General features: G+C 34.5%; 2 protein-coding genes across 2 annotated transcripts; one reads left to right on the plus strand and one right to left on the minus strand.

The window, feature by feature from the left end:
- The first annotated feature begins 42630 nt into the window (after positions 1-42630).
- On the plus strand, positions 42631-43676 carry LOC143223927 (cardioacceleratory peptide receptor-like). Its single transcript, XM_076452401.1, has one exon. It carries the CDS (start codon positions 42686-42688, stop codon positions 43652-43654), a length of 969 nt encoding a protein of 322 aa, XP_076308516.1. The 5' UTR covers positions 42631-42685; the 3' UTR covers positions 43655-43676.
- Positions 43677-47270: 3594 nt separating this feature from the next.
- On the minus strand, positions 47271-60517 carry LOC143223928 (nonsense-mediated mRNA decay factor SMG5-like). Its single transcript, XM_076452402.1, has 5 exons — positions 60393-60517; positions 56247-56345; positions 52830-52953; positions 50453-50612; positions 47271-48172 (listed from the first exon to the last, which is right to left on the minus strand). Exons 1-5 carry the CDS (start codon positions 60515-60517, stop codon positions 48012-48014), a joined length of 669 nt encoding a protein of 222 aa, XP_076308517.1. The 3' UTR covers positions 47271-48011.
- Positions 60518-60948: the final 431 nt, after the last annotated feature.

Below are 60948 nucleotides of genomic sequence, written 5' to 3' on the forward strand. Positions count from 1 at the left end.
AAGATTCTTGTGAATTCAGGAAATTATTTTTCTCACCAGTTATTTACTTGTGAAACTTTCGATGATTCATTTCACGTTTCTTTATCAGGAGGAAATAAATACAGATGATCCTTGACAACTTCTATTGGTGAATAAAACACGCCACATTCCACTTAAATGTTCATTAAATTCACACACACACAAAAGGCAATTGCTTTTGTGACACATGTTCCCACTTTCTGCAGTTATTGCTTTACAATACACGTGTTTTACTTAAATTCATGGGTCAAGCTTGGCCCTGAGATTAATGTGCTAGATTGGAGGTTCCGTGGCTCACGTTCAGTTATCATCAAAATCAAAATAACTCTTATGACTGTCATAAGAGTGACAGTCAAATCCTGCTATACGATCTCAAAGGATTTGTTTGTTAAGAATTTGATGCAAAGCTATACGAGGGCTATCTGCGAAAATATTCAATAAAATAATTCCATGATGTGTAGAGTCACAAGATGCTCACAATTACCCGCAATACTGCTGTAATGCTAGAAAGCTGCCAACAGGGGCTGCGATTGGACGAGGTTTCAGGATTCCCACCTTCCTTCTTGGTGAAATATAAGATCGAATTTGAGTTTCTGAGCAGTTCCTCGCGGTCACAAGTCTCGTAACGTTGTTTCTCGTTTCCATCCTTACAAGGTAAGTTATTTTTTAAATTAAAAATTACAATGGTAAATAAACCTTAAAGGTTTTATTCAACGTTAAGAAAATTATGGTGTCTACAACAATGGTACATACGAGAAAATTATTAACCTTTTGTATCAGTCTAAGCCTCTTGTATTTTTAACATAGTATATATTCTCCTAAGACAGCAAGTATATATATGCATAAAACTGAGAAATACGTTATGTTTTCAATGACTTTACATGTTTTAAGTTTCAACGACATTATATATTATATTTTTAACAAATTTGTATGTTATATTTTCACAAATACGACAATACACATTGTACTTTCATATATATCTTGCTTATCTATAGGAAATGTTCGAACAATTTTTTTCGACACATGTCTTATGTAAGCAGCAGGCATTAGGGCTTATTACACAATATGAAGTATTATATATAACTTTAAATGTTACATAAAAGATAACATTACTTATCTACGACATAACTTTAAATGTTAAACAAGAGATGACATCACTTATCTACGACATAACTTTGGATGTTACATAAGAGATGACATCACTTATCTACGACACAACTTTAAATGTTACATAAGAGATGACATCACTTATCTATGACATAACTTTGAATGTTACATAAGAGATGACATCACTTATCTACAACATAACTTAAAATGTTAGATAAGAGATGACATCACTTATCTACGACATAACTTTAAATGTTACATAAGAGATTACTTTATACTTATCTACAGCATAACTTTAAATGTTACATGAGAGATGACATCACTTATCTACGGCATAATTTTAAATGCTGCATAAGAGATGACATCACTTATTTACGACAAAACATTGGATGTTACACAAGAAATGACATAACTTATTTACGACATAACTTTAAATGTTACATAAGAGATTACTTTATACTTATCTACAACATAACTTTAAATGTTACATGAGAGATGACATCACTTATCTACAGCATAATTTTAAATGTTGCATAAGAGATGACATCACTTATCTACGACGTAACTTTAAATGTTACACAAGAGATGACTTTATACTTATCTACAGCATAACTTTAAAAGTTACATAAAAGATGACATCACTTGTCTACGACATAACTTTGGATGTCACATAAGAGATGACATCACTTATCTACAACATAACTTTAAATGTTACATAAGAGATGACATCACTTATCTACAACATAACTTTAAATGTTACATAAGATAAGACATCACTTATCTACAGCATAACTTTAAATGTTATATAAGAGATGACATCACTTATCTACAGCAGAACTTTGTACATTAGCTAACAGGTTACATCACCTATCTAACGCAAAGAATTTTTGCTTTTACTACTTTGAAATTTGTCCTTGTGTGTAGCGTTAGAATTCCTCAAGTTTACTTCTTTGAAATTTGTATTCACGTATGTAAACGAAACAGAAATGACAACGTTTCGTGTTTTCTCCTGCAAATAAATTTGTTATTTTTTTGTCAGCGGTAGAACTGACTGAATTTCTAAACTCTCCACTAACGAAGATTGAAACGAAAACGCTAATGATTTATGTGATTTTAAACATCAATTGTTAGAGCGTCTAATGATGAATTATTTAAAGGAAAACGCTACATTTACCAACTCCAGATTAAGTTGTTAAAGCTTCTGTTGTAGGTTGGTATACTGCCAACCTCAAGCCCTAAAAATATTAGAAAAATATAAATGCTATATGTTGTTCCTTATGACAGCATTCCCGAAGAAACTAGACCGAGTTTTAAATCATCAGTCGATTTTGTTTGATTTGTTTTGAATTTCGCGCAAAGCTACACGAGGGCTATCTGCGCTAGCCGTCCCTAATTTAGCCGTGTAAGGCTAGAGGGAAGACAGCTAGTCATCACCACCCACCGCCAACTCTTGGGCTTCTCTGTTACCAACGAAAAGTGGGATTGACTGTCATATTGTAACGCTCCCACGGCTGAAAGGGCAAGCACGTTTGGTGCGACGAGGATTCGAAATCGCGACCCTCAAATGACGAGTCGAACGCCTTAACCTATTTGACCATGCCGGGCCGATCATCTGCTTATAACTGGATGGTATGAAACCAACAATTTTCATCTTTGTTAACTGTAATCCCTAAAATCATCAAAAACATATAACTCGAAACGTTTCGTGTCAACATGACAGGTAAGAAGAGTGCTAATACAATTAATACGAATCCCAATATTATTCTGACCTCAATTATTATATTAAAGATCCACCACGATGTTACAGTCCATGTTGGTATGACAACCCTTCGTCGTGTTAATAGCCAGCAGTGTAGCTTTAATTACTAACGACTGTCATGTCCAAAGTAAATCACTAACCTCTTGATGCTTTCCATCTATTTGAAGAGGGCGACTGTTTCCCAGCGTCAGTTTCAACAGTTCGATAGTACAGAAAACAGATGTTGCATCCGGCGACTTAGCTGGTATGTCTTATTAAAGAATATCCTGAATATCCTACTCATTTTTCCACTGCTTCAGTCATGCGACGGTTTGTCGGAACACATGATTCTAAGCCTTTTCTTGGTAAGCTCGTGCCCAATTGGTCACGTTTCCGAAAGGAAGTCCTTCTTCATTATACTTCACACTGTTGTCTGGAACACATGGACGGCTTTTGCCAATGACCTTTGTATTCGTCGATTCACAACAGACATCAGACTTCACTTAGTGTAGTTAAGATACGAGTTGTTTAGGTCTCTTTCTGGATGCCCAAGGTGTCCCCTGTTGGTCATTATTCTTTTGTTTTCCAATGACATTGGTTACAAGGTGTGTTCCCGCCTTGGAAAATCTAACTCTCAATCTGTACAAATGTTTATGTTCTAAATATATAAATATTTTGATTCTAAAAGGACTGTTACGTGTTCTTCCCGAAAGAGATCAAATTTTTGGCGATGCTACACTATATACGTAATATTAGATAAGTCAAAATATAGTTTTGATACATCCCGTTCCACAGCGATTTTATATTGACTATGATTGTGGGGTGACTTGCTTGTTGAAATATCCAAAATCATTTTCATAAAACTTATTTGACCCCGTAGTTTGAAACACTAAATTATATGGAAGTAACTATTAAATTCCACACCAAGGACAACATTTCTATCAAATGTATTAAAACACTAGTAGTAATACCAGGAAAAGAAGCTTAGAGCTTCAGCATGACAAGCCTAAGTTGCCGAAGCAATAAAGTTCATAAGGGTTAGCGAATATAATGACATTCACGTTTGACTACCGTTGTTTTTCACTTTATTTATTTTAATTGTTCCATAATGAATTTGAAATTAGATTTTAAACAGACATAAAATAAAGCTTACTTTGTCTGTCTACATCAATTTGATCTGAACTCGTAACAGACCAATGAAGTTTATCGCACTGGTTAGGCTTACCAGGCGTTAATTTATTTGGCAATTTTTTCGTCTTACGTCACATTACTGAGTTTATTGTAATGCTTAGAAGTACCTTTGGCAGTTGCTTGTTGCTGAGAACGATGCGTTAGAGGCTATATTTTAACTTACATGAAATTTTGAGTTGGTAATTATGATAAATCTGACAAAGAAAAACATCTGTATTCAAACGTTGTTTTGCTAGAAATGATTGGCTGCAAAAGCGAGTTAATCGTGTAATCTTCACTAAAGTTCTAATTCTGTTAAGCTAAACAAGTATGATGTGACATGGCTTTAAGTTTAAATGTTTCACATCTACATATTATTACAATCTGTAGTGGTCAGGATCTTACCTGACCAACAGGTCTTACCCCTTATGCGATATGTCGGTGTTGCATTTTCCCTGGAGAAAAGTTGTATATGGATTATTGATCGTCTTATCATTTTCTTATTTGAGAATGGATAGGATGGAACTTGTCTAGTAGCTCTCTCTACATTTATCATCTGATAATGGGTATCTTGAGATTCCGTGTATTAGGATAAAATGTTTATCATCACTGTTTATCATATCTGTGTAATGTCTGTTTTGGGATGGCAATCCCTGTTGTCCGTTCTCTCGCTACTCGTTGGGTGTGGAACTCAGGGTTTCTAGCTCTCTACTTTCCTTGTTGTTTCCCATGTACTTGGACTCTTTTCTCCAGTATTTCCAGCTGTTCATCATTGTCAGAGAGGTTAGTGGTTTTGATGTTTTGTCATTGTAGAATCATTTTCTTTATCATTTACTGGTCTCTCGACATTTTCACTAAACTGGGCAACATCAAATTTATCTCTCTTGGGATTATATTTGGATTCGTGTCGCTTTGCATCATGTTGACCTGCACCTGCAGGTTTTTTGTTAGTGCATTATTCACAATATTTTACCTGTATGGAAGCATCTGTATCTTCATGGTACCAGTACGTCTGGGTGCTGTCCACTCTGTCACGCTCGTGTTGACAAGAGTTGGCGGTCAGTGGTGGTGACAAGTTGCCTTCCCTCTAGTCTTACACTGCTAAATTAGGGATGGCTATTGCAGTTAGCCTTCGAGTACCTTTGCGCGAATTTCAAAACAAACCAAACAAATCACTGTTTTAGTAATTAATATCCAGGGATGAATATTTTTGTTATGCATCCATGATCATTTTATCATTTTACAATATATTAAGAACTTTAATGTTTCATAATCTAATTATATCAAATCCCATACTTAAATTTATCTTTAAAAAATCATTGTATACGAAACATATCTATACCACTACTGAATAGTATTTCATGAGTGTAAGTAGTTTTACTATACAAATTATCAAGAAAACCTTTAGATATGGGATTGAGAATGAACTTTCGGCTCCATTTATAATAAGATATTATGAAACTGTATTTATTTCTATCTTTTAACACGTTTAATTATTTGCATATCGACCCATCTCTTTGTGCAGTTCATCTGTGCCTTTCACACATTGCAGGCTAGTACTCGAAAGAACAAAGTCAACAATAGACAAGAGGTAATACTTTTCTCACATTCCTCGCATCTCTGTTTATTGTTCAAATAACAAGGCCAGTGGTATTTTAATTACTGACTGATAAAACAAATATACAAACAATTCACAACACAAGTATAATAATGTGTTTTAAAACTACTAATTAGAACATTGTTTCTCTTCTTATTTATTCAAATGACATATCAACAATGTGAAATATTATAGTACTTTTTTATAATTAATATCATAGTTTATTTGTCTCCCTCTTTCTAAGTAATTGTTTTGCTTATTCGTTGTTAATAAATAAATTAAGCTGTTTATCCATATCGACTGTTAAGAAATATTTTTTACTAAAATGTACACTGCGGCTAATACTTGATAAATTAATGAAAGAACAAGGCCTATCGTAATAACGTATAACCGAATGAAACAGAATAAATTATAGCAACTATACCGCTAGTACAGCGGTATATTTACGGATTTATAATGCGAAAATCAGGGGGTTCGATTTTCCTCGGTGGGCTCAGCATATAGCCCGATGTGGTTTTGCTATAAGAAAAAAAAAAACACACACACACACAGTAATCGCTTAGGCCCGGCATGACCAAGCGTGTTAAAGCGTGCGACTCGTAATCTGAGAGTCGCGTGTTCGCATCCCCGTCGTACCAAACATGCTCGCCCTTTCAGTTATGGGGGGCGTTATAATGTTACAATCAATCCCACTATTCGTTGGTAAAAGAGTAGCTCATGAGTTGGCGGTGGGTGGAGATGACAAGCTATCTTCTCTCTAGTCTTACACTACTAAAATTATTTTAGAGAAAAAATTATTTTACTAAGAACGATAACTCTAGTGACCACACTAACATTCTCGTAACCAATCACACCTACGATACGGTATTTTTAGAAACCTATCACAGATGGCAGTAACTCCTCCATTTAGCCACACGATGCCCGTGTAGCAACGCCATATGATTGTTCACATTGAATTATTTTATTTAGGTATGTGATCACTGTGATGGATTTACTAACACATATCTATATTAATACTGATGTTTGTTCAGATTAAATTTATATTTATAGATGTACATAAATTATACTGTTAAACGTGTATTGCGAAATTCCCGCTTATTCGATGAATTTGTAGAGGATTATCGAGTGTAAGAATCAACGATATGTGTGTACGTAAACAATAGAGTATCGTTAATATTGTTGTGCAGGCTGAAATTTCTAGAAACTTTCCTCGCGCCGATAAACGTAACCAACCGGACGCGCCAAAAGACAGTATATATTATTGGTTTGTTACAGTTGGTATATATATCGTTTTGAATTTTCGTGCAAAGGTACTTGAGGGCTATCTGTGCTAACTGTCCCAAATTTAGTAGTCCAATACTAGAGGGAAGGCAGCTAGTGACCATCACCCACCGCTAACTCTTGGGCTACTATTTTACCAACGAATAGTGGAATTGACCGTTATTTTATAACACCACCGCGGCTGAAATGGCGAGCATGTTTGGTGTGACGGGGATTCTAACCTGCGACCCTCAGTTTACGAGTCGAGTGCCTCACCCACTTAGCCATGCCGAGCCTGATCGTTTTGTATCAAGAACAAGAAACTTGAACAACGTTATTGAATTTGATTTTCAACAGGATTTTAAGTTCTATTCTCGAAAATATATACGTGATTTTTATATTCACTATTATAACCGCTGATATCCGTTTCCACCATAATGTACAATCTTACTTATGTAATTCTAGAGTGGAATTAAGATTTAAAAACACAACAACATAGGAAATTAGAGATACGGTAAAAATACAATTACACCACTGTAAATATACGACAACGTTAAGATACGGTGACAGGTATTAGAGATCTCTTAAAGGTATTTCATAAAAGTGAACAAAACATACAATATTTTATTTACAAGTTTGAACGTTTTGGAATAGCTAATGATTATTATTCTGAAATGTCTAAACACGTAAATAAAATGTTGTGTTTTGTCCAATTTCTTCATCTTCGTTGTTAATTTTAAGCCTAGCTGTAGTTTTTGTAACTTTGATTAAGCCTAAACATAGGCCCGGCGTAGCCAAGCGTGTCAAGGCGTGCGACTCGTAATCTGAGGGTCTCGGGTTCGCATCCCCGTCGCGCCAAACATGCTCGTCCTTTCAGACGTGGGGGCGTTATAATGTGACGGTCAATCCAACTATTATTTGGTAAAAGAGTAGTCCAAGAGTTGGTGGTGGATGGTGAGGGCTAGCTGCCTTTCCTCTACTCTTACACTGCGCAATTACGGACATCCTAGCCCAGATAGCCTTTGAATAGCTTTGCCCAAAATTTAGAAACAAACAAAACTTCTACGTCTTTGAATTCACGTTTAGTTGAAACAAATAAGTGGAAGGAAATGAGAAAAAAAGGGTTAAAATACACAAAATCCCATGTATGGGATTATACCCAGACGTACTCCTATGTCACTAGGGGGAGTTAATTAACATTAAGAAAATCATTTGTTGTAAAAATTTATGCCAGGCCAGACCATGAGATTAATAAGCCTGATAATAAACCTCACTCGTGTATCACCTGTTGTGATAACGTTTGTGCATAGTTCTTGTCTATTCGACAGTCTCTCTCGTACCTTCTAAGCTTCGTGATGTGTTTACTGGCGCTGCCTACCTGCAGCTGAGGGAATTCGTTCCAAATCTGAGTTCTCAACAACACGAGTGTTTAAAATAGTTTCTATTTACTGGTGTTTATGGATAGTTTTCAGGCACTAAAGGGACTCTTGGCATATTGTCCATTGTGACGATTCACTCCTAACTACAACTAGGCTCCAAGACCTTTATTCTGAGACGCATATCAACAATACAATAAAAAATACTTTGGCGTAGAGGTCGCACCAACTAAAACGAGAAATCTATAACCCAGAAATTCATGTTAACACGTGAATATATTATAGTGGTATTATTATTGTTACTATTGTAGTTATTTCTTGGTAATCGCAGAGCTATACAATTGGCTATCTATTCTGTGTTCATCGAAGGGACTGGAACTCGAATTTTAGACTTATAAACCTCATATTTTTCTACTATCCAGCGAGAAATATAATACATGCATTCAACTGATATTTATAACAACAGATAAAAACTAAATGCTCTTTCAAGATTTTCTTTTTGTGAAAGTATTGTAAATAAACATTCTTTACAAGGTCCTCTGGTGGGACTGTGGTAAAATTACAGACTTACAACGCAAAATCCGAGGTTAAATTCTCTGCAGTAAATACAGTGGAAAGTTCATTAGAACTTTGCTTAATTAGCCAATCAAATGCCACCCCTGATGGGATGGCGGTATGGCTATGCACTTAAAATTTGGGATTAGAGACCTCCCTCAATAGACAAAACATATAGCCCTATATTTTCTTCAAGCAAAGCTCTGGAGGCTAACCGTTTTATCTGAGGTTTAAAATATTATTTTATTCGATCTTTGTGCTGGACAGAGTACAGATAGTGCACTGCGACACTTTGCGCTTAACAACAAACAAACAAACACTTCCAGCTATAAAACAAGGCCATGTCGTTATTACTCGATAGCCTCTTAATGATTTAGTAACTGTGTTTTGTGGTTTAGATCAAAACGGAGGTCGAAAATCTTCTGTGATAATGTGTGTGACCTGCCATCTAGTGAGTAAAATAAAACGTAAGGACTACTTCTGTTTGTTTTTTTAGAGATCTCACACTTGTAAAATAGGAAATAAAAACATATGGAATGGTAGTAATTCGTAAAATTTCTATGAGGTATATGTAAAACGAAATAAAGGCTATAATAAAAATTACACAAACGAGTAAAGTGAGACTAGCTGGATAGATTTTAAAAAGACTTCAAATCTCTACTTTGATTGGCATTGCGATCCGTCTGAACTAAATGAAGCTATTTAAATTTGCTAATCAACGCAATGATTTAAACCGTTTTAGACACAATCCGTCTACACTATCACTTTACTTGTTTACGTACTTTTTACTGTACCTAATATGCTGTTTTTGGATACATTTATAGCAATTCTACGAATAACCAACGATTTATACTTTTTGTTTAAACTGTGATTTTTCCCTTTGTATTAAAATTAGATTCTGTTTAGTTTTATCAAGGTTCGTGTTAAGATTGCCAATTGTTTCTTCTGCTGCATACCTTGACCACTGAGAATGTTTCGTTTTTTAATTTTATCACGCTTCAAAGTATCCAGTTATCTCATGATGTTCCTGTTGGACTTGTGTTGCCATACACATGATGTCAGCATCTTTACATCTGGCCTTCTTCCATTGGTACTGCTCTTGCTGTAATGGAGACATTATTCTCAGATTAGTAAAGCTCAAACGAATCTTCTCAAGGCCAGATGGTTGGGTCATCTTGCATCTTCCTTTAATATTCCGTTTGACTTGACATTAGCAAAGTCTGGTTTAAAATGCTTTGTGGTTTGGTTCCTTTCCTCTCTTGACGTTCTTTGGTTTGATGTTTTTGCCTTCTCCATTATATTATGAACGATTTTTTGTTCCAGTCCTGATTATATTATACCTAATTTGTAATTTCTTTATCAACAGGTCTTACCTCTTATGCGGTATATCGGTGTTGCATTTCCCCTGGAGAAAAGTTGTATATGGATTATTGATCGTCTTATCATTTTCTTATTTGAGGATGGATAGGACTGAGCTTGTCTCGTGACTCTCTCTACATTTATCTTCTGATAACGTGTATCTTGAGATTCCGTGTGTTAGGATAAAATGTTTATCATTACTGTTTATCTTATCTGTGTAATGTCTGTTTTGGGATGACAATCCCTGTTTGTCCTTTCTCTCGCTACTCGTTGGGTGTGAAACTCAGGGTTTTTAGCTCTCCTTTCCTTGTTGTTTCCCATGTACTTGGATTCTCTTCTCCAATATTTCCAGCTGTTCATCATTGTCAGAGAGAGGTTAGTGGTTTTGATGTTTTGTCATTGTAGCCTCATTTTCTTTATCATTTACTGGTCTCTCGACATTTTCACTAAACTGGGCAACATCAAATTTATCTCTCTTGGTATTATATTTGGATTCGTGTCGCCTTACATCATGTTGACCTGTACCTGTAGGTTTTCTATTAGTGCATTATTCACAATATTTTACCTGTATGGAAGCATCTGTATCTTCATGGTACCAGTACGTCTGGGTGCTGCCCACTCTGTCACGCTCGTGTTGAGTCAATTATGAATCCTTTGGTTTTTATCTCAGTATAGGTTTTCTTTCAATTTTATTTTGTATTTCGTTTATCCACCTACTTCTATTCTTTAATATATTCCATTAATTGTGTCCAAGCACCTTGTGTTTTCCTTTCAATATTGTTTAATTCTATTCGGATATGCAGTTTGGCTAACATGAAATAGATACTATATGATAGGTCTCGAGACACACGTCTTAATGTCTTGCATCCGGTCAAGTTTACTTTCTCTTGCATCAGGAAGCTGACTTCCAGCCTCTGGATCGTTTTGTATTTTATCACAATTGATTTCGCCACTTTTCACTTTGACCAGTGAACGTCTTATTAATATTTTGATTTTAATGTATTTTCGTATAGTAGTGTATAATTTCATTATGTAATTTTGGTTTTGAGCTTTGATGTATTAATTTGTTTGCTCATGTCATTCTTAATTTATAATCGCTGTATCATTTGATTGTGTTTCTATTTTGTAATATCTTACAATTCTGTACTATTTGCACTTGTTTTTTTTTTTCAATAAATATTCAAAATCGTCTCATACTTTGTAGCCTGCGATCTGTATGATGTGCCCCTTATTAATTGCTCTGACCCTGTCATATGGTCATCAATCGTATGCTCATCCAATAACTCGGGGTGATGTTGGAAAGCGTGGGTTCTGAGACGTCCTCTTAATATTGGTCCAGTATATTAGGGTTCTTGTATCGTGCAGGAAGAACCATTTGAACTTTACTGACCTCCCCTTTAAACTAAAATAAAAATAAAAATATTCGTTTGAAATCAGTAGGAGTATTTGTTACAAGAACAAAAACATGTGCACATGTTTGATTAAAATTCTTATTTTAGATATTTCTTTATTTGCCAACAGATAGCGCATATTAGTTAGCACTGCGACGTATGTAACTAAATGAAGCAGTCTAAATTTGCCAATCAGTGAAGGAGGGATTGGACTTCTGGTAAAATGTATCCATCTGCAAAAGATTAACTCGTTTGGTTTGTATATACTTGACTGTAGTAGTTTTATGTTTCTTATAGCAATTCTATGAACAACCAACATTCATAAACTTTTAGTAAAGATCATTTTGTCTCCATCACTTTCAGTAGAAGACTCCAGCCTAAGTATTCTGCTGAACATCAAGTAAAGCAACTCGACTGTTATGTGTTAAAGTTTTGATACGTAAGAAGAAGGGGTGTTGTATCTGGATACATTAAAAGTTCCGATATTTAAGAAAGAACGTTGTATATGAACACATGGAAAGTTGACAGCGAAAATGAATTAAGATCTCATAATGTAATAAAAACTACGAATAGAGAACAAATCAACGGTAGAATAAATTAGGCTTAGGAAGTCAACTACAGAGAAGGATAAATCACGATGAAAACAGGTAAACTGGATAGAATGTTGATAAATTGAACTACGTACTGAGTAAATCAACAGAAGAAATGTTGACAGAACCTATGACGTAATGAACAAATCAGTACAAGGAATGTTGGCAGAACCTATGATGTAATGAACAAATCACTATAAGAAATGTTGACAGAACCTACGACGTATTAAGGGCAGTTACTGCAAGGTCATGTGTTTCAACCATCCGTAATGTTGAAGTGACAGACTAGAGAGAAAGACATCTAATCAACAACAAACATCTCAAACTCTTGGACTTCTTCTCTTTTACCAACGAATAGTTACTTTATTTCGCCTTTTCGATGCAAACATCCGGAGGTAAGTTTTCGACAGCTTTGGATCAAATTAGTTTTTCCAACTTTGACTGCAGGCATCGTAACATTTCCCCAGAACGCAAAGAAAGCGAAAAGCTATGATGTACCGATAAATATCAGTATGGATGCAACAGTGGTATTACCAGGCTGTGATATATATTTATCATTACACAACCACCACGAAAACTGCTTGAAACTAGATGCTGCTACCATCTAGTGGTGCTATATTACACTATAATCCCTTTTTTTTGTATTAATAAAGAAGAGAACGCCAAGAATCCTTAATAATTGATTGCCTTTACCTTCATGATTATTGTGGAAAGAACGTTACAGAATTTTCTATCCTAAGCATCACGCTTGAGTTGTTTACTTTCATTTCGATAAAGGCCTGTGTCGACAGTTCAAAGCAAAATAAACCTGAGAATTGGGTTGATTTTAAATTTCGTACAAAGTTACTTCAGGGGTATCTACGCTAGCCGTTTCTAATTTAGCAGTGGGAAGACAGCTAGTCATCCCCACCCACCGCCAACTCTAGGGCTACTCTTTTACCAACGAATAGTGGGATTGACTGTCACCTTATAATGCCTCCACGACTGAATGGACGAGCCTGTTTGGTGTTACGGGGATTCGAACCTGCGTCCCTTGGATTATGAGTTGAGTGCTTTAACCACCTGGCCATGCCGGGCGAAAATGAATGTAAATATAAATAAATTGGGTAGCATTGTTTAAGCCCGAGTAAATAGGAAACAGCGTCAGACAAACATGTTTCAAGACATGGTAAACATTTATTTATTAATAAATATGGTGAACATTGATTTACTAATAAGACTAAGTAAACAAACAATGTAAAAACATGGGGACATGTTGTGGTTATTCGGTTGTCAAAGATCGCTTCGAAGGATATTGATTTACCTTTGCAAGCATCTCTTCCGTTCTACTAAAGTAACCAGATCAGGATGAAATCACGTAAACAGGGGTTTCAAAATGTTCCAGTATTTCTTCTTTAAGTTGTAGCGATTGCTACAGAATTCCTCTCCGCTACAGATTTGGTATTTTTTTAATAATTAATATCATAGTTTACTTGTCTCCCTCTTTCTAAGTAATTGTTTTGCTTATTCGTTGTCAATAAATAAATTAAGCTGTTTATCCATATCGACTGTTAAGAAATACTTTTTACTAAAATGTACACTGTGGCTGATACTTGATAAATTAATGAAAGAACAAGGCCTATCGTAATAACGTATAACCGAATGAAACAGAATAAATTATGGCAAATATAGAAAACAAAATTATTCTATGTAGTATTTCTTTCAACTCCATTGTTATTACGTCTGGATTTTGTAGTTAGATGCCATCTTGTGTCTATTATAGTGCGATTATTTGTTACCGAATTTTGTCAACAGCTACTCGAGTTCTATCCTAATTTACAATTAATACACTAGAGGGCGCTATTCAATAGCACCCAATGCTGTCTCTTGAGGTCCTCTAATCAAATACTAGGATTGTCCGTCACATTACTACACTGTTATAGATGAAAGAGCATGCAAGCATGGTGAATGGTTTAGATCCCGCCATCCGCCTAAAGTAAGATATTTATTGTTATTATTTAGGATAATAGAATACGTGTTTAATGTCCTTTCCTATGTATATTTTTATGGCCATTTTATTCTCTCTCTGTGTTTCTGAAATAAAATTTTTAGACTTAAGATTAACGTAGTTGGTTTTTTTATTCCCTTTAGAAAACGCATGCACCCCACCGCGCCTCTGTTGCACGTGGTTTAATGAAGGATTTGCTCATACCTGTTATTGAGTTTTAAAAATAACACGTACGCTTTAGAAGTACTTGCTGCTTTTTGTTACAAAGCAAAATCACAGTGAGTGATAAGCTGTGCCTAACACCAGGAATCTAATCCCTAATTTTAGCATTGTAAGTCTTTAAATTTACTATTGTTCCACCGGTTAACAATTCCGGGCGATAATCTGACTTGATATATCTCCGGGTGTTGGGGAAGAGGGAAGAAACAGGACAAACAGTGGTTTATTTTTAGTGAATGTCGTGGGTATTCTTTACCCCACAGTAAAAAGATGGAGAAAGTACTCACCTTATCTGTTTCTCTTTTGTCCCCCGCTAGTACAGCGGTATGTTTACGGATTTACAATGCTAAAAGCAGGGGTTCAATTCCCCTCGGTGGGCTCAGCAGATAGCCCGATGTGGCTTTGCTATAAGAAAAACACACAGACACACACAGTAATCGCTTTGGCCCGGCATGGCCAAGTGGTTAAGAGACTCCACTCGTAATCCCGAGGGTCGATTACACATTCAACCAGAGACTGGGCTGAGACAATGAAACTGACTAAAGCCATGCATGTAGGTAGGAAGTGTTGACACCTACAAAATGAGGGGCCACTCCATGAGGAGAAACTTGGGAGAATATAATCAATTTAACAGCAAATTTAGGGAGCCAGGAATATGGAAAGCTGCAATCATAATGTGTGACCATGAGCACAGAGACCTGGAATTAGTACCACTAGCTCTCTGATATAAGTGACCACTTTGAAGATGTTGTAATGCACCATAACAACCACCATCCCAGCAGAAGTAGAGGGAAGTGGGACAAAGCTTAAGAACCTCAGTAAAGGTGGTATGGAGTGAACACTCCATGGTAGACCAGAGATTGGAAGGTGATGGATGTGTGAATTATTCATTCCAAACGTGAAGATGAAGGAGGAAGCTAAACTTTACTGAAGTTGAAAAGAACTCATCACTGAATGAGGTATTGAGAAGGGTAAGAAGAGACCTCTCTCCATCATTAGGAATCCTATTCAATAGTGCATCTTGTTAGAGCAGAGTAGTGTGGTCTCTGGACTTCAAATGGATGGAAGCAAGCAGGAGCCAATAATCCACAGAATGAAGTGTCCAAAGACTCAGAGTCAGAAAAAAGTTTGTACCTCCACACAACTTAGAGCCAAGGTTAGTCTGAATGGTAGGGTCTTGAATTTGAGAATTGGACTTAAAGTTGCAAACAGCTATTAATAAAGTGGACACTATGGGGCAGAACAATAAAGTGTAGAATACTGGGACTAAATTAGGTTTCTAGTATCACAAACGTCGAAGTAGCCAAAATCAAGTTTAACCATAGGAAATAAATGAATACATAAAAAATCAAAAGATTTTAAGTCCCACTGATGAAAATTAGGATAATAAGATATACATTTAACATTAATGAAAAACAATCAGACAGAATAAATGAAATATTACAAGTAGTACAACTGTGTAATCTAGAAACTATTAAAGCATAATCAGTTAATAAAATACTGATAAATATCTTATGGGCAAACCATCTAATTGTATCTAGCCCACAAAGTATGGAATAATAAAGAATGTGCAAATTGACCAGAATTACCTAAAAAAACACATTAATAATTAATGTCTAACTTAACAGATATCTAAATTAACAAGGACAATGAAGGACACATAATTAAGTCCTGCACTTCTAAAAATTAGGATTATAATAGTAATAGTAATGAACATCCAAGACAATTAAGTTTACCCAGAAAAAACAAAGTAGCAATCAGTAACTAACTTTCAATTCATCTAAAGTAACTCAGATGACAGAGGACATAAATATCTAACTTACCAAAGTATGAGCACTGGTGACAGGAAATATATAATTTCCCCATGTTTGAATAAGAACAAAGCTATAATCAGGGCATCTTAACTATGGATATATCAACTCTGTATATGTTGAGAAACTTACTAAAGATCTCCTGGAAGAACTGGAAATAACAGGAAGAAAGGAGAGAAAGAACAATTCTCCACCAAAGTGAATGAAATGACACTGGTGGAAGATGTCAGAAAAACTGTCCAAATTTATTTATCACTGGTTGTATTGTTCCTTTGAGAAGTGTTATGTTGGAGAGAAAATCGATCACGAGATGTGCATGTGAATCTAAAGCCCAATGAATTTACAACTGTACCTCTTCTGCAGATAAAACTGAAGTCAAGAGCGTTTTTTAACTGTAACAAATATCTGTGTTTTAATACATTAATCTAAAATTCACCCACAAGTGAATACAAAAATAAAATACAACTAAGCACGCAGGTGCTTATTTTCGTACATGAGTGAGCATGCGCATAAATTAATCGATGCTTATTTTGATACATGTGCTTGCAGATGATTATTTTCATATATATGTGCGCGCAGGTGCGTATATTTATACATTACCTCGCAAGTATTTATTTTCGTAGATGGGCGCACGGGTGCTGATTTTGGTACATGATCGCGCAGTTGGTCATTTTGGTAAATGCGCGAGCCAATGCTTATTTTATTACATGAGCGCTAGCAGGTAAATTGATAGATAAGCGTCCATTTCCGTTCATTGGTAGATGCGCACGCACATGCTTATTTCCCTACATGACCGCGAAGGTGCTGATTTTGTGCATAAATTTGTACATTGACACGCAAAAGCTTATTTTCGTACATGTGCTTGTATGTGCATAAATTGAAAGATGAGCGCGCAAGTGCTTATTTGAGTACATGCGAACGTAGGTGCTTGTTTTCAGTTTCGCATGCAAGTGCTTATTTTAGTACATGCGCGAGAAGGTGCTTAGTTTATTACATGTGCGCGTGTGTTCATAATTTGGTAGTTGCGCGCACAGGTACTTATTTTGGAACGTATACGCAGATGCTTATTTTGGTATATGCGAACGCAGGATCTTATTTTTTGTACACTCGCACGAAGTTCCTATTTTCGCACATGCGCATAAATTGGTAGATGCGCGCATTTGCTTATTTTGGTACATGTGCGCACATGTGCATAGATTGGTAGATGCGTGCTCAGGTACATATTTTGGTAGATGTGCGCGCATGTGCTAATATGGGTACATGTGCAAGCAAGTTATAAATTTTCGTAATTATGCGCTCATGTACATTAACTGAAAGATGAGCGCGCAGGTACTTATTTTGGGACATGCGCACGCAGGTTTCTATTTTGCTAGATGCACATGCAGGTGCTTATTTTGATATATATCCGACGGTGCAGGTGCTTATTTTAGTTAGTTTGTTTGTTTTGGAATTTCGCACAAAGCTACTCGAGGGCTATGTTTGCTAGCCGTCCCTAAGTTAGCAGTGTAAGACTAGAGGGAAGGCAGCTAGTCATCACCACCCACCGCCAACTCTTGGGCTACTCTTTTACCAACGAATAGTGGGATTAACCGTCACGTTATAATGCCCCCACGACTGAAAGGGCGAGCATATTTGGTGTGATGGGGATTCGAACCTGCGACCCTCAGATTACGAGTCGAATGCCTTGACACATCTGGCCATGCCGGGCCTTTAATTACCAAAATTTTTGTTTTTCATATAGCAAAGTTACAAAGGGATATCCGCTGTACCAACCGAGGGGAAATCGAACCCTTAACTTTAGCATTGTAAATCCTTATTTGTTATTAATTATGAAAATACATTGAGTTGAAACCTCCTGTGACATACGATACAATAGATAAAGAACAAGATAAGCCATCAACTATATTTGTTAGATTTTGTTTATACCTTACAGGATTTCCAATGTATGAGCTTTCACGAAGAAAAGTAGTTAATAATTTGTTATGAGCCTAAAGTGTCATATCAGGTCAAAAATTTCCCTAGTGGCCCAGCAAAATGTCTGCATGGGTTTCGATATCCGTGATGGGCAGAGCATAGATTGCCCATGATGTAGGGTTGTGCTAAATTCCAAACAAACAGTGTAAAATATTATTTCTTATGTCAACAGTACTTGAACTACGAACCATCTTATACTTTATTTTAGCATGCGTACAACCTAGTGAAAACTACCAATGTCCTGAAGGACTCACACTGAGACATAGCCTGTGTTGTAAGTTGTGCTTTCCTTCAAAGCGTTTATATGTGTGATCAGTATTTGTGAATTATAATTTTTAAATAAATCGAAAAAAGGAAAAACTGTTTTGAACAAAACTAAGCAGTAAATTAGTTATTATATACTTCATCCATTATTTTATTTTTAATTGCCAAAGTTAACATTGTAAACATTTCAAGCTTTTTTTCTTAGATCCAAGTCAACCAGGAACGGTGGAAGAAACATATGTTCCTTCTCCAAGGAAAAGTAAGTTATGCTATATATAAGATTACGTAAAACGTACCTTTAACGTGAGACAGAATGTGTGGAAAGGTTGGTGACAAAATGTCGTGATGGAAAAATATTACTGTGACGATGTTTGTGTTAATGCGTGTTGTTCTTTCTTCCCATTAAATTTCTTCAATCCCTTATTCATGAAAGTAAAAATGTAGTAATGTGTGAAGACCCGATCTCTTATAATATTCCAGTACATTGTGGACATTATTTTCTTTTCTAAATAATAAATATCTTACCATTTCACCACTCATAGCAACTTAGGTAAAACATGATTCACCAAACCACGTCTATCATTCCCACTAATTCACTGTTCACAGTTTGAGCTTTTCTGTTGTTTGAAGTAAGTTTTTGGACCAGTAATTGCATGCCATAAGTATTTGCCTCCTCCTAGTATTGTTGTATTGTTTAAACCTTGACTATTTTATAAAAACTGGTTGATTAGAGCAGAGTTTTACATTAGTTTACAACAAAAAGACCATCCATGCACTTTAACTTTGAATTGTTGAATTGAACTATCGGTAGATAGTTTTCCAATATATTCGCTTTCGTTTGTAGTTCATTTAGACACTAATTACAGATTTATTTGAATAATGAAACATATAAACATTATTCAGTTTACAAATTGCTAGTAGGTCAGTGTCGACAATCATACATCCTTGGAAGTCTGAGAACTCGTTACTTTTGCCTTTTGTCTTGTTACGAATATATATATCTGATGTAATGGTGGTCAGTCACGTGACGCATCAAATGATCATCCTGATTTGATATAAAAACACAGTCAGTGTATTTGGTTGTCATAAGATATGATAAGTAAATACCTTTACTTGGATTATCAAGGAAAAAAGTAAATCTAAAGTGATACTTTACACTTCGTTACCCGTACTGTTTTATCCATGTGCATTAGACTTATACGTGTTTGAATAAAGAGTGGAACTTCTTCGATTCCAGTAACTCAGAACGCTGTGGTTATCTTGTTATTTTCACTGTAAGTATACCAAATGAAACGTAGCCTCCTCCAATACTATCATATAACAAAAACAAATTGCACTTAACTAACTTTCTTTTTAACTTGTATTTTTCCATTTCAGCACCATCCATGTTAAAAGATACGATTCCATTGGTAACTGCTGCAGCAGGAATACCACTTTTGTTAATTTCTTTAAGACAAGAACAAAACAGTATTTTTTATGTTTTGTTGAATAGATCTTAATATAATTTCTATGTTATTAATAGTTGAACCATGTGTGTATATACTTAATAATGAATTTAAAGGGGCTGAGAAATAAAAAAATATTAGTTACTTTATTTTAATTAGAATGATAAATAATCAAAAGATTACAAACGCTTGCATTAAAAAGAAATATATAAGGGGAAATTAGCATCATTAGTTTACAATAAAGCGTATTTTAAGTGTGGAGATTCACTTAAAGCTTAAATTGTGGATCACTTTTTACAATATTACAAGTTATTCTGATGAAAAACATTCCTTGTAAGTATGTTATTGTTCAACTTGTTTTTTATATGTAAATACAATAAGGTACTGTGCGTGTCAGTAGAAATACTTGAAATTGAAACGTGTAAAATATGGGTAACCTAAATTATTACAATTCGAGTACTTGAGATAAATATAAAAGACATTTTATTCAAAAAAGTTCTTTAACTAATTAATGATTTTCTGTTTATTTCAATATGGTCTTAAAATTGAAATTTATCAGCGAGTATAATAATTATTCTATTATCCCTCTCAAGCTATAACATTTTATTCCTGTTTACATTTGTTAACTTTATTTTAAAGAGATGCAGCAGGGGTCAACTTGCCATGTCCACCGTGGGGAACTGAACCCGCTTATTTTAGTGTTATATGTTCATATACTTACTGACGTTCCACTGGGAGAGAACGTCCCTGTGGCTGTCGTTGTCAAATATTATTATTTCTAGATTATAATTATATTCCATTTTAATTGACATAACACTGATGTACAAATAAGAGTCAAATTAAATCATCCATGTTATTTATTACCGCTTTTCTTTTGTAGTGTCATTATTTCGAAGTGCAATTGTTGTAGATGTAAAATAGTAAAATCAGTGAACACAGAAGACCATACAAATAAAGATGATAGAAAAAAAATTAAATATTCACTTGTACCACAAAAAGATGAAGATCAGTCTGTTAATAGAGACGAGAAGAGAAAATGTAAAAGTGTAAAAGAGAAGAGTGCCAAAAACGTCCAGAATTTTCATCTTCCTAAAGTAAGTATTGTGATATCGGGAAATGTCATCACATTTCATACCGAGTGTCTGGGACTCACAATGCTAGAAACCGGCTATCGATAGCTGTGGTGGGTAGAGCACAAATAGACGAACATAACAAGAATGTAATATACCTTCAGTCACATATATTTACTTACTTTCTATACATTTTCATGCTGGTGTTCTGCATGAAGTTTATACACCGTTATAAATATAATGTATTAAGGCTATAAACTGTACACTCTAATCTTCCACCTTATGAGAAACGTTTAAATTTAATGGTATCGATTTTTAGAAGGAAATTGTAGTCGGTTTAAATGGATACTTGATAACTAGCTTCTAGAGACGTTGTGAGTAGATATATACATATAATGCAGGTTTATTCTTTATCATTGCAGCCATCTCAAAACATTTTCGAAATTGTTGTACCCTATTGACTCTGTTTATGAGTCATGTGTTTTCACAGTTATTGCGCTATTGACACAGTTACGGATGAATCTTGACTTGGTATAAATATACAACAACAACTTTATGCCATGTCGCTTAGCAACAAAAGTATAACCTGATATTCTTGTTAATCTATGTACTCAAAGTATAAAGTGAAATGTATGAACAACAAAATTGTAAAAATTACATATTTTCTACTGTATTAACATTTGGGAAAGTATATGAAAGATGCTTCTAATATGACCATTTTAAAACGGTTCCACTTGGATAAAAGCTGTTTCAAATTATAGTTCTAAGCCCGCTACGGGGAAAGGAAGGCGTTTTATCAGTATTTTATCTCATGGTTTTCATTGATCTGGTCACATATAAGGGAGACAATTCTTCATGTCGTTAGATAACTTTTCATTGATCATGAAGTTACGTAAATTCCGTCCAGGGGACTAGTACTTGCGTTAATATATAATAATATTTTCTTCATTACCATTCAAGCCGTCTCCAAACCTTTAATAAATGTTTATTCTATAGATTTGTACTGTATGACTCTGTTTATGAGTCATTACCTCGTAAAATTGGGTTGTACTCATTCCATTTAGTAGTAGAGAGACATATATACGTATGATGTATAATGCGAGGACTTCCATCCTTCATATACTATAACTGCTAATTTAGTTTTGTAGGACTAGAGGGAAGGCAGCTAGTCATCACCACCCACCGCCAACTCTTGAGCTATTATTTTTGCCAACGAATTGTGGGATTGACCGTCACATTATAATGCTCCCACGGCTGAAAAGGCGAGCATGCTCGGTGTGACGGGAATTCGAACCCACGACCTTCGTATTACGAGCCGAAAGTCTTAACCACCTGGCCATACCGGGACATGTATATTTGCTTATTTTCTTTTGCTGTTTAACAAACCGGCATTAGCCAAATTTTCTTTGCTTGGATAACTGTAGAACTTTGATGTATCTTATCTGATGTTCAAACACCCCTTTCGTCATGCCAACATTTTAAACAGTAGAAATTCTCTAACAGGTCTCTAACAAGTTTACATTTATGCTAGCTAGAAAGTTTCTAATTAAAAACACTGGACTCATTTTCGTACCACATAGAGTTAAAAATGTATTTTATTTTACTTTTTATGAAGCATCATTATTATCGTGTTTGTATTCCTCTTGCGCTTTAGTTCAAATCGATATTGATGAATTTCGCAGCGCCATCTCGATGTTAAATTGCTTCCAAACAAATATTAAGATATTCGAATTTTAAATACAAAGGCACCCATAGATTAAGGACATCTGGTGGAGCTCAGTAATTCGACCGAACACTTATAACTCTAAAAGTCTGGTATTAATGCTCTTGGTGAGCAGTCACAGATAGTCCGTTTTGTAGTTTTCTGATAAAAAAAACAGTGAAATTCTCGATAATTGCAGCAACTACATTAAAATATACATCACGCAATTTATCATTCTCAAAAGTATAGTTGTTAGTACCAACGTTTCTTTATTTCAATTTCTTTTTTAGTTTGATTATTTTTGAAATTCTCAAATTTCTAATAACGCTGGTTAGTAATTGTTTACATTTTGTTCCGTTTAGTACTGGAGAAATATGATACTTTCTACAGAGTTTTTCCCCGAAGTAAAGTTGTAAATATTTCGATATGCAAAAGATAAACATTCTCTTCCCTTTTTACTTATTAGAAATCAATTTATAGAGTCAATTAGTTTGCTCAAAATTTGGATATTTCAATAAAAGTGTTGTTAGAAAACTTATTTTAATTGATATTCACTAAATTTATATAGCCCAGTTATCGGTAGTTTCATTGTATTAATTTCCAAGAGGTATTTTCGATATAATGATAACTAACATCAACCTATTCTGATTCTTGTTATTTTTAGAAAGAAACAAAGGCGAATGTTTTCACCAACAGGAAGGACATTCAAAATAGTAATGCCTCAAGTAAAATAACAAATATGATGACGAGTCTGGAAGGATCACATGCCAAATATTTTATACCAACACAGCCTCATAAATATAAACCAATTATCTCATATATATCAGAAACTCTGTTAACTGAAAGGAATAAGGTACCTTCACATTGTAGACTTACAACAAATTTACGAAATATAAATCAATGAGACCTCTTTACTTCAAAGAACTGCGAGATTTGTTTCATGAAAGGAAATCATCAGAGTCAGAATGTTCAGAGGACTAGAGTGGATAGAAAAATTGAGAAACGTAAGCTCCTGAAACATATTTAGATCCACAAGAATGTTTTGACTAGTGTTTAACCGAATTAGAAAGCCAGATGCAAGACAACAATAGAACTTCTATGATCGGACGATTTTCTTCACTAATAAGAGACAGTGGAACTCGATTTATGTTTTCTTGTCCCGAATTTTCACAAACTTCACATCGATAAAAAAATTAAAATAAAATCTATGTAAATAGAAAATAAAAAGTTATAGAGTATTTAAAAATTGCCTGTTTTATCGCTTTAAATATCCATGTTTGTTTCAAAGAAAATAATTATTTATTACAGAAGGTTTATAAATTATAACTTCACTGTAGACACACAAGTTGGGGAAAGAATGATTTCAAATCAGTAATTAATATTTTTTGGATATACAAAACTGTTTAGTTTAAGAGTTATTATTTAATTTATTTGGTGAATTAATACTTAATGATTTAAAAAAATAATAGCAAGAGTGTTAAAAGTGATTATTTAAGTTTGGTTGTATGACGTGGCAAACAAACAAACTTTCCACGTTGATAGCCCTCGAGTAGCTTTGTGCTAGCCGTCCCTAATTTAGTAGTATAAGACTAGTGAGAAGGCAGCTAGTCATCACCATCCACCGCCAACTCTTGGGATACTCTTTTTACCAACGAATAGTGGGATTGACTGTAACATTATAACACCCCCACGGCTGGGAGGGCGATCATGTTTGGTGCAACCGGGATTCGAACCCCCGACCCTCGGATTACGAGTCGAACGCCTCAGCACACTTGCCATGCCGGACTTCCATCTACTGTAACTATCAATTTACATACTATAATGGAGCGCCACCGCTAGTACAGCGGTAAGCCTGTGCATTTACAAGGTTAAAATCAGCGGTTCGTTTCTCCTCGGTGAGCTCAGCAAATAGCCTGATGTAATTTTGCTATAAGAAAAACACACACTAAACAAGCATTTGTAGGTGACAGTGTGTTCATCCGCATAAAAGTAGGTCGAAGTTGTTTAAATGACCTTATTAATAATTAAAAATACTCATGTTTGTTTGTTTGATTTTTGAATTTTGCACAAAGCTACTCGATGGCTATCTGCGCTAGCCGACCCTAATTTAGCAGTGTAAGACTAGAGGGAACGCAGCTGGTCATCACCACCCACAGCCAACTATTGGGCTACTCTTTTACCAACGAATAGTGGAATTGATCGCCGCATTATAACGCCTCCACGGCTGAAAGGTAGGGCTGTGACGATTACACGATTAACCTGTTACGGTTCGGTTACTGCTCTTAACCGGTTACGGATTTCCTAACCGGTTAATCTAAGATTTTTTTCCGAGAAAAATAAACGATGGAAAACAATACGATTATCGACATGTAAATATTCCGTTATTTGACCTTGACATTGGTACGTTTGCCTATCGCGATTTTCCGAACTGCTTGCCTTTTTGTTTGGTTGAATTTTCGTTGTTGTTGTTGTTGAAAGCCTTTAGAGTTTTGTTAACGTTCGGTGGGGCCGTCACGCGCAAACTCCTGTTTTGATATCTGATTACTTGAACGTCTAATGAACGCACGATGCCATCTAGCGAAAAAAGTGGTCAGAGATCTATTATCTGGGATCATTTTGACTTGACAGATGGCAAGAAAAAACTGTATGCAGGTTGTGCAAAGCTGCTTTGTCCTATAGTGGTGGCACATCCGCAATGCGAAACTATATGAAACAAGTGCACAAACGTTTAGATGTGAGTGAAAAAGGTGGGCCTGTGGCTAAAAAACGAAAAACGTCTTTAAAAGGCTGGCATACATCCGTGAGAGCTCTGGGCAAGGAGAAGGTGGAAGAAAGGGCTTTAGCCCTCATGTGCGCAATAGATATTAGACCAACGAGCATCGTAGAAGGTGAAAGTTTTAGGAATGTTTGTTGAAAAATGAACAGCTAGTACCACGTGCCCAGTCGAAAGACAATAAATAGCTACTTAGCCTCAGCATATCAAGAGTGCAAAGCAGAAGTTGTGGAAGAAATGTCAGGGAAAACAGTTGCTATAACAACTGACCTGTGGACCAACTTGAAGATGAAGCCGTTCATTACGCTTACTTGCCATTTTTTGACTGCGGAGTGGGAACTCAAGAACAAGGTTGTTGCTACTCGGGCAATAGATGACCGCGATACAGGGGTGAACATAGCACAACATGTCACAGATATTTCAGCGGAGTTTGGGCTTGATGCTATCTCTGCCCTAGTCACGGACAATGCGTCCAACATGAAAGTCGCTGCGAAGGAGGCCAAATTAGAACATACGTTTTGTTTCTCACATAGCTTACAGCTGGCTATCACTGATGCTCTTAAGGAACCCAACATCGCCAAAGTTCTTGCTGCAGCCAGACGTTGTGTAAGCCACTTCGACCGGTCCACTGTAGCTACCCAAGCCTTTCATGACCACCAAAAAAAAAAAAAAAAATCGGTGTTGAACCTCGTATGCTCATACAAGAAGTTGCCACAAGGTGGAATACCACATATCAGATGTTAACGCGACTTCTTCACCTCCGTGTGTCTGTTATGGCAGTGCTCTACGATGAAAGCATAACAAATGCAAAAGATCGTGCCAGCTTGGTGTTTGACGATGCCATGTGGAGTGTGATGGAAGGGGCAGTAGAGGTCCTCAAGCCTCTTGCGCAGGCGACCGAGCTACTGACAAAGGAGAAAATTCCCTCATCGAGCAGCATTTACACTGTACTCAAGCATATACTGACCAGATTACATGAAGGTTAGGGTTCTCAGGGACTTCAAGAAATGGATGGCAGGGATGCAGATGTGCTCACAACGCTGAAAGCAAGAATCCTGCAGAGAATGATGACTCGATTTCAGGTAGACAACTCCGGGGTTCCGACCACTGAACCAGGATTGTGGTCCCTCGCTGCAATATTGGACCCTAGCTACAAACGGCTGAGTTTCTTTCCCTATGCCCTGAGAGAGAGAGTAGAGTATTATCTGAAGGAACAACTCCGTGACAGCATATCAGAGCAAGACGCCACCCACGAACAGGAAAGTCCAAACATTTCGCTCACACAAGAACCAGTGGAGCCACAAATGGCAGAGAGCCTGTTTGACTGTATCCCAGGTGATATAGCCCAATCACCATCCAATCGCCCCTATGCATCCATTGAGATCGAATTTGAAGCATATCTATCTGAGCCGATCTCCACCTCTGATCCACTAGGCTGGTGGGGGTTTCAAGAGAACAAATTTCCGAGGTTAGCTGCATTAGCTAAAAAGATTTTGCGCATCCCGGCGACTGAAGTTTCATACGAGAGGGCATTCTCTGCTGCAGGACTAACAATGTCAAAACTCAGATGCAGTCTGAGCCCAGAAAATCTGGATAAACTAACTTTTCTGTACAAGAACTTTACTTTCCCAGAAAGACCAGCTCGGCCTCTGACTGCCGCCCTTGATGGATCCTCAAGCTGTGGAAGCTGACAATCTGAAAATAGTCCGGAGCTCTCATGACAATAATTCAAGTTCCAGTGATGAGCATAATTAATTTTTTTTGTTCAAAATGTTCATGGCAATTGATGAGTTTATGTCAGCCGACTGTTGCTGTTTTATTGCTTTATTTTTTTCAGGAACGTTTCAATTAATATTCATAGGACTTGTTTGAGTTTGCTTGGTTTGCAATAGCCAGTCATATTGGTAATTCAGAATATTAACATTTGGTGTAAAAGCAAAGGCCCGGCATGGCCAAGCGTGTTAAGGCGTGCGACTCGTAATCTGAGGGTCGCGGGTTCGCATCCCGGTCGCGCCAAACATGCTCGCCCTTTCAGCCGTGGGTGCGTTATAATGTTACGGTCAATTCCACTATTCGTTGGTAAAAGAGTAGCCCAAGAGTTGGCGGGAGGTGGTGATGACTAGCTGCCTTCCCTCTAGTCTTATACTACTAAATTAGGGACGGCTAGCGCAGATAGCTCTCGAGTAGCTTTGTGCGAAATTCAAAATCGAAACAAACAAACAAGTAAAAGCAAAATTGCTTCCGTACAAGGTCTACATTAGTTTTCTGAAAAGAATTCATATTGGTTCGTTTGGTTGAAATGATTGTGCAATAATGAATATCCTGTTTGTTTAATAAAATTTGTTGTGTTTTTTGTATAGTTGTTGTATTATCATTTCGAACATGAATAACAGTTTTCAATGACCACCTGCCGGTAGTCTGCCACCTGGTCAGGACACTGAGGACAGTCCAGCAAAAATGTTCATGGATCTGCAGTTCGCAATTTCGCATAATACACAGCAAACTTCCGGCAGGGGGATCATGCAGGTCTCTCCTCTTTTTCTTTTTCCGAGAAAGGAGCGAACTTTTGAGGGCTGGGCAATACAGTACGATTAACCGGTTACGGTTCGGTTACGAGGCAAAGATTAACCGGGTACAAAAGTCCGTAATCGTCGCAGCCCCAGAATGGCGTTCTGATTAACGATTACAATTTCACAAAAACGTGAACGCTAGCTTGACAATGAATGTGTTTTCAGAATCATTAAATTTCAAGCCATTCTAGCATGATCGTGAAATAGTATGAAAAACAGCCTTTGTTAGCGCTCCATGGACACGCTATATGTTTGAAGTTAAGCACAAAGCTACAGATGATCTGACCACTACGGGTATCGAAATCTAGATTATAACGTTGTAAGTCTACAGACATATCGCTGTGCCACTGGGGGAAGGGGCTCTATGCACCAAGTAACAAAATTAATAATACTATCAACAAGTACTCGGACGTATAAGAATAATTTTCTAGATCTTACTAAACTATGTATCAGTGTGAATCAGATAAAATATTTGAATGAGCTTCCATTGACACAATGATTATTGGCAATCCAAAAAGTTTGTTTTCTACTTATAAATTCTACAAAATAACTAGTTTTGTCACTGCACTACCATTAAAGTTTTTTTTTTAAACATATATATATTTATATATTCTGTTCAATGATGTAATAAAGTTATTGAGTACAGGGCTTAAATTTGTGCGCAAAGCTACACGAGGGCTATCTGCGCTAGCCGTCTTTAATTTAGCAATGTAAGACTAGAAGAAAGATAGCTAATCATTACCACCCGCCACCAACTCTTGAAAAATAGTGGGATTGATTGAGAGTTTATAACGTCCCCATAGCAGAAAGAGCAAACATATTTGGCGAACTTCACGTTATCAGTAGAGCGACATGATGAACCTAAAATTCTGGTTAGCTTTATAACCTGACCTACATAATATTTGATAACAAAATATTGAACCTAAAACAAAAACTCTTCCGCTTTGTAATCTCTATAAATGAGTTTATAAGTTCCATTCTATGAAACATACTGAACCTAACAAAATGTAAAAAAATCAAACAAATAATAACAATAATAGTTATATTATCTGTGAATATAATCAACGTTACTAACCTCATAAGTTTATAATCTTCCTTTAAAAACAACATATTTGTGTATATTTGTAAAGTTATGAGATTTTGTTGGCTTCTGATCTCAGAAATAGCGCCAGTGTTTCACCGGTAAGTTTGCAGGCTTATAACGCTGAAATTCGGGTTTCGATACCTGTGATTGGCATAATACAGATAGTCTGTTGTGTAGTTTTGACCTTAACAACAATCAAATCACACCTCAAAGAAATTTGGGTTAGTTTCAGTTTATACATGTGGCAAATCATTTCTTGAGGTCTATAACGTCAGTGTACCATTTCATTTTTATCAATTGCTTTCCTCGCTTACGTTTCGTTATGATCATTGAAAATGTGTGATGTTACATATTACAATTTCAAATAGGCCTAAACCTGAATTAATTTATAATTTATATTTAGAAGTTAAATAAATGTCGATACGTATCCAATTTTTGGTATTTGCTAACAAGATTGATACACACAATTTTCTTTCTTAAAACACATATATTTTAATATTCAGACAATAATACAATTTACAATAACGGTTATTACAAATCATCACTTATATACAAAAGTTTCACAAACTTACAAAGAACAGTAAATCTTCTATCTCATCTGGAACTGGATATTTTTTCGAAGGTTCACGATGAGGGAATTAATTTTGAGTTACTTCAAAACACCTAATTTAAATATGAATCAACTATATCAAATTATCGTAAATCAAAGCCACATCGGGCTATCTGCTGAGTCCACCAAGGGAAATCGAACCCCTTATTTTAGTGTTGTAGATCCGTAGAGTTACTGCTGTACCAGCGAAGGACAAAATAATTATTGATGTTTGACACCCAGTAAGGTTATTAACAGAGAAAGATGACTTTGAAATGTTGTATTTTTTATCGAATTAACTTTTATTTCTTCTGGTTCTTTTTCCTGGCTCCATTATTTGAAATGATTGATACTGATATTTATGTTTTAGTGCTATTTAACATCAGTATCAAGTTCTAGACACGCGCGTATTTATTCAGGTGTTGAAGATTGGTTGAGTACAAAGACAAATTAATGACATCAGCATTAGATTGGATTAATTAATACGATCAAGATACTTAAACCATGTGGCCCCGCATGACTATGTGGTTAAGATATTCGACTCGCAATCCGAGGGTTGCGGGTTCCAATCCCCGTCACACCAAACATGTTTAGCCATTGGGGCGTTATAATGTGACGGTAAATTCCACTATTCGTTGGGAAAAGAGTAGCCAAAGAGTTGGCGGCGGGTGGTGACGACTAGCTGCCTTCCCTCTAGTTTTACACTGCTAAATTAGCTAGCTCAGATAGTCCTCGTGTAGCTTTGCGCGAAACTTAAAACAAACTAAATTCGAACCGTAAACGATATTTTATCCACCATGTGTTATTTTTATGTTAATATGAATAAAGATTCTTGTGAATTCACGAAATTATTTTTCTCACCTGTTATTTACTTGTGAAACTTTCTATGACTCATTTCACGTTTCTTTATCAGGAGGAAATAAATATAGATAATCCTTGACAACTTCTATTGATGAATAAAACACGCCATATTCCACTTAAATGTTCATTAAATTCACACACACACAAAAGGCAATTGCTTTTGTGACACATGTTCCCACTTTCTGCAGTTATTGCTTTACAATACACGTGTTTTACTTAAATTCATGGGTCAAGCTTGGCCCTGAGATTAATGTGCTAGATTGGAGGTTCCGTAGCTCACGTTCAGTTATCATCAAAATCAAAATTTTGACAGTCAAATTCTGCTATACGATCTCAAAGAATTTGTTTGTTAAGAATTTGATGCAAAGCTATACGAGGGCTATCTGCGAAAATATTCAATAAAATAATTCCATGATGTGTAGAGTCACAAGATGCTCACAATTACCCGCAATACTGCTGTAATGCTAGAAAGCTGCCAACAGGGGCTGCGATTGGACGAGGTTTCAGGATTCCCACCTTCCTTCTTGGTGAAATATAAGATCGAATTTGAGTTTCTGAGCAGTTCCTCGCGGTCACGAGTCTCGTAACGTTGTTTCTCGTTTCCATCCTTACAAGGTAAGTTATTTTTTAAATTAAAAATTACAATGGTAAAAAAACCTTAAAGGTTTTGTTGAACGTTAAGAAAATTATAGTGTCTACAACAATGGTACATACGAGAAAATTATTAACCTTTTGTATCAGTCTAAGCCTCTTGTATTTTTAACATAGTATATATTCTCCTAAGACAGCAAGTATATATATGCATAAAACTATGTTTATACACTTCGTAGACTGAGAAATACGTATTGTTTTCAATGACTTTACATGTTTTAAGTTTCAACGACATTATATATTATATTTTAAACAAATTTGTATATTATATTTTCACAAATACGACAATACACATTGTACTTTCATATATATCTTGCTTATCTATAGGAAATGTTCGAACAATTTTTTTCGACACATGTCTTATGTAAGCAGCAGGCATTAGGGCTTATTACACAATATGAAGTATTATATATAACTTTAAATGTTACATAAAAGATAACATTACTTATCTACGACATAACTTTAAATGTTAAACAAGAGATGACATCACTTATCTACGACATAACTTTGGATGTTACATAAGAGATGACATCACTTATCTGCGACACAACTTTAAATGTTACATAAGAGATGACATCACTTATCTATGACATAACTTTGAATGTTACATAAGAGATCACATCACTTATCTACAACATAACTTAAAATGTTAGATAAGAGATGGCATCACTTATCTACGACATAACTTTAAATGTTACATGAAAGATGAAATCCATTATCTACGGCATAATTTTAAATGTTGCATAAGAGATAACATAACTTATCTACGACAAAACATTGGATGTTAAACAAGATATGACACCACTTATCTACAACATAACTTTAAATGTTACACAAGAGATGACTTTATACTTATCTATAGCATAACTTTAAATGTTACAAAGAGATGACATCACTTATCTACCACATAACTATAAATGCTACATAAGAGATAACATCACTTATCTACGACATAACTTTAAATATTACATGAAAGATGAAATCCATTATCTACGGCATAATTTTAAATGTTGCATAAGAGATAACATAACTTATCTACGACAAAACATTGGATGTTAAACAAGATATGACACCACTTATCTACGACATAACTTTAAATGTTACACAAGAGATGACTTTATACTTATCTACAGCATAACTTTAAATGTTACAAAGAGATGACATCACTTATCTACCACATAACTATAAATGCTACATAAGAGATAACATCACTTATCTACGACGTAACTTTAAATGTTACATAAGATAAGATATCACTTATCTACAGCATAACTTTAAATGTTACAAAGAGATGACATCACTTATCTACCACATAACTATAAATGCTACATAAGAGATAACATCACTTATCTACGACGTAACTTTAAATGTTACATAAGATAAGATATCACTTATCTACCACATAACTTTAAATGTTACATAAGAGATGACATCACTTATCTACGACATAACTTTGGATGTTACATAAAAGATGACATCACTTATCTACGACATAACTTTGGATGTTACATTAGAGATGACATCACTTATCTACCACATAACTTAAAATGTTATATAAGAGATGACATCACTTATCTACCACATAACTTTGGATGTTATATAAGAGATGACATCACTTATCTACGACATAACTTTGGATGTTACATTAGAGATGACATCACTTATCTACCACATAACTTAAAATGTTATATAAGAGATGACATCACTTATCTACCACATAACTTTGGATGTTATATAAGAGATGACATCACTTATCTACGACATAACTTTGGATGTTACATAAGAGATGACATCACTAATCTACAACATAACTTTAAATGTTACATAAGATAAGACATCACTTATCTACCACATAACTTAAAATGTTATATAAGAGATGACATCACTTATCTACCACATAACTTTGGATGTTACATAGGAGATGACATCACTTATCTACGACATAACTTTGGATGTTACGTAAGAGATGACATCACTTATCTACAGCATAACTTTAAACTTTAGCTAAAAGGTTACGTCACCTATCTAACGCAAAGAATTTTTTCAAGTGCCAAACCGCTCAAGTATTCGTCTGTGTTGTAGCCACAGCGAGTTTGGAAGCCTAGTTTATATTGTTAGGATTCCTTAAATTTACTACTTTGAAATTTGTCCTAGTTTATATTGTTAGGATTCCTCAAGTTTACTACTTTGAAATTTGTCCCTGTTTATAGTGTTAGGATTCCTCAAGTTTACTACTTTGAAATTTGTTCTAGTTTATATTGTTAGGATTCCTCAAGTTTACTACTTTGAATTGTGTCCTAGTTTATAGTGTTAGGATTCCTCAAGTTTACTACTTTGAAATTTGTTCTAGTTTATATTGTTAGAATTCCTCAAGTTTACTACTTTGAAATTTGTATTCACGTATGTAAACGAAACAGAAATTACAAACGTTTCGTGTTTTCTCTTGCAAATAAGTTCGTTATATTTTTCAAAGGTAAAACGTGATTCTGAATCAATCAAATAATGTTAAAACATGTTTGTTTATCTTACTTAGGTAAGAAGTTACGGAAACACAAGACCTAAAGCTGTATAAACAACCACACTACGCTCCAAATGAAGATCTTAATAAGGTTTTTATTAGTAATTTTAATATTTTACTAACATTTCACTGTTAATTTGGAAGCTTTAAAATAATTTTTAAGTCTTTTCTTAATTCAATATTAATGAAGGGAGAATATCAAATGTAGTTAAACAAGAATGAAAAGCATCGTCATACGGTAGTTTTCATTGCTAAAGGCTGTCATGTCCAAAGCACATCACTCTTCTCCGAGTACTTTCCATCTAGTGTACGATAACGATTGCTTTTCCACATCCATTTCAATATTATGTTAAAGAGTATTTTATTTCTAAAATTGTGCTATTTGTTTGAACATTTTATTTACTATTCTACGAGGACAAGGTTTCTGAAATCATTCTGGTTTTTTTTTAACATGATTTTTATATTACAGTAACTTATTGTTTCTGAGATTATTCTGTTTTATATTTAACACGATATTTAACAATGTGTCAGTAAATGCTTTATGAAATTATTTTCCATTTTAGGTTCGAATGTGATTTTTAACTCACTGCTAGAGAGATTTCTGAATTTTTTCACTAACATAATTTCTATTTTTCTAATTTCGCGAAAATTACAAGAGGGTTGTCTTCGCTAGCCGTTCCTAATTAGATAGTGTAAGAATAGAGCGAGTGCATTAGTCATTACCACCCACCGCCAAACTCTTGGGTTCCTCCTTTACTAACGAATAGTGGGATTAGTCATCACATTATATCGCCTACATGGCTGAAAGAACGAGCGTGTTTGAAGTGACGGGGATTCGAATTCGCCATCCTCAGATTACGAGGACATGATTTAACCGTAATGATAAAAAAGATTAATGGAGTCAGGAATATACAACATGCTTAACATCACAGAATCACTTGTTCGACATTGTTCGTACTTTTACCATTTTTCAGTGACGTAGAACTAAATAGTGTAATAGAGAATAAATTTGTTGAAAGAAAAATCATTCTAGTATACCAGAGTCACGATTCGATGGCTAAGGATCTTCAGACACTGTTGTGATAATAATGTTTTAAAAAGCGCCCTCTAGCAGTAGTAATTGAACATAATTACAACCTCATGAACTATAAGTTTTACACGCTTTAACTCAAATTAGAATACCCACAAGCTTTCTTTTTCGATTTTTCTTGGGATAAAACTGACTGAATTTCTAAACTCTCCATTAACGAAGATTGAAACGAAAACGCTAATGATTTATGTGATTTTAAACATCAATTGTTAGAGCGTCTAATGACGAATTATTTAAAGGAAAACGCTACATTTACCAACTCCAGATTAAGTTGTTAAAGCTTCTATTGTAGGTTGATATGCTGCCAATCTGAAGCCCTGAAAGCATTAGAAAAATATAAATGGTATATGTTGTCCCTTATGACAGCATTCCCGAACAAACTAGACCGAGTTATAAATCATCAGTTGATTTTGTTTGATTTGTTTTGAATTTCGCGCAAAGCTACACGAGGGCTATCTGCGCTAGCCGTCCCTAATTTAGCCGTGTAAGGCTAGAGGGAAGGCAGCTAGTCATCACCACCCACCGCCAACTCTTGGGCTACTCTTTTACCAATGAAAGGTGGGATTGACCGTCATATTATAACGCACCCACGGCTGCAAGGGCGAGCATGTTTTGTGCGACGGAGATTCGAAATCGCGACCCTCAAATGACGAGTCGAACGCCTTAACCTACTTGACCATGCCGGGCCGATCATCTGCTGATAACTTGATGGTATGAAACCAACAATTTTCATCTTTGTTAACCGTAATCCCTAAAATCATCAAAAATATATAACTCGAAACTTTTCGTATCAGCATGACAGATAAGAAGAGTGCTAATACAATTAATACGAATCCCAATATCATTCTGACCTCAATTATTATATTAAAGATACACCACGATGTTACAGTCCATGTTGGTATGACAACCCTTCGTCGTGTTAATAGCCAGCAGTGTAGCTTTTATTACTAACGACTGTCATGTCCAAAGCACATTACTAATCTCTTAATGCTTTCCATCTATTTAAAGAGGGCGACTGTTTCCCAGCGTCAGTTTCAACAGTTCGATAGTACAGAAAACAGATGTTGCATCCGGCGACTTAGCTGGTATGTCTTATTAAAGAATATCCTGAATATCCTACTCATTTTTCCACTGCTTCAGTTATGCGACAGTTTGTCGGAACACAAGATTCTAAGCCTTTTCTTGATAAGCTCGTGCCCTATTGGTCACGTTTGCGAAAGGAAGTCCTTCTTCATTATGCTGCACACTGTTGTCTGGAACAAATGGACGACTTTTGCCAATGACCTTTGTATTCGTCGATTCACAACTGTTACCAGACTTCAGACTTCACTTGGTGTAGTTAGGATACGACTTGTTCAGGTCTCTTTCTGGATGCCCAAGGTGTCCTCTGTTGGTCATTATTCTTTTGTTTTCCAATGACATTGGTTACAAGGTGTGTTCCCGCCTTGGAAAATCTAACTCTTAATCTGTACATATGTTTATGTTCTAAATATATAAATATTTTGATTCAAAAAGGACTGTTACATGTTCTTCCCGAAAGAGATCAAATTTTTGGCGATGCTACACTAGCTACGTAATATTAGATGAGTCAAAATATAGTTTTGATACATCCCGTTTCACAGCGATTTTATATTGACTATGATTGTGGGGTGACTTGCTTGTTGAAATATCCAAAATCATTTTCATAAAACTTATTTGACCCCGTAGTTTGAAACACTAAATTATATGGAAGTAACTATTAAATTCCACACCAAGGACAACATTTCTATCGAATGTATTAAAACACTAGTAGTAATACCAGGAAAAGAAGCTTAGAGCTTCAGCATGACAAGCCTAAGTTGCCGAAGCAATAAAGATCATTAGGGTTAGCGAATATAATGACATTCACGTTTGACTACCGTTGTTTTTCACCTTATTTATTTTAATTGTTCCATGATGAATTTGAAATTAGATTTTAAACAGACATAAAATAAAGCTTACGTTGTCTGTCTACATCAATTTGATCTAAATCGTAACAAACCAATGAAGTTTATCACACTAGTTAGGCTTACCAGGCATTAATTTATTAAACTAACAATGGTTTTTATGATGGCTGTTATGACTCATGAGTGATTGAAAGTTTACCCTTGTTCATCACGAATGGATTTCTTATTGTAATCCTCCAGTTCCGTCAACCATCATCATCTTTTGTGTAGATGAGAGTCAGAATCTTGCTAGTGTTTGTAAAGGAAGAAAGTTGGGTAGCTTTGACTGCTAAGTCCGCTCAATAAAACAGGCTGGCTAACAAATGGTTAGAAGACGTCAATCACAGACGAGGGAAAATAAAACTGAGAAAGATAACTGGGACATGTAACTCTTCGTAGAAGTTTATCATAAATAAAGCTTTTGTTCTGTTCCCCTTATATAACGATAGAAAAAAAACTTTGCTAAAAATAAAAAATCACATACGTTAACAGTTTTTATTATTATTTCTTACCGAACGTTTTGTTAAAATCAAAATTGTTTATTATTGTTTAAAGCATACTCGTCAAGAACTACTGATTGGTCATAAAAATATCCATTTCTTGCTTAGTATATTAGAACACATATTTTAATTTTTAGAATACAAAGATACGGTACTTCTGGCTGTAACCTAGTTTGTAAATTTGTTTAGAATACAAATATATGGTACTTCCTGCTGTAACCTAGTTTGTAATTTTTTTAGAAAAGAAAGATACGGTACTTCTGGCTGTAACCTAGTTTGTAAATTTATTTAGAAAAGGAAGATACGGTGCTTCCGGCTGTAACCTAGTTTGTAAGTTTGTTTAGAATAAAAAGATACGGTACCTCCTGCTGTAACCTAGTTTCTAAGTTTGTTTAGAAAAGGAAGATACGGTGCTTCCGGCTGTAACCTAGTTTGTAAGTTTGTTTGGAATAAAAAGATACGGTACTTCTGGCTTAAACTAGTTTGTGAGTTTATTTAGAATAGGAATATACGGTACTTATGGCTGTAACGTATTTTGTAAATTTGTTTAGAATAAAAAGGTACCGTACTTCCAAATGTAACGTAGTTTTAAGTTTATTAAAATAAAAAATACGGTATTTCTGGCTGTAACCTAGTTTGTAAACTTGTTTAGAATGAAAAGACGCCAAACTTCCATTTGTAACCTAGTTTGTAAGTTTGTTTAGAATAGGAAGACATGGTGCTTCCGGCTGTAACCTAGTTCATAAGTTTGTTTAGAATAGGAAAATACGGTACGTTCAGCTGTAACCTCGTTTGTTAGTTTGTTTAGAATAGAAAAATTTGGTACTTCCTGCTCTAACTTAGTTTGTAAGTTTGTTTAGAATAGAAAGATACGGAACTTCAACTACCAGTTGAATGCCCTAACCACAAGGAAATGACAAGCCAATAATATGTAATAATATATTTTTTTAAATTAATGTAGCTTGGTTTCAAAGACCGTACATCTTTAATTAGTGAAGTTTGATATCAAAGACCGTACTGCCTCAGTTTGGTATCAAAGATTAAACTGACATAGTTTGATATCAAAGACCGCACTGCCTCAGTTTGCTATCAAAAACCGTTCCTCTTTAATTAATGGAGTTTGATATCAAAGACAATACTGCCTTAGTTAGTGTAATTTTAACAAATAATACCAATTTTTGAAACTGTAGGTAACTCTGCAGAAAAATTAACATAATTGACATTACAACATAGTACTTTTAAACTTTAAGTTGAAAGTTGACATAAAAACATAGCAGTGTTAAACTTTGAGTTGAAAGCTAACATTAAAACATAGCACTTTTAAACTTTAAGTTGAAAGTTGACACTAAAACATAGTACTTTTATACTTTATCTAAGTTGAAGGTTGACATAAAAACATAGCAGTGTTAAACTTTAAGTTGAAAGTTGACACTAAAACATAGTACTTTTAATTTTGTGGTTGATATGAAGAGTTAACTTGTTAACCTTATATTAAGAACGTATAACGTTAGTCTTAAAAACTTGTTATACCTTGCTGGCCAAAATCTTAAGGCCAATGGACATGAAGAAAAACTATCCATTTTGCGTGGTTAGACTCAACCACTTATTTGAGCAGAGCTTCGAAAGATGAAAATAAGAAAAGGGAAAATAAAAAAAAAACATTTAATAGAGAAAATGTGAACACTATGAAATTAGCCTAAATACCAGCTGATCAAATGTTTAACACCATACCAAACATAAGTCGTAAACAGGGTAAGAAATGCCCAACAAGAGATATCAACAGTGAGTTGCACGGCCGTCATTGCGAATAACTTCAAACATTCGCTTTGGCATGATCGATAAAATAGTTTGCAGAAGGCTGGCTGGAATGTTATTCCAAGTGGTGAAGATGACTTCACGAAGATCATGCACTGTTTGGAGTTGACGTCCATTTCTACAGACTTCCCTTGCCATCTACTCCCAAACATTGTCAATGGAGTTCAGTTTGGGCGAACACGCTGGATGGTCCAAAAGAATCGCGTTATTCGTCATAAAAAGTCCTTTGTCCTGTGGGCATTGTGGATTGCAGCGTTGTCCTGCTGAAAGATCCAGTCACAAGCGAGAGTCTTCAGTCAATAAGGATGCTCTCTCCAACATGCCAATGTAGCCAACTGCTGTTTGACGCCCCTGTGTAATCTGAAGCTCCACTATTCCATGGAAGGAGAAAGCACCCCAGATCATGATGGAACCTTTTCCACTGTGTCGTGTAGAAAATGTCTCCGGTGGGATATCCTTATTGTGCCAGTAATGTTGGAAGCCGTCTGAACCATCCAGGTTAATTTTTTTTTTCTCGTCAGAGAACAAAACTTTGTTCCACTTTTCTACGTCCCATGTTTGGTGCTTCTCAGCAAAGTTTAACCGATCTGTTTCGTGGCGTGGAAGGAAGCGTGGCCTATGAAGACGTTTACGGTTTCTGAAGCCTTTCTCTCGTAGATGCCGTCTTATTGTTCTTGAGCTGCATTCTACGTCCGTAAGGGCCTTAAACTGGTTCGACGATCGGCTGGTGTTTTGCCGGAAAACCCGTCGAATCCTCCTGCTCAACGCCCGCAAAATCTTCTTGGGCCGACCATTTTAAATACTCGTTCCGTATCTCTCAGGGTCGTTTAAGGAATTTGCAACAGCAGTTTTACTACGCTCAATCTCACAAGCGATGGCACGTTGAGAGAGATCTTGCTTTTGCAGCTCGACAATTCTACCACGTTCAAACTCTGTATACTTTTTAGCCTTTGCCATGTTTTTACCCAATGTAACACAGGAGATATCAGTGGGAGATGTTGACAACGCTGATGCTTGAACACAAATGACTAAATTTCGTTACGTGTTTACCGATTAGCGCTTCATTTCAGTGTGGTCTTAAACTTTTGACTAGCTAGCATTTAGGCTTATTTCAGAGTGTTCACGTTTTTACTATTAAATACTAAAAAAAGGTTTTTATTTTCCCTTTTCTTATTTTCATCTTTTGAAACTCTACTCAAATAAGTGGTTGAGTCTAACAACGCAAAATGCATATTTTTTCTTTATGTTCATTGGCCTTAAGATTTTGGCCAGCAGTGTATTGCAAGTTGTATTAAGAACACACTAAGTAGAATATTAATATTAAAGACACACTTTTTCTTTAGAATCAAATTCATTAAAATAATAATGAAAGTACCAACATATGGATAGTTTAATATTTATAAATCTTACTTATCGCTGTTCTTAATATCTCAAATGTCTACCACAACGTCACTATACCCGTATTACTGGAAGATCATATCGCCTGAGCTTAACAACGATTAGTAAGACGCGCACTTGAATTTGAAACTTATTTATTTCGTGAACAATTTGAACCTGGTCTCTTTAGTTCTTACTGGATAATACAAAATCACATAAAATGTTGATAAGTTAAATACACAAAGTATTTGTCCAATTAGATAGCTTATTAATTTATTTATATTTTTATTCATTTACGGACATTGATGTGAACATTTACAAGTATTGATATTGATGTTAACATTTACAAGTATTGATATTGGTGTTAACATTTACAAGTATTGATATTGGTGTTAACATTTACAAGTATTGATAGTGATGTTAACACTTACAAGTATTGATATTGGTGTTAACATTTACAAGTATTGATATTGGTGTTAACATTTACAAGTATTGATATTGGTGTTAACATTTACAAGTATTGATATTGATGTTAACATTTACAAGTATTGGTAGTGATGTTAACACTTACAAGTATTGATATTGGTGTTAACATTTACAAGTATTGATATTGGTGTTAACATTTACAAGTATTGATATTGATGTTAACATTTAGAAATATTGATATTGATGTAAACGTTTAGAATATTAGGAATGAAACTTTTCATCACAGCATGCTAACCATTTTTGGTGGTAAATTTTCAGATTTGTGAATCACACAAAATTACACGATGATTTTCCACTGCGGGTATCGAAACGTGATTTTAGAGTTATAAGTTCACTGACTTACCGCTGAACAACTGTGTGAGTGTGGGTGGTGGCTTCGCATGGCCGGATGGTGAGGGCGCTCGACTCACACTCTGTTTGTTGCAGGTTCGAGTCTCCATCACTGATAATGTAATGGTCAATCCCACTATTCTTTGGTACAAGTATAGATCAAAAGTTGGCATTGAGTAGCGTCAATAAGTTGCCTTCTCTCTATCTGTATTTGCTAAGTTAGAAAATACTGACACAGGTAATCTTTCATCAGTTTTGCACCAAATATAAAACAGAAAAACAATAAAAATTCCCCCTGGGGAGGAGTGGGGGCTCTCTTTGGGTGATAATTTTTTTTTTTTTTTAAGTTGGAGATTGGCATAAGAGCTAACGATCAAACGATCCTTATGTATGGACGAACTAGCAGCGTACTTAACCGAGCTATCAGTATCACATAGACCACGAGGCTCAATGGCTATATATGGATGTTCCAATTATGGTCTTTCTTTCTGTCTGTTTCGAAGCGACATTTCTTCCGCTTGACAAGCGAGGTTTGACAGAAATAACGACGAAGCTTTAGAGGATAACATGACACATTTTTTGTTGTTTTGAAAGCAAACAAACAAAAACAAGATACTCTAGAACAAGAAACAACAACACCTGAATAACAACTTACGTTTTATGTTCCCGAGGAACAAACCAATCATAATAGTGTAATGACGTAACATGTCATGTTCGGTTTCTTCACACAGTGAATAAATATCGTTTGTTTTTGAATTTTGCACAAAGCTACACGAGGACTATCTGCGCTAGCCGTCCCTAATTTAGCAGACTAGAGGGAAGGCAGCTAGTCATCACCACACAACGCCAACTCTTAGGCTACTCTTTTACCAACGAATAGTGGGATTGACCGTAACATTATAACGCCCCCACGGCTGAAAGGGCGAGCATGTTTGGTGCGAGCGGGATACGAACCCTTTAATTGAATTATCTAAGAATACAGTCCCTGACCGTCTGCCTTCTCAGTAACGTTTGTTAATAGTTATAATTTAATTGATTCATATAACGAATAGTATTTTTCTCGTTTGATCTATGAATAATTTCAACATTTCTTTCAAGTTTTAAAATCATTTTCATTTTGAGCAGTCGGTTATCAAGATCAAAATTTTTTGTTACAATGTCTTATTTATTTATATTTAAATTATTATTTTAAATGTTGTTATATTACAAGAATATTTTGTCAAATATAAGAATTTCTGTAAAAATGAAGATCGAACGTAAGATAATTCGAACTTAATATCACTTTTTCTTCTTTTCAGAAACTAAGTAAAGATATTAGAAGAGTTTCTGAGACAGAAATGGCACCAAATGTAGTTTGAACATTACTCGTAAGGACTGTGGCCAGAAACCAGCAGTTCTTGGTCCGAAATACCATCATCAGGTGAGAGTCTATACTCTCGTTACCATGATCGTATTCTATTTAATAGGTAACTCAGCCATGTGTCTGCACATCAAACAGAAGTGGCATCATAGGAGCGCCATCCACGTGCTGTTTCTCAACCTTACTGTTGCCGATATTTTGGTCACTCTTGTCACCATGTGTTCTCAACTGGTCTGGGAGTTCATGGACCGAGAATGGATTGCTGGTGATCTTTTCTGTCGGACATTTAAGGTCTGCCAAACTTTCACCGTGGTTTCTTCGAATTACATGCTGTTAGCGATTGCATTAGATCGTCACTCGGCCATAGTTTATCCGTTGTTTCGTAATGCTCGCACCAAAGCTTTGATTACCAGTGCATGGGTTCTATCTCTGTTGCCCTCCTTACCAAATGCCTACGTATTCCAGACTGTAACCTTGTCTGATGGTAAAACATTCTGTGTTGCCAAGTTTTACACTTCCTCTCTGTTCGTCCTTCACAGACAAGTATACATGGCTCTGATTCTTCTAGTGGTGTTTATCCTTCCTATATTGATAATCATTATCTTGTATTCCAAGATAATCTACACTATGTGGACAAGATTTGGAAGTCTGAACCGGTTTCGATCCAGAAAAGAACATTTTATAGATCCGAAACGGAAGGAAAGGAAAACGAAACGTGAATGCCTGAACTCGTCAAACTCGCATATTTCAAGGGCGAAAATGAAAACGTTAAAAATGACTTTGACTGTTGTGTCAACATTTTTAACCGCGAGCACGCCTTATTTAGTTCAAGAAATCGTTATTGCTTTTGGGAATCCTTCTCTCCTGAACCAGAAACTTGTAGCTTTTTTTGGAATTTTCTCAGCCAGTAACAGTGCTTTGAACCCGTACATATACTTTTTGTTTAATTGTAACACTCCATTTGCTAAAAAAATAGCTCGTAGTACTTGTAACTGTTGTCTACCTGTTTCAACAAAGACAGTGAATGAAAACGAGAAGACGAGTCACGTTTAGCTAGGACATACCACAAACACAGGTGTCAAGGTAATACCACAAACACAGGTGTCAGGACAATACCACAAACACAGGTGTGAGGGCAATACCACAAATACAGGTGTGAGGGCAATACCACAAACATAGAATTCGTGTACAAAACATAACGTTTGTTTGTTAGAAATTTTTCAAAGTTCATTATGATATTTAATGAACGTCATTCATCAACAGGTAGCGCAGCAGTAGTTTAATATATAAACAATGAGCTGATATGTCTAAAGTCTCCGTAAGCTCTTTCAGCCGTGGGGGCGTTATAATGTGACGGTCAATCCCACTATTCGTTGGTAAAAGAGTAGCCCAAGAGTTGGCGGTGGGTGGTGATGACTATCTGCCTTCCCTCTAGTCTTACACTGCTAAATTAGGGACGGCTAGTGTAGATAGCTCTCCCGTAGCTTTGTGTGAAATTCAAAACAAACAAACAAATCATTATACTAATTTAAAAAAAATAGATATTGTTTGGTTAACAATAAACTTTCGATTAGTTGATTAAACTATTGATTCAACTGTTTATTAAACATTAAACTTTTTATTAAAGGATATTGATTTCATAAATATATCATATCTTGTTTAAAGGTGAATTTTACAGAAAAAAGAAAACTTTGCTGTCAAAAGAACTACTCATACTGATTAATTTTGCAGGTTTACATTTTTTATAAAAATATGTGCTAATAAATGAAACGTAGAACTTGGTGCAGAAAGTGCCCTTTCTGAGTGGCAATCCGAACGTTTTAGTTTTTACGTTTGCAGCTAGGAAAGGTACTGTGACGTAATAGTTGCCAAACAAACCGCCAACGCCAGCGCATTGAATATAAATAAACATGGGCAATGCATACAGAGAAACAGTGGCGGAGTCTGTTTTGACTTTGTGTTCTGAACAGTGTCGAGTAGCACCATATAAATTCGAACCTACTCTGAACGAACCTAGAACAGTTACTTTTGACACAGATTTGACAAGTTCTAGTGATGACGACAGTTCCACGAGCGAAAGTGGTGGAACTGTGAGTGATACTGATAGCGCTCAGGCCGGTGGCGAGTCGGTCATACCGCCAGTGGAAGAATGGTAAGCCTAAGTCATGACAACAAATATGGTCTGTATTATTTTACGTGCAATTTTAAGCATCTCGAAACCTGTCTGGTGTTTATAAATTATTGGTATCACAGACTGGGTTTTACTTGTTTATACTTTGCCGACTATGGTAACTAATACTCGGCCCTTCCACAATCATTGTATCGGGTATTTATGACTCGTAACAAAATGAATTTCAATTATACGTCATCATTCTGTTTATAAAATTAAACTAGATGTAGCAGGCTGAATAGTAAATTTAATATTTACCATAAATGTATAATTTATACGACATATTCCTTAACTGCAACCATAAGCAACGCAGTAAACCATGTTATCATAAAACAAACATAAAGTAGCAATATCAAGACAAAAATTGTATAACAAGGTATGTAATCCGAAAAAAAACACCGATAGATTTACATAAAACACCACCACTGAAAGGAACAAAATGGTCGGCGCGCAACGAGGCGTGTTTGGCAACTATTACGTCATAGTTGTAAAACGTCACGGAAACAGCCAAACGACCGAGAGGAACTTGTGTTCGAGGATCGCATATTTTGTTTCATTTATTACTCAAAAACTAAGGTGTTTAAAAATATGGCAACCACACAGGAATTTTACCTAACCAAAGTACAGTTTCTAAGGTAATTATTAAATTTGTTGAAAATTCATCTTTAAGGTACAAGACTTACGTAACTGTTACCTGCTAATAATAAAACTGATTCAAAACCAATAAGTTATTGTAAGCTGCTGCCTGCAAACAATAAAGTTGCTTCACAACAAATCAGTTATTGTAAGCTGCTGCCTTCTAACAATAAAACTGATTCACAACCAATCAGTTATTGTAAGCTGTTGCTGACTAACAATAAAACTTATTTACAACAAATCAGTTATTGTAAGCTGCATCCTACTAACAATAAAATCATTTATAACCATTGAGCTTTGGCCTGTATCAGAAGAAATAAATATAATAGTCATTCAACAAAGTCTGGCAAAAAGTTACTGTTTTATAAATAGTATGTACCTCAAATTGTACTATGGGCATTTATTAAGAAGCAGAAAACAGACTGAAAAGACAAACAACAGGCCAGTAGTGAATTAGAAGAGTCGCAGAGGAAGACCAAAGGATATCTTTGTAGAACAACATTATAAAAAGTAAAGATCTGGACAAAACAAAAGCCTAACATAGCGGAGAGCCTTCACAGGTGTCCTGCGGAACAACTGACGTCTCAAAGGGATGTAAAGATCTGAACAGAACAGAGGCCTAACGTAGCGGAGAGCCTTCACAGCTGTCCTTTGGAACAACTGACGTCTCGAAGGGATGCAAAGATCTGGACAGAACAGAGGCCTAACGTAGCGGAGAGCCTTCACAGCTGTCCTGTGGAACAACTGACGTCTCGAAGGGATGCAAAAATCTGGACAGAACAGAGGCCTAACGTAGCGGAGAGCCTTCACAGCTGTCCTGTGGAACAATTGACGTCTCGAAGGGATTGAAGACATACAGAACTAGTCTTTATAATGATGACACTACTTAAATAACACACTCTGATGGGCACTTCATGAAAAGTTTTTTTTATTTTTAAAAAATCGTCAATTCTCTTATTTTATCTCGTATTGTGATATTAAATAGGAAGACGATAGGAAAGTTCTAATTTTGTTTGTAGTTAAGCACAAACAAAACAATGGGCTATCTGCGTTCTGCCCACCTTGGGCATTGAAACCCGGATTATGGCGTTGTAAGTCCGCGGACATACCCGCTGTGCCACTGAGGGGCAAAAAGAGTTCTAAGACTGACATTTACCAATTAAATACGAGTTAAGAGCACTCATGTACACTTAGGTAAGTGTCGCAGTCTTCTAGTTGATAAAAGAAATACGATTGAAATTACACCAAATAAACAAAATAAAACACGATTTTGTGTCGACTGTGGATTATTTGAAACATAATAAGAGAGGATTTGTTAACCAAGCCTTTAAATTTTCTAACAAAATACAAACAGAAGAACCAGCAATTATGTTGCAGGTGTCCGCAGTAAAATGTTTATTACATTTGCTGAGATATAGGAACGAATTGTTCAGTTTGCTTCTTCATATGTTAGAGTGAAAAGATGGCAAAATTGGAAAAAAAGTACATTTCTGAGGCCTCAGTGGGAATTTACTAGACGAGCCTTTTACATATTTGGTATAGTGGCTCATTAGGTCCATGAGGAGATAGACATAAACAATCAATTTTGGGTTTTTATGAGCGTTTCTCACCCATTTTCTCTTACCACTATCTCACCTCACATGGATGCATCTTTATCAAATTTGGTATGGAAGTTCACTGGATTTATGGGAAAATACACATAAATTTTTATTTTTACGTTTTCCAGTTTTTATTGGGCGGTTTTACGTTTTGTTTTTTTTTACCAATACTCTCCTCCTCTTAGTGGATCTTCACCAAATGTGACATGAATGTTTGTTGTGTCCACGGGGAAATGCGTGCAAACTTATGGCTTCACATGTTGTGTTTTGCAGTTTTTATAGTCGTTTCTAAGTTTTGTTTACAATTACGTATAAAGGAAGCAACTTTCGATCTCCTAAGTTACCTTCAATTAGATAATGAACTTATATAACTTCTGTCCAGAAAACGAGTAATCAAATGGGTTCCATAAATGTGTTTCGTTTCAACTGTATAACACAAGTGTAAGCTTTGAGGTTTACCGTTGATTGTATTTGTTAAATAATGCCCTTTGATCTAATTTTCAAAATTCCGGTAAAAATGCCCTAATGCTTAATCATTTTTAAAATGTATGAAATGCTTACCCTCCATTAGTACACCGGCAAGTCTACGGATTTACAATGCTACGAATAGTGGGATTGACCATCACATTATAACACCCCCAAGCTGAAAGGGCGAGCATGTTTGGCGCGACTGGGATGCGAACCCGCGACCCTCGGATTACGAGTCGCACGCCTTAACACGCTTGGCCATGCCGGGCCATACATGGGTTAAACGAATAGGTGAGTGATCTGTAAGTTGAAGCATAGTCAATTCTAATTTAGAAATGCTGATTAGAAGAAAGGTAAACAATTGTAATCAATGTGGTTACTCTTAACTGACTAGTTGGATTGATTTTCTTAATTATAGTCCTTCCAAAACTGAAAGTTCTGAAGATGTTCAGTGACGTACTGCAAACTGAACATCTTTTTATCATCAGCCTGGCAAGAAAATTATATGGTTACATCCACCCAATTTAATTAACATAGTTCATAAAATGATAACATTAACAAGAAAAATATATAATTTCCTAATTCCTGAAGTCTTACCAAGATCCCCTAAACAAATAAGGAAATGATGACAAGCTTGACGACACCATTCCTGCACAGGTTCTTCAACTTCACGATCCTTCTGACGTTTCTTCCACTTTTCTGTTTTAAAACAAAAAAGTCATCTTACATATAGAAATACATGTAATCAACACCTAGACCAGTGTTCTGTAAAGTTGGTGTTGTAAAGTTTTTTTTGGGGGGGTTGCTAAAAGTGGTCTGGAAACAAAGATGCTGAATTAATTTTAATTCTAAAGAAATAATAAGATAAAAAATTATTTTGAATTAACTAAATGATGCAGGATTTTGAAAGGAGGTGTTACTGTTTTTGTTAAGACAGTGTGTTTCTACCACCATGTTAAAGTAGTGGGAGTGGGGAGGTGGAGTAAACTTCACTTAATTACGAGACTCAAGAGAGTGCTAACTGATTGTATTCACACTGAAGCACCTACAATGTAAGCACAAGTTAGTCTACATTCTCTTAACCTTTTGTAAGATGTTTATAACAGAAGTTATTGGTTGGGGTACTTCAAACGTTTTTATTCACATCAAGGGACTCTCAGACAGAGTTTGGGAGTCATTGATCTGGACAGATGGACAAAACACATAACATACTTAACTTTCTGCCTTTTGTTTGTAAAAAAAAATAAAAACATTTAAAATTAGAAATTGAATTTATAAGTCAATAAACAGGATATTACACAAGTAACACTACGTACAAACAAATCGTTACAGATAATTACATGAACAAGTTAACGATGATGAGTCATATTAACATAATAATTACCAACCATTGATAATCACTCCAAGTATAACCCAATAAAATATTAGCTATAGAAGTGACACTATGAAAACCTGTGACTTGAAATTAGTAACCATGAGAACCATAACATAACTAACCTCACTGGAAACCAAAATTAAAATTTTCCTTATGCAAGATCCTTGTCAAAGTGAAATATAAAATCACAAAACTTTGTTCATTAAACTTTAAAACCTCAAATTATGTACATACTTAAGACACCTGAAATTAAAAGAAACAAATGAGAGATACAGTTTAAAATGTACCTTTCAAGTAAATAGTTCCAAAGTGAATCAAACAATTTTCTTATTAGGTCACACATCTGAACAGGTTGAAACCATACCAGACTATTGACTTTCAACTATTGAACTTTTATTTAGCAAACAGGCAACATTTCCATGTAATATTCAGTGATACATAGAGGGTAAAAAGATGTTCATATTTTGAAATTTAATCATGAATGCGAGATTAACCTTCAAAGTCTAAACTTTACTGAATTTAGAGATCATATAACAACTAAAAAAAATAGTGGTCAATTTCCAACAGTTCTTGTTCACTACATAAAGTTGGGAACATGTCACTGTAAGGAAATGTTGACCAATAAAGAAATGTTTCCTACTAATTATTGCTCTATAATATAGATATCAAATAATGTAAAAAATACACTTTTATAAAAGTTTAATTGTTGGATTTTGCTCTGAAATGGTTTTATTTATGATAATTTTTATATTATTAAATAAATAACATATCAATAGCTACTATGAATCTTTCAAGTGTAACAATGAAAAATATTAACAACAGCATTCAATTTCAAAGAAAACAACAGACTTACTGGATTAACAACACTCGTAGTTTACAAAAATAAAATCCACACAAAAATAAAGCATTTGGAGTATTCTACTAAAAGTAAACCAAACAAACAAACCATGTGAGATTTCAGGATACCAAAACGAAGAACACAAAAACACTGTCAATCCAAATAAGGAATGCAGTGATTACAGCAGTAGGGGTAAACTAACTTCTTTAAATTATGTTAGGTTGTAATATTCCACTAGAGTATTTCTCATTCCACAGATACTAGAATTTCAGGTGAAGAAAACAAATTATGGATGAAAATACAAAATCATCCTAAATGATCATGTCTTCTTATCTCTTTTAATCTTACAACTGTAAACGAAACTTCTGACTTATAGCTACAAAATCATGCTAACACTCTAGCTTAACTTAAATGACATGATACTTTTCATATTAGTCAATATTAATTTAAACATTTACCAGATACCTATAACTTTGAAATAACCTATTCTGATTCAAAGTATTTCTGGTATACATTCTTACACACTTAAAAGTTGTGATAAATTTTTAATAAATTTTCTGTACGTATTTCCCCCACAGTCCTTCATGTTGAAACACCGTCACATCTTGTTAGCACCCTGATCTATATCAAGGTAAAAAGACTTAAAATAAGTGGGTTTATTTCCTACACTATAAGAAAACAAATTTAGCTGGTGCCTTCATGTTATAATTATGAAAGTTTACAATACATACAGTGTACAATTTGTAAATCATCCTACAAAAATTACCTTTTTTTGTCCCATTTTGTTGCCATATAAAAGGGACATCAACATTTCCTTCTAAATCCAAATAAAATTCTGTTTGCAGCCGAAGTAACAAATGTTGATAACTTCTCATCCCTGCTAAAAGATATCGGGATAGCTCTTCATTTCCTTCAGTCACAAGTTTCTAGAAGTACAAGAACTTCATTGTTAACTGGTTTGTTTGTTTGTTTTGAATTTTGCACAAAACTACACAAGGGCTATCTGTGCTAGCCTTCCCTAATTTTGCAGTGTAGATTAGAGGAAAGGCAGTTAGTCATCACCACCTACCTCCAACTCTTGGGTTACTCTTTTACCAATGAATAGTGGGATTTATTGACACATTATAATGACTGAAAGGGCAAGTATGTTTGGTGTGGCAGGGATTCGAACATGTGACCCTCAGATTACAAATCGAGTGCCTTAACCACCTGACCATGCTAAGGCCTCATTGTTAATATTGATTAAGTATTAATTAGTACTGATCCCAGTAACTTTCTTTTTCATTTCTCAATTTATAAATTCTTCAATATTTTACAATAGGAAATGTTTGTTTTGTTTTTCTCTTTTTAACAGTGATAACTTAAGATAAACACACTGTGAAAGGCACAACTATAACATTTCTACCTCATTGGACACTCAGATGTCTTTTTTTTTTTAATACAACTTTAAAATGAAGGATGTTAAACTTTAGTGCCAAATATGTCAAGAACACATATACAGAAATTATAAACATGAATTACAATGTGGCTGCTCTTGCTTGATTCTGATTGTTCATAATCAAACAAAAAAAAAAAAACAAACATGTGTGACATACAACAGATGATGCTTTCTTTTAGCTTGATAAATAATAAACAGGAAATTTTTAGGAGAAACAATTAGTGAAACTGATACTGAGGTAAATATACATAAATGAACAAATGTGTGTGTATGTACACACACACACATATATGTACATATAACCATAAATTTTAAGCCAAAGTAAAACACATTAAAATTAAACAAAATAATCTTAAATTTATTTTAAAAAAGATCCTAGGGTACAAGCTACAACATGGGATTATAAAACGTATCCTCGGTTTTGGAGGTGACTGAAGATGTGGGATCCACATTGTGGTGGGGATACACTGTCTTATCAGTCTTAACCTCTAATTTGCTAGTCTCACATGAAAAGATTAGAAATTAGGAGAGTGAGATGCAAGTGCTCAAGCCCACAATGTCCCACATCTGTATCACCCTTCACTGTTTTTAGCACAGTCCTTCCTGATTATTTTGTTTACTTACTTAACTTCTTTAAATGTAATTATTTAATTTCACATATATATATAAAATTGGCTTCTTCATTTGCTAGAAATGTAAATTTATTAGTATTCTAATTAACAAGTTCCCATGTTAAAAAACTGTTAAAACATTAACATTTGTTGACAAAAAAGTTTCCTTTGTAGATAAATTTATTTATTGAACTCAAATGTTTCATAAAACTTACTAAACAGAAACTACAAAAAATTATTTTATTTTAGGTATTATTGACAGTTATGCCTCACTAAAGCTTAATTTAATAAAAAAAATTACATTAAAAATATTATATACTCTGCCCATTAACCTGTTGACTATCAAGTATTTCAGCTACTATGGCAGCTCCTATACTGGGCTTGTTTCAGCAAAACTGAGTAATTTTTAAAACATTGGATCGAAAATGAAACAATTTGTAAGTAGGTCAAATGCATGTATGGTGCTGACATCTAGCATTGAAGTTAGATATTCTTGAGAACAAATTAACTCGTCCGTGGCACTTAACAGGTTAACCAAATACGGTAAACAAAATATACTTTAAAATATGTCAAAAGCAACATGTTCACACCAATATAATTATTACAACCAGTTTTTTTTTTAATTAATACTTTTTCTATGGTAACTGGAGCAATGCATTTTATGCAGAACCTAATTTTATGGTACAAGATGAAGATTATTATTAAAAAAAATACAATTTCTGTTGTTTTGAATTTTGCACAAGGCTACACGAGAGCTACGTGTGCGAGTCATCACCATCCATTGCCAACTCTTGGGCTACTCTTATACCCACGAATAGTGGGATTGACCACCACTTTATAATGCTTCCATGGCTGAAAGGCTAGCATGTTTGGTGTGACAAGGATTCAAACCCATGACCCTTGAATTATAAGTTGAGTGCCTTAACCACTTTGCCACACTGGGGCATTCTATTGTATTGAATAGCTTTTGTAAAATTAAAAATAATTCACTTGAACATTTTGATAACTGTTGATATGATATCCAATGACAATTAATTCATACAAATATAGCTAAATTATTAAAAACTGTAACAATAAGACATTGATAGGTTTACCTTTTGGTGTTGCTTACTCAATTGTATGATTTCATAATATACTTTTCTCCACATAAGTTCCTCAGCTTTAAGGCCATATTCCACTTGATCTGAAAACATTAGTCTCTCGCAGTAATCTTTCAACCTACCAAAAAATGTTTATTTGCAATTCATTATGTTTCTTCACAATTAATCTATTTTAACAAAATAATGAAAAACTAAAATGTTTTAGTTTAGTGTCAAGTTTGATTTCTCAAGTGTGACATAATTGCACAAAATTCATTCCAAGAATTACATATAAGAATTAAAAAGTTAAAGCCATTGGTAACTTTTCAGTTTTTTTATTTAAATTGAACTGAGAAGTAATTATTGTCTTAAATTTAAAAACTCATTATTTGTATACGTTTTACTACAGTGAGAAACTGAACCAGTAGTGTCTATTTCCAACTGTCATAAAAACTCTAACCAATGTTTTATTAAATACTGAAATTGTACCTGTATTCTAACTACATATTGAAACCAGAAGTGTAATCCAAAACTAAGTTGCAGATAAACTGACCATTTTTGCAAATACTAAAACCATATATACATTTTCTACAATTATATACAAAAACCATGACCATGAAATTCAAGATATTAAAACAAAGGCATGAATACTATAACATTTACAACATACATATTGCATTAATTTTCCAAAAAAAGTTTGCTAAAGCTTTGAATTGTTTTTTCCAAAAAACAGTCTTTCAGCTTATGGACTAGTACTACACAACAAAAGTGAAAACTAAAGAATTCATACTTGTTTCTAACTTTATGTTGTTTTGTTGCTTGGTAATATATTTACCACTCAAGTTTTAACTTATAGTACAAAGTCTAATTTCATCCTGTTAAACTGGTGTAATGTGACACAGTTGTCACAATATTTCAAAATGTAATATGCATAATTCTGAAAAACCTTTAAAATCTTTCTAGGGAGGTGTATTAATGAAATGCCATTTTCCAGTCACTACAAATTATGTAAGGAGTGGAAGAAGTTATTCTACATTCTATGCAAGGAGAATAATGTAGCTTCCTTCTCAATTAATTGTTGGGCTGTCCATGTGGGTCTAAAGCCATGTCACTGCATTTGTTGACTCACATTCAAAAGTTTATTGAAGTACTATTTGATAAATCTGTGTCAATAAATTTGGTATTAAATTGTAGATAATTCATATTTTAGTATCAATTCATTTAAGTTCTTAAAGGTAAATAAAAAAAAAAACAACCCCAAATATTGATTTTTGTATGTCACATAGTACAATAAATGTGGCATTACTTCAAATTAGATGCTTGTGATGTCCAAATACAAAGAGTATTTCTTATGAATTAGGAACTCAAATTACCTACACTGACAAACCTGAAGATAAAACAAGGATCTTCTACCTTTTCTATTTACATAAACATCACTACATGAACTGAATTAAACCCGGGGGCCTTTCCCACATCTTTCCACTCCTGAAAACTCTTGCTTACATGTCCATGACATGTGAATAACCAAGTGAAAGCTCAGAATGTTTCCCACATAGTTCTTTAAGCCTTTGCAAACTATTCACAAAATAAACAAGTTCTTTTTATCACAAATTCCAAGTTGGTAGGGTGAGTCTTTGGTGAGCTTGAAAGTTCATATTTTTTAAACCCAAATACAGTATAATTACTATGTTTCATAAATTGTTCAGGAATTCTATGGCATTGTAACAGTAATTTGTGATTTTTGTTATTTCAAAATGTGTATATAAAATCTAAAAACAATTATTTCATTTCACATCCTCTACATGTGAAACCTGATAAGGCTTAGCAACCTACAACAGATGAGTTCAAAGTTTGTAATTACTTTCTACTATTCTTTATTTACTGTTTTATGTTTTAAGAAATATAACTAAAATCTATGAATAGTAATTTTAAATAGTAATAAAGACATGTATAATATATTAAAACAAAAACTTTTTATAGGTCAGTTTTACACTCTTGGATTTGGTAATATGTGTGTGTATGCATAACATTTATATTTTCATGTCATAATCTCTAGTCATTCTGGAATGGAAAAATAATAATTTATAGTTATTTCCTAATTTTTTATGGTGGTTATGAGATCAATGCAATGTATTGAACCCATAGATAGATTTTATGGATAAAATAATATAAAAGAAGCGTTTGCTTAAAGAACATTTGGTAATTATAATTTTTTTTCTAATTAAAAAATTTAATACATAAAAGCATTTTTAATCTTTAAATCAAAATCATTTTGCATGTTTGGTAGCTAACATGTGAAAAGGAAAAAAAAACAAGAAAAACATTACTTAAAAACTATTAAATTTAACAAATACTTTGATATTTTGCATACAAAATCTTTGTAATGTTTATTGATAATCTACCGAGTTTCATAAACATATACTTACTACAGCATGAATACTATTACAAGCATAAAATGGTTACAAGGTTGGTTCCAGGAACAGAGTCCATGCTAAAAGAGGTAATTGCTTACATTAAACTAACAACAATTCCCATGAGATAATTAATAAAAAACAACAACTATTATTATCCAAAAAAGAACTAAAAAATAAAAGCCTAATAATGATTACTGATAATCTGTCATGTTTTGTAAAGATCTACCAACTAATTTAAAAGTTCGTGTGAAAACTATAAAAAAACCACAAAATGGTTACAAGGTCAGTTTCAGGGACTGAACCTGTTTCAAAAGAGTTGTTGCTTACATTCAACTGATGAATATTCTTATGAGATAACTAAAAATAAAACTTGTACTTAAAACTGGGTTTTGATACTTGCAATGGATAAGTACATGTAGTTAATTTGTGTAAAATAGTTCTTGAAAATAAACATTAGTATTATTTCAATTATATGGGTAGTTGGAATTATCAAAAACTTTAAAAATTTAAAACCATAATTTCAATTACTTGATTATTTTCAACAAAACTAAATTAATAAATTGCAAAAATTCACAATATTTTAAGTATAGGACAGTTGAAATAATTGGAAAAACCAATTTCAACTGGTTTATGTTTTGCGATATTCATTGTAATTTTTATCACTGGATAATTGGAATTAATGAAAACAGTGGTAATCAGCTGATTATTTTTATGACCAATCGATTAATCTACACAACAGTAATCAATTATATTAATGGAATTAATTAGCTAGCTCTATCTATTTGCATATGCTACCTGTGAATTAATGAGCAGGCCTGACTATATGGCTTAACCAAGTGTACAAAAAATTACTTTTATAACAAAATCTTTTTCCTTCTTATGCAAAAAAAAAAAAAATTCTTATCTATTAAACCCCAAAAACAACACTTTTTTTAGGAAAATTACAAATAAGCATTTATTCTCTTTTTACTTACTTCATACATTTTATTACAATACACAACAAAAATACTGCACAAACCTAGTCCTTAATGCAGTCACCTCAGGACTCAGAAGCTCTTGTAGAGATGACACTGCTCGATTTCTCTCTTCAAGTCTGCGAACTGTATCCAGTGCACCCCTTTACACATATACGAAACAAGTTGAAACAGAAAATATTGAAAAGTCTACATTAAAAAAGTTAGAATTTTTAATATATTAATAAAATCCTGTTACAGAACTATCAATAAACATTTAAGATTTATTCCAAGGGTCACTACTAGAGACATTATTAGTGTTGAATATATTAGTGATTAATTGGTTGGTTTCTCAATACATAAAAGATGCCAGATTATATTTAAAAAGATACTTAGAGGGCTTTATCGGAAGTGTAAATTGAAATTGACACTATACACAATCACAGATATTACCATGAGTATAATCTCAAACCCCAAATAGGAATGTGCCCAATATTTTTTACTTATGACCAAAATAAAAGAAAGCATGAAAATTCTGAATTCTAGCTATTTATTTCTATTTGATTAATATTAAGATACAGTGTGCATATCTACAATGTCTTAGAAAAATTAAATGAATACATTGTATAACAATTTCTTTTGAAAAGTTTTGCTTCCTGAAAAGATTTTGATGATTGTGACAGGTACCTGGTGGGTATGCACATATATAGTTTTGGTTTTGCTTCATCACGTAGGAACTATGAGAAATAGTTAACTGTTTACTGGCAATAACGTATTTAATTGCATTTATGTTTCTAATATGCTATTAAATTCAACATAATTAAAAGTGTTTTGCTCCTGATTTTCGTTTGTATTCAATGTCCGGAGCATCACGATGCAGTGTCCAACAGTAGTCAGCAAGCATTGATGGATTCCAGTTGCCCTGATATAATTTTTCCATTGTAGCAAAACTGAAGATTTTGATGAAACAGTATGTGATGGACAAATTTGGATGTGATTTTCATGATCAGCAGCCAAAAATCTATAAGAAACATCCAACAGTGTTCAAGAAGCAAAAACTTTGTTGTGCAGTGATATCAAACATGCTCCTTGCTATAAGACATAGCACAAGGTCACTGAAATATCCACAGTTCCAAATTCACACAATCACTATGATTTCTGATGAATTCATGTAAAACACCTGTCTAAATATTCTGTAATAATTTGCTATTTATGAATCAAACTATACGGTTATTTTATGATACATTAAAATTTATAAAATTACTTAAAGTTTCTACCCACAACTTATTTTTTATCAATTTTCCTATTTGACTTTATAGTTTCACAAACTTTTGTAAACATATCAAAATTATTTCAAACTCCGTATTCGAATCAAAAGCTTTTTCATACAGCATTGATCTCTAAACAAACTAAAGAGTACCAATTTCAGTAGCTCTTTTTACCTATCAAAACACACTTTACTGTGTAAAAAAAATTAATCTTGCTGTTTATATATATATTACCAATGTTTTTTTCACAAAATTACTAATAATTATTAATAACCTTTCTAATTGAATTAAGTATAATGTCCTTTACTCATCACCAATAACTTATAATGCTAAAGATGTTTGAATAATGTGACCTTGATGTTAAATGACCTTGATGGGTTGAATGGCCTTCTGTTGTCCAATCTTTAATGTTATATAAGAATATATAGCAGCTTCTCAAGGTGTTGACAAATTGCGTGTGTAAGAATGATACAAAATTTAATATTCAGAAAGTGTGTTCAATGAAATATAGTGTGAAACTTTCAAAAACTGCACAGACATAATAAATACTTTATAACTGACTAGGATATTTTGATGTAGCAAGGAACAGATACACAAGTTTAATCACAGATGTAAAAGGTAATAAATATTTAATATTCCATACACAGTGCTGGGTTCGTGCAACTTGCCAATTTTACAATGAGCAAACTATTTCTTAGTTTCAATTACAGCTTGTCTGACACAGTTAAGTTGGCAACACTTATGTCTATAGTGTGGCTTGTGCAACAGTTGTAGAGAAACAATCTTCCCTGGAAAACTTTATACAAGTGAACTACTATTTTTACATAATGACTCATACTTCACTCAGAAATTAAAACAATAATGTAGTCCACAGGGATATCACTAAAGAAGAGATAGAAAGGAGAAAACTACAATGATATAGTATGTATGCTTCTAAGAAGTTGGAGCTTTTTCTAACATTATATTAGAACCTATTTCCCCAAAAAATGTGGAGTTATTTACCGATAAAGTCTAAGTCTTCAACTGCACTTAATCATTTTACAAGTTTTTACAGTATACATTACAGTATACAGTATCAGTTTTTACTGATATATCATTTTCAAGGTATCAAAAATGAAGTTGTTTATAATTTTTTTTTTTTTTTTGTATTCTAGAATCTGTTAAGATTGTAATTGTTTCAAATTTTATCAAGAGAGACAACTGACTTAATGCAATACTCTATATCATTTATCATTTATTATGATAAATATATAGCACATTTCACTATAGCCAGCTTTTTCAGTGAATCCCCCATGCTGGAAGTTTAGGAAACAAAGTGGTTGTATGTCATAGTATTCTGGACCAGACTGCCCAGTAGAACTGCTGACATTGATGTCACTGATGCAGGTAAGAAGTTAGTTTTAATCTTGACAGTTTTACTGATTCTGCCATCTAGCAATGTGTTAATAACCCTTTTAACCATAGTTAATGAAAGTTTCACATGCTACGCAACTGGCCATTCATGAACTATTTAGCTTGAAGCGGAAGTTCTACAAACTTGGTCTTACCAGCTCCATTAATAATCACGTATGTTTTTTTGTTGTTTTTTTTACTGCAAGTATTATCTGAATCTGTTCTTCAAGGAATAATTGGTGTCCTTTACACAATCTCTATTATACTCAATGACAGACATGACCAAGCCAAAGATTTATGATCAAAATCTTTTCTGTGTGAGCTTCAGGTTGTAAATAGAATCTCTTAAAAGTAGTGAAAAAGCAAGGTGTCCAAGGATTGGCCAGAAAGTTTACAAGTTATTAATCAAATAAACAGCTTACAAAGATGCTGATTTTAAAGTACATAGAACATGAAACCAATAACACTATTGGACCTTTGACTCTTCATGAATCTCACAATAGCAGCAGTTTTTTCACTTGATTTGCTAGAATTATGTAAGTGATATTAATACTTCCATGGGTGGAAAAGTTACAACGATGAATCACTTCCAAGTATAGTAATCTTAAACAATTCAGGATTTGTTAAATATTACTTCATTTTACATTCTAGGAGACTACATTAATTTCAACTAATTTATTTGTACAGCTTTATCTTTTGTAACTGTAATTGTTGATAATCTATATCTCTTTTATATACTTTTTTTAGAATATTCAGATTTATATATATATGTCTAATTAGTTCAAGTATACCTTTAAACTATTTTAAACAGCCAAAAACACACATGGAAACAACAGTTTACTATAACCTAAAGATTCAAATTATGCAAAAAATTTGACCTAATTTGTATATATGATGGCGATGCACCTCAAATATGGCTGTCATACAAGTCCATTCAATGAGTTAAGCGTCATTGTCTTATTGTTCAGGTTTATATGTTTATTTAAATATTTTAAAGACATGAGAGTGGTTATGAGGTAAAACTTAATTACAATAAATTGTAATCAAAACTGAACTAAAAATGTCTATAGTCACACATCTCTAAGAAGCAAATAAGTGAATTTTGTATGTAGAAAATCAAGCAAAAACGTTTGTCGTTTCCAAAACGGTAGCTTTTTTTGAAAAGCCTTCAGGTTTTCTTCCGCTTCGATAATGTTGACTCCACCGCTCTGCATCTGTTGATTGAGAGCATTAAAGATATCGGCCATGTACGCCAAAATGAGAATGAACTCAAGATTTTTCGAAGCAATCTGAATGGCAATGTTGGTGCTCTCACAAAAACAGGGCTAATTCCACATGCATGGGAAAAACACGATTCAGCACCTTTCCCCGGGATAACCACCGAACGTTAGAATGGTACAGAAGTACCTCGAATTCAGAGTCCATTTTATTACACAGCTTTTTGAAGATGCGGTGTTTCAGAGCACTATTTTGCACAAAGTTCACACATTCCATTACAATTTTTAATGCTTCTGCCAGTTTTGAAGGCAAAAATTTGTTGCCAACGCATACCTGTGCGGAACACAGTGCGTTACAATGATGTGTGGTGCATCGGTTTTCACCAACGCACCAAAACCAGAGTTTTGTCCCAAAACGACAGGAGCTTCGTCCGAACAAATGAAGAAACCATATCCCATGAAAGATCGTTGTCTCTTAAGAAGTCATCCACATGTTTCTTCACGTCGGCTTCCTTAATTGTTGTTGTAAGAGGTTTACAAAATAAAAAATCTTTTTTATCTCGTCGTTCTTCACATAGCGCACGAATACAACAAGCTGGCTTAGATTGGAAACGTTGATGGTCTCGTCGAGTTGAAGGCTGCATTTTGCTGATCTTTAAATTAGATCTGCAACTACTTGAGCCAAGATGTCATCGCTCATGTCATCTATTCTGCTGCTGATGGTGTCATTTGAAAGAGGAATTTGGGATAACTTATTTTCAGCAGCTTTTCCCAGCATGATATTCGCCATCTTCAACGTAGCTGGTTTTACGAGTGCTTCACCAATGGTGTGTGGTTTGCCCTGCTTTGCGATCAAGTACGCAACTTCGTACGATGCTGTGAGGATTGAT

This window comes from Tachypleus tridentatus, chromosome 8, assembly GCF_004210375.1.
Source record: "Tachypleus tridentatus isolate NWPU-2018 chromosome 8, ASM421037v1, whole genome shotgun sequence".
NCBI classification, from domain to species: domain Eukaryota; kingdom Metazoa; phylum Arthropoda; class Merostomata; order Xiphosura; family Limulidae; genus Tachypleus; species Tachypleus tridentatus.

Coding starts and splice junctions, on each gene's coding strand:
- LOC143223928 (XM_076452402.1), bottom strand. CDS start 60,517: ATGGGATATGGTTTCTTCATTTGTTCGGACGAAGCTCCTGTCGTTTTG. Junction 56,346..60,392: donor ACGCACTGTGTTCCGCACAG/GTATGCGTTGGC, acceptor ATATGTGTAAAG/GGGTGCACTGGATACAGTTC. Junction 48,173..50,452: donor ACAAAATGGGACAAAAAAAG/GTAATTTTTGTA, acceptor GTTTTAAAACAG/AAAAGTGGAAGAAACGTCAG.
- LOC143223927 (XM_076452401.1), top strand. CDS start 42,686: ATGATCGTATTCTATTTAATAGGTAACTCAGCCATGTGTCTGCACATC.